The sequence below is a fragment of the Carassius carassius genome, chromosome 29, assembly GCF_963082965.1.
Source record: "Carassius carassius chromosome 29, fCarCar2.1, whole genome shotgun sequence".
Lineage (NCBI taxonomy): Eukaryota > Metazoa > Chordata > Actinopteri > Cypriniformes > Cyprinidae > Carassius > Carassius carassius.
In genome coordinates, this window is record NC_081783.1 from 3,561,983 (window position 1) to 3,634,071 (window position 72,089).

Sequence of the window (72,089 nt, forward strand, 5' to 3'; positions counted from 1 at the left end):
CTTTATTCTTCTGTTGATTATGTGGATCAGAGTCACTCAAATATGCAATACTTTACATTTTCAGAGAGCTGATTTTGTTCTGACTGTTATCTATAAGATCATAAGGTTTCTGACTGTCAAACGAGAAAGACATCGATTCCTGATAAAGTATGTATGTTTTATTAACTTTATTTGATAACAGTATATAACTGTGTACAATTTAACGTAATGCTATTATGGTAGGTTTGCATTAATTAACAGATCGCTGTTTGCATTAATGTGTGTTTTTATCAATGCTTATCTGTTTTGTAAAATATCTGTAGCATAAATAATTTTGTCTATAAGCAGCGCATGTATTTTGTTACAAATTCTTCAGATAAAAAAAAATATAAAAATTAGTCTTGTATTAGTTGTATTATTTTACAGCCCGTTTTTTATTCATTTAAAAATGTTTGATGCAAAGTTAACTATGTAAAATAATAAAATATGTTGTGAAAATAATGATGAAACAAACTAATGTGCACAATTGAGAAATGTAAAGATCACATCCCACATATCATAAAGTGAATATTTCATTAAACAAAAAAATAATAATCAAACATTTTCGAGAAATAAGTAATTTTTACATTTACATAATTGGTAAGGTAAAAATACATTATGTGTCTGTGTGTACACACCATGAGTTAAGTTTTAATTTCGTGAACATAGGGAACATTAGTGTATTTAATTCATTCAGACATACGCAATTTTCAGATGCACTGGCTCAATTAACATTTATAGTATAGTAATAATAGAGGTGTAGATCTTATTCGCATTTGAAGTGATATTATAAATCCTGTAAACTAGGGCGTAACTTTGGGTCTACCATTGGGGGGGTTAAACTCGCAGCATATTTATTAATTTATTTATTTATTGAATAATTTTCTTGTGTAAAAGGTAACATGCTAATTTGCATAATTTAATTATGCACCCCCCCCCCCCCCCCCCAAAAAAAAAAAACGGGTGACTGTATTGGAGCAAACAGCAACTTAAGTTACAATTGAGTGACATTGGTTCTACACAGTCCCTGGCAGTCTGGCACCCTCTGGCTTTACCTCACAGGACACTGGAAAACCAACATCTATCCAGCCAACTCCAGTCAACAAAACACATCATCAGCTTTTCTGCCATTCCCCACTTCAGAGATAGGAGAGGTTTCCGAGCCCCACCTGTCCCCAATCACCCCAACAAAATGTTAATAAACTAGGCTTTAAGATTAACTGTTAAAATGTATTTTATTAACATCACATTTTAAAAACTTAACATCAAATAACTGCATTAAAAACTTTCAAACAGAGAAAATGAAAGTGCAATTATATTATCACTTTGCATGAAATACGACTCAAAAGTAGATTAAAAAAAATAATAATTGTGTTTGCATTTAGCCTCTGATAACATCAAATTCAGAAATTACGTATTTTTTTAGGTATTTTAATAAGATAGATACCTAAAATACGTTGCGAATACAGCCCAACTAAAGTTGTTTGAACAACAAAACACATCCAATTGCACATATTTGACAATCAGAATATGAGATATATATAAGGAAATAAAAGCAGATCATCAGTCATTCAGCGCTGACAAGCAATGAATGATTCATCTCCATGGGAACCATAAAGCGATACTACGATCAATAACGGTCGCCTTGAAAAACTTTTAAACTTACGTGAGAAAAGGTTAAGTAAGGCTTACATTTAAATGTGTCTTTGTTTTGTTTTGAGTGTATGGTCAATAAATAAAGGAATTAAAAAGATGGGCACCAAACCTGTTTTTCATGTCTCTACTCCCCACACTTTGAGAAACGCTGAGCTAACTTAACAGCTAACTTAGCAATAGCGGTCAGGGATTTTCTTTTCTTTTTTTTGGCTGGTGTCGACAAACAATGAAAAATCGTTGTCTGGCTGCCTTTCAGAGTTCTTCTCATCTTTCCGTCAGCTTTCTCCAACCATTCATCCCATCGACTGCGCGAAATAGTGAACAAACTTAGTACAGAAAGCGGGTTGGGTAATACCAGAGACTTTGGTAATACCAAATCGGTGCGGTGGGCGTGGGGGTACATTACAGATTATTTAAAATATGATACTATCTTTATTGCTGGCAAATGAAATTAATAAAGAAAACGAACAAAAGTATTCATTCTGACTATTTCATATTTATTTTAATCTGAATGATGTGATGATATTGGGGGGGTTATATTAGTTGGATCTGATTTTTGGGGGGTCATGACCCCCGTAACCCCCGTGCAAATTACGCGCATGCCTGTAAACATATATAGAAGGTAATATTTGGATTTCTCTGGTTCTCTGCACTGGCGTTTAGCACAACCGGAAATATCAAAGCACACACTCGCAAGACAAGAAATCCAAGATGGCGGAGATTTGCAACTAGCCCATTAATTAGATGATGTGAAAGGGGGCGTGTTTCAAGATACACAATGGAGTAAACCAAACTAATCAGGGAGGGAGGGCAAAACACTCACATGCAAACAAAACACACTCCTTGTCGTCCGCGACCGCACGTTCGACTCACTCATCCATTTGCGTAGAAAAGAGATGTAATATTATGATTTCCGTCATTTAAAATATACATATATGTATATTTGTGTACCGGGTGGGCCGGCCCACATTGGCCAGCAGCCCACCGGGAAAAGTCCCGGTGCTCCAGAGGGCCAGTCCGCCCCTGCATTGAACCCCCAAATGCTCCCCGGGTGAAATGGCTGCCCACTGCTCCGGGTGTGTGTTCACAGTGTGTGTGTGTGTGTTCACTGCTCTGTGTGTGTGCACTTTGGATGGGTTAAATGCAGAGCACAAATTTTGAGTATGGGTCACCATACTTGGCTGAATGTCACGCCACTTTCACTTTCACTTTTTTCAAATAAGGTCGTTATTCATATATTTGGGGAACATAACAAAAATTTGGTGAACCATGTTTAGTTTTTCTTGCAATTTTAAGTTAGTCTCACATTTCTGACTTTTTTCCCCTTGACAATTTTGAGATGAAAAGACAGAATTTCAAGATATAAACCCAAAATTGCAAGAAAAAAAAGAATAGACGTTAAAAAGTCACAACCACCTAAAAAAAAAAAAAAAAAATTATATATAAAAAATATATTATAAATCAATATATATATATATATATATTGTTTTACATTTTACATCTTGCGATTCTGAATTTTAAGAAACGAGTGTGAATTGTGAGATAAAAACATGCAATTGCCTTTTTTAGTTTTTATTATTATTTTTAATGCATGGAGGAATCTGGCTTCAGTATAAAACAATGCATGCACTTTATGCAAAAATACTAAATTCATTTTACTGTACATGTAGGCTTGTTTTTTGCTTTTTAATGTTACAATTACCTACTTTTTTTTTTTTTTTTTTAAAGCGCATTACAAGTCAGGTCAGACCTTTACATAATATTATTACATAATATAAAGGCAGGTTAGAACATCCCAAATATTTTATGTGAGCCATTTTTAAATACAATTTTGATGTGAATCCTACAAATAATTTTTTTTTTTTCATTTTAGTATGAGACCACTTAATTTCTGATTGTCTTGTGTGTGTGAGTGATCTAAGATCAAATCTGCATGCTTTGAAAATGATAAATTTGCTGTGAAACATTGACTGACTGTATGGTTTTGAGATCTAAAATATCTCTTACTTGGATAGAGAATTTGGTCCAGTTTGTAAAATGGTTATCAGAGACACTTACTGAGCTTTTCCTGATCTTTTGCTGGCAAGGCTAAAGTGAATAACACTTGTGGTCATTTCAAGTTCTATTTCACACTAACAAAAACAGAAAAAGAATCAAAATAAATAATAGATAAATGAGAACTGCCAGGCTGCAAACCATTTGAGCATTCAGGTGGTCTAACGTGGCACATCTAAGACAGTATATCAGCATCTCCCATATTTACATATGGCAACATATCATCAAATTCACTGATGCAAACGTGATTCATCAGATGCAACTACTGAAAGCATACAGCTGCATTCTGCAATTCACTGACAATTCTTCTGTGAAAGATTTAAAATGCTCTGAGCCCATTGTGTTTTAAATAAATCAATCTAAGTAAGCATCATATTCCCAGCATCAGTGTGCTGTTATGGTGGGGCTGACCGCTGAGGACCTAAGGCCATGGTGATCAGTAAACAAACACTATAGAAAGTGTAAACAATCTGAACCTGAATGGCAGTGAAAAGACCAAACGTTGTCGGGTTATGATTTTTGTATCTATCCATAAAATTCCGTCAAGGCAGTGAACCTGTTTGGCAAAAATCCCCCCTCACCCATCTTTCTTGAGGAACAGCTTTGTGTCTGTTACTTTTTAAACATGTCCTGTAGAGGTCCGGGCAGGAATTTGAGGACGGTGTCCAGTATGCTCTCCTCGTCCTCGTCGTCATCCGCCCCGCAGCCTGCTGGGATAGCCTTTTTGGGCCGAGTCAAGGAGCCTTCGCATGCTTGTTCCATAGCCGCTTTCTCCTCTGCCTCCTTCTCTTCTTTCTTCTTTAGTCCATACTATAGAAACATACAGACAATATGAAGTTGAAAAGGAGTAGTGGACTATTGAAAATGTTGTAATGATGTCATTCCTCATAGCTCTACTGAATTTATTTTTGGATAAAATAAATAAAATGCTATATGATATATTATATAATATACTATATAATAAACTTTACTATTTGATCATAAAACTTAAATAATATTGTGAAATAATATTGCTGTTTAAATTATTATATTTGAATATGACATTTTTTAAATGTAATTTATTCAAAGATCAATTTTCAGCATTATTACAGTGTCGCTCGCATGATCCTTCAGAAAATATTAGAATATGCTGATTTGCTGTAAGAAACACTTATTATTATCATCAATGTTGAAAACAATTGTGCTGCTTTTTTTTTTTTAATCAAATGGTGATATCTCAGTTGCCCTATTTTGGGTTCATTTATGAACTTTAAGACCATTGCTGTGTTTCAAGACTGAAACTTCACATACATTCATATGTACATTCATGATTTCTTCAAACATTAAAACATTAATCTTGTAGCAGGATTTAACTGTTGCCATTATATATCATATTTATTTATGCCTTAAAGGTATAGTTGTCCCAAAAATGAAAATGCTGTCATTATTTATTCATCCTCACATTTATAGGCACTGATTTCATGTGCACTCCAAGTGCAAAAATAATATTAATAAAAATAATTTATATATATATATATATATATATATATATATATATATATATATATATATATATATATATATATATATATATATATATATATATATATGAGGTAATCTCTATTAACTTTAACCAATCAAAAAATCGACTGATATTTGGGAGCCTTTCTGATTGGTGGATCTCTCATCAGGTCCAGGTGGATCATGATACACAAAAATGTTATTTTTACAGTGGCTAGCAGTGCTGGATAGATTACTTACAAATTGTAATCCATTACAATTTACAAATTACATAATGTAAATTTTAGTTTGTAACAATCTATTGGACTACACTTATTAGGTAATGTATTATGAGTATACGTTCAGATTACTTTTGACCTAACATTTTTTTGTTATCAACATCAAAATGTGCATTAAACATTGCATTATGGCGAGTTCCAAGTTTTCCCAAACTGGGGTTCATGAGGTGATGAAAAGCTAATAATAAAATGTAGAATTTAACTAATTGTGTGGCCTTTCCATTTTCTGTGTAATTATAGTCACATGACGAGTGGCTGGTGTGTGATGTTCCATAAAACTGGAAGACTTTGGAAGAACAAGTGTATAGAAGGGGTAGGATTTTTCATCATGCGGAACATGAAATAAGATATTTTGAAGAATGTTGGTAACCAAATTGTTTCAGTTCCCATTGACTTCCATTGCATGTTTTTTTCCACACAATGGAAGTCGATGGGAACCGAAATGGTTTGGTTACAAACAGTTCTCAAAATATCTTCTGTTATGTTTGGAATGACATGAGGGCGAATTAATAATGACACAATAACTATCCCTTTAAAGTCCCACGAAGCTCTCAGTTTAATGTGTCCAGATGCTCTTAAGGTGCTTCTCATGATCCTGTGATGACTTTATACTTCTGGCTTACACTAATGCTACATTCCTCTCTTAAGAAGGAGCTGTTCAATTAGCAGTAATTAGCTGACATTAAGACCTCTTGCAAATGTGACATTTCATTAAAGTGTAATGGAGATTTGATTTGATGTGTTATTCCCACACATATATTAATCATTAAGTCCTGTCATCAAGGTAAAATGGCTTCATCCTGCTTTAGTTTGAAATTGATTAGCAATTAACAAATGCTGCCATGTTTACCAGTTCAGTCAAGCGTCGTGGTCTCAGTCTAATCAGCGGTCAAAAGGAGCTGAAGTGAACGGGACATGTGGAAAGCGTACCTTATCTCGAATGGCCTGTCTGACCTTTTCCCTCTCGGCCTCCATACGAGCATGTTTGGCCTTTCGCTCCTCTTCTTGTTGTCTGAGCGCCTCCTGCCTCTCTTCCTCTTTCTTCTGGGCATCAGGGTCCTTCTCTTCCTCTCCTCCTAACATCTTCCCCATGTCTTTGGTGGCCCCTGTGCAATAAAGAGCAAAGACATCATAAACAGTTTTCATTGCCTGATATTGAAATATTAGTCACACTATCATTCAAAAGATTGGGCTCAGATTTTCTTTTCATAATGTTAAAGATTTCGATGTCTTTATTTCTTTCTTCTTCTTTTTTAAATTTTCTGTTCATTTAATTTTTTTTAAAACATGTGGAAAACAGTCCTCTTAAACTGTAAAATATATCTGTAAAAAAATATGTATATATTTTTTTTGTCCTGTTTCAGAGAAGCATATACAAAAAAGTCTAAAAATCCAATCTATATTTTCCATAATAAAAATTCCATACTATATTTTCTAAAGGTTACTTTTTTTCATTATTCATTCATGAACAGAAAATTAATTAATAAATGAATAAATACATACATAAATATAAAAATATATTTAAAGCAGCCTGGCTAAATCAATTTATTAATTTCTTCAAAAAACAATCAAACAAAAAATGAAGTAAATTTAATTGTAACAAAATAGAGAGAAAAAATGCCAATCTGGTTATACAAGTACAAATATTTAGATATCTGTTATCACGCTATTTCTTACAGTATTTAGCTTCTCAAGTACAGTATATGTTGTTTAAAGCACGTTTTGAGTCAAAAACAAGACAAAAATACTAATTAAGAATGTTTTGCAGCATTCTTAGGTGAATTTTTCATTTTATTTTTTTATTTTATTTTTTAATAAATGTTGTACACTTTGAACTTTGTATACAAAGGATCCAGAAAAAAATTAAATAAAAATGTTTAGACAAAAATATTAATTAGTATTCAATATTGAATACTTTGCCATCCCAGGAATAAATTACATTTTAAAATATATTCAAATAGAACAGTCATTTTTTGCAATTAGACTATTTACAACCTTAGTGAACTAAGAGACTTCTTTTAAAAGCCCCAAACTTTGAATGCTAATGTAATTCTATATTTTAATCACAAATTCTAAAAAGAGACTGAACACCTCCTTATATGATGATATACTGAAGCCAAAATGAAGAAAGGCAAACAGAGCCTCCACAATGATGCATGTGCCACTCCTCTCTCGGCCATCTGTTTCATTGGTGCAGCTCTACCGATCACGCTGTGTATTCTACGTCATGTTTTGCTTTCAGCAAACTTTATGGGTAGTGCAGCAATACATGCTCTTAAGAAATGGCTGTGTTTGCATATATCTCGATATACACTAACCATTAAATGCAAAAAACAGTTGTATTTGAGAATCATACAGACTAATGTAAACAGTCTCAGCTAGATTTGATTGCAAATGCTGTACTATTGCTGAAAGACATTAATCATTTGCATAATGGCTGTGCACAACGTGTCTCTACAAGCAAGTGTACACTCATTCATTATTAATGGCAGTCATTTATAATGTATGAGTGTGCATTTGAAATCCAGTGTCAAGGCCTACGCATTTTCTTCACAAGTGTTTAATTGCTTCTGTATGACACTCGGACACTGAAGAGAAAAGGAGTGGCAAAGTACACTTTAAGTGGCCTTTAACCATCTGTGTGTGTGTGTGTGTGTGTGTCGAGGGCAGCTTGAGCTGACATAACAGAGCTCATATCATGTCAAGATGTAGGTTTCCCATGGTCCACAGGGCTGTATATGGTCTTTTAGTGTCTGTTGCCTCAGGCTATTCAAAGCCCATAGTAAACCCTCAGTAAACAAAAGCTGCCAGACTGATAATTAACAACCTGCAAATATATATATAAATTGAGTCATTTAATATCTTTTTTACCCTGTTGCATTTTTTTTACAAACTGAATTAATGGAGGTTTATTGACTTTTTTTTCAATAAAATAAAAAACACTGAGTAATTTAATATTACCTTTTGTTTTTATATATTTATCCTTTACATATATATTTTACAGGATGTTAATATGTATTTATTGGAAAATACAGATTCATATTTTTGTTGTATTTATTATTAATTACTTTTTAACCCACCTTTTTTAAAGAAGCAATTTGCCAATAAAAAATACCTAGTTTAAGTAATATAATATAAAAAAAATGTAATATAAGCTTCTCAGATATTTATCTATTTTACAGGACTTATTCCTGGAAAACACTAGTTAAGAATTTTTTCTCAGTATTTATTATTATTTATTATTTTTAATATAACATATATATATATATATATATATATATTTTTTTTTTACAAACTAAATTAATTAAGATTTATGTTTTTGTTTTTTAGGAAACAATTTGCCAATAAAAATGCCTAATTTAAGTAATTGAATATAATCTTCTAACACAATATATATACGATATTCAATTAAGACGTTTTACTATAAAATAGAGATGAAGAACTTTTTTGTATTTTTTTTTGTATTCTTAGGTTAACTTAAACTGCCTTTGGTTGATTAAACAGACAGCTCCACCCTAAACTCACAGCACTGGTTGACCTTCTGTTGTGGGGCCTGTCAGGATGTTTACACACTAAATAAAAATACCAATAAACATCCTTCAGATTTGCACATCACATTAATTGTACTAAAAACACACTGCAACTGCCGTTCCTGAGAGCTTCAAGTAAGATGTAGTCACTGAATGTAGTCTGTTTAAAGCCACACAGAGGATGGTTAGCATAACGAAAGAGCTGCATCCCTCTATCAGATACTTCATGGCTTTACATCAGAGCACTTGGCACGAACAGCAGTGATGGTTATGGATGGAAGAGCAAATCTGGGCTCTGCATAACGATGGCACAGCGGCCGAGCTGTATTCCAGTATCTCTGGAAGCAGCCTAATTCTTAATGATATGTGAATTATCAGAGCTTAGGAAATTAGCATATTAATTAAGTCCTTTTATAACAGTAAAGAAGTAGTAGTGGTAAAATAGGTCACTTGATTTTTTATAACACAAGCACTGCTAGTGTTTCACACAGTCTCTAAAACAAACATAATGAATAAAATATCTTATACAAAGAGAAAGGAATCGGAGAATGATTAATAAGTTGGTAAGTGTATCTATCTGGAGATATTTTAGGTAATGTCCTTTTATAATGTCACGTAAAATTACACCAGCACAAGCATGGATAAATAGCTATCAACTCTTTAACGCGTAAGCTATTAACTTTACAGCAGGGGGCGCTACTACACATCTTCTGAAAGAGTACTGAATCTCGGGATCAAAACACATCGAAGAAGAAACAGAGTCAAGCCATCTCAAATGTAAACCGATGCATTTGTAAATAACCTGACTGTTAAACATTAAAGGGGTCATATGATATTTGACTCGGTGTGTGATGCTGTTTCATTGAGAAAGTGAAACTACTTTGTTTGGCCTTCCAAGAGAGGACAGGACTAGAAATCAAGTTTATATCAGATTTATAATTGTTTTTTTTTTGTTTTTTTTGTAATTGGGCATCACAATATGTTAAGGGGCATAACATTTCCGTCACGCGCTTGAGGTATTCGGCCAATAACAACGCACTGGATAGCTGGCCAATCAGAGCACACCTTGCTAGTGCTGGACGCCATGCTAGTGCTAGTGTTTTTTTTTTTTTTTTATGCCGGTTTTCCGGTTTATGACGTTTTATGACGTCATGGTTTATGACGTCATGCATAATCAGGTGTACAATGCATTTTCTGCTGGTTGATATTCCAAGACGTGCTGGCGGCTAAGGTGCTGGAGCAAATTGCTCGTGTTGCCGTCTTTGGCGACAATTTTAGCCGACAACACTTGCATAAAATGGTTGTTTATTCGATGTCGGATTTTTGGAAACCAAAAACCCTCCAAACAACAGACCCGGCTCCTCTTTTTGGCACAAGTTCTTCTGTGTCATGTTCTACTAGTTCTGCAGCATCCATCTTCCCTGTAACGCCTGTTTCACACATACTCCGCCTGCAGTCCGCAGCATGGACTCATTGTGCTTTCACACAGGACGCGTTTGCAGTCCGCTACTGATCTGCGTCTGTTTAGTCCACAAACAAAACATTTGTTCATGGTTTTGATTTCATATCATGTAAAAAAAAAAAATATATATATATATATATATATATATATAAAATTTTTTTTTTTTTTTTCAGCATTGAGTCTTATCACAGAACAGTAAAAATCTTTCATAGTTATAGACATTAGTTTAAACTAAATAAATATAAACAATGCATTATTCATGCATTTTACTTCTAGGTTTGTATAATAAGCTGCTCAAGCAAGCGGCAAAACATTTAAACACAAAAATTATCCTACTTTTCTTGTTAAAATATTTAAAATTAAAACACCACAGACAGAAACAGTCTCGTGCCTTTTGCATTTAAATCTTTATCACAAGCAATCCCACGGGTCTTAATGAACTTTGTTTTCTGCCTCCATAAAAGTGAATATATATTGTTTTCCTTGTTTATCTAAAAGTGCTCTTTTTCTTGTTTTAAACCTAGCCAAAAACCCATGTGTTGCGTGTGAAACAGCTTTAGTTAGTATACATTTATTGTGAAATGACTGCATTTCCGTGTCAATCCATGTTCGTTTTTCCTGCGAACAATGCGCTGTCACTTTAATTCAGCGCCTGCAGCACAGCAAAAATAGACTCAGTACCTAAACGATTGCTGCACTGCTGCAGACGCACTGCTCCTGGAACGCACTGACGGACCGCAACCTCGTGAAGTATGAACACTGGAATCCGTTAACATGAGTGCGTAAAAAAAATACGCAACGCATACGCACTGCAGACGAAGTATGTGTAAAACAGGTGTTTTAACGTAACACCATAGCACTGCTGTGTTTACCCTCACCATGCCTCGCAGTCGCTGCTTAGAAGTGCAACATTGTAAAGGGTCTGTCTGAAATGGTGCCGCAACGTTCGTTCCGAACATTGAGTAATTAAATACATCGGTATGGCGGTATATTAAAAATGAATACCGTAACGAAAAAATACACCGGTTTTCGGTATGAACCGGTATACCGCCCGGCACTACACCTCGCTTTTCAGAACGATGAGCTTTGTAAAAATCGACGTGTTTCAGAAGGTGGGGCATAGAGGAGAACCAATAATGTACAGTATGTGGAAAATTATGTGTTTTTTTTTACCTTGAACCGCATAAACATATTTCATAACACCAAATAATGTTCTTTTTAGCAGCATCATATAACTGCATATAACACAAAACTCCCTAACTTTACTGAATGAAATAACAAGTCAGGAAGTTTCAGTTCAAAATACCCAACAAAATACCTGCTAAAAAACATTTCATGTGGTTCTGATTATTTATGTTTAATCACACTGAAATCATGCGTTTTAAACCATTTTAGTTTAAACTTCTTATATGCGGTTGTCTGAGTGCACATGGACAGAAAGCGGCTGTCACAGCATGTGAGTACTAAACTAAGTTCTCATTCACACACAAGTTTACATTAAAACACACATGAGTTACAAAAACAGTCGGTTATGTCTGTAAAGGTGAACAGCTGGGAAATAGATTGCATGTTTATTTTAGATCTGTGTGGCAGCAGCAATATACAGTAAATGAATCAATAAATCATCTGCTCTGTTGTCTCCTCTGAGGCTGGGACTCTAAACAGTGTTTTTGTGCTCGTCTGTGCAGCCAAAGACAGAACAGATAGTATGTTTTGCTCAAACTTGCGCCATGGCATTATAGCTAGTACACAGTGGTCCCCTGCAAAATCGTAATGGCAGTGCCGTAGGTGGAAATGTACAGATTAAGGGGCGGTAATATTATAATGAGATCCCTTTGCCACGTAACAGGGGAGTGAAATCAGATGCGCTCGTTTTCTCAGACACTTGCAGAAAAAGGCTTACCAAAACAAAGTCACTGGGTTAATCTTTTTCACATTTCCTTTGTTGGTAGATGCACCGGGAACCTGATTATAGCACTTAAAACCAGAAAAAGTCAGATTTTCATGATATGACACATTTAAAAGCAGAGGTTCTTTCTCTTGACAATATTGCATGTTCAGATATTCATAAAAGCAAAATGTTGTGAAGATGATCAAAAATGTTTACGGCTTTTGACAGAGTTAACAAGCAGGGCTGTTCTGAAGCACATTTGTTATTAAATTTTATTCCTGTTTTCTATCTTTTTTTTAATAAAAGTATTTTTAACACTAACAGACAACAAACATAAAGGTTGTTTTTTACAGGCTGTTGAACGCAGAGTCTCCTCTGTGGGATCTTGAAGAAATTCTATATGCTTCTGAATAATTTGCAAGGGTTGAGAAAATCAGTCTAGGGAAAGTGTGTTTAATAATGGATTACTTTCATGAGTAAATCATGCTCCATTACCTCAGAGCTACGAAGCAGACCTTAAGCCATGTTAGTTTATAAGATCTATGCTCCAAACAATAGGAAAAAATAAAAATAAAAAATCACATTTGGTAAAGATTTTTAGAGGTTGGGATCAAATTCAGGTCATATTTACATACTGTATCAAAGCTTTTTTTGATATATTAAAAGTGCCACAAGGCACATTTCTTTCATATTTCATTTTATGTTACACAATTCATAGTCTCGATCTGATGTCTCGGCCTCATCCAAGTGTAACAGAAAAGGACGTGTGTAAGATAGGACTAATACGAAATGTAAAATATAAAAATTGATTTAGAGGCTCAGTGACTTTTAGACAAACTTGTGATTATAGGATTGGCAAATCTATAAACGTATACAAACAGCATGCCAAATAAAATAAAACTATACACAGATCAATAAGCACTTTTCTTTGTTATTGTTAAAAATGTATGAATTCCAAAAACATATTGCTGCCTTACTGTCTTAAATTGCCCTACTGTCCCTTTAAATTAACTGGTATAATTACTACTAAATACTTTTAAAATAATTATGTCTTAATTATTTAATTCCCAAAAAATATATAAATATAAAAAACGTCTAAGGTTACGTATGTAACCCTGGTTCCCTTTCATATGGGATATGGGATATCGCTTCGATAGACCAATCTACTTCGAGTGTAAACTAAACGAGCCAATGCAAATTGGCATGCAATTATTGCATCCAGCTGCCGCTGATCACTGCGTGAGTATAAGAGGGCAGCAGGTGCAATGCATACCAGCTTTTCGCTTCGGAGCCGAGCGTTAGTATCGCTCTGCTCAACTGTGTCTGCTGTGAACTACGAGTTCAGCACGCTCTCGGAAGCTTCGTGTGTTGGCGAGACGGCGCTTCAGCGGCGGTCGTTCCTGTGTCGAGTGGATTGCACACTTCAGGCCGCATTACCCCTGTCGTGTTGCAAATGGCCAATTCCCCTGTGCGCCTCAGCACTAAAAGAGCATTTCCTAAAGAGTAAATTTCTCTAAAAGAGCTTCACGTGTGCGTCTTTGTAAAGACGATGGATCGTCCTTATAAGGATGCCGTTTCACCCGTGCGTTTCTGGGTGCAGTCGTTACCTGGCAACGGGTGATGGTCACGATCGCTGCCTCACGTGTCTGGGCGTCGAGCACGTTGAGGTGGCTTTCGTGGATGAGTCATGTTCTCACTGCGGGAATATGACCATCTCGGAGCTGCGAACCAGGCTCCGCTACCTTCAGGGGGGCGGAGTCCCGCTGCCGCGGCCGCGATCTGGGACTCGTTCTGGCGGCCGACAGACGAGAACCACTTCCGGCAGTAGTGCGGATGGTTTGAGGGTTACAGTGGTGGCAAACCCCGCAGGGAACCAACCATCTGGGGACCACCGCTCCTCTTGCACCTCCGATCCAGTGGAGCAACTCACGGAACGCACTGGGCCCTCTACAATGAGCGTACCAGTGGTGTCCAGTGGGCCTCCCCCCGACCGGATGTCGATCTCAGCATCGGAGGGAGAGCTGTCGGATGAAGATTCAGCTGCGCGGCCGCCCTCTGGGATGGTGGCAAGGCCTGAGTCGGACCCCGAAATGTCAGCTATGCTTTCCCGGGCCGCCGAGAGGGTAGGGCTCGAGTGGAATCCTCCACCGCGTCCCGAGCCCTCGCGGCTGGATGATTGGTTTCTCAGGGTGGCGCGCGCTGGTTCTCAGCGCCCCACCCCAGTGCCTTTCTTTCCGGAAGTGCATGACGAGCTCACCAGGTCGTGGACGGCACCTTTTACTGCCAGAAACCGGCCGGTGGGCTCCTCCTCCCTCACCACCCTCGATGGCGGTGCAGGCAGAGAATCTGGAAATCTCGACAGGAGAGCAGTTTTCTCCCTCTCTGGGTCCCAGGAGGGCACGGAGAGTTGCGGACGGCCAAGCTCCGGACCTCACTCATCCTCCTCCTTCGCCAGAAGGCAGCAGCGGGCGGTTCGAGAGCGTCAACAAAGGCCCTACTCACGCACCCTCTGCCAACCCGTGGAACCAGGTGAGCCCTGCACCCCTCACTCGCACCACACTCCGGCCTGCTCACAAGCCGCCCGAGTTGGGTCCCTGTGTTCCACCTTGCTGCCCCACTGCGGGTACGGCTGTGGTTCCGCTGGTCCCGCTTGTACGGTTTTTAAGTGCCTGGTCAGCGCTACCCAGCCCGTCTCGCTGGCTTCTGCGAACCATCAGCCTCGGCTATGCGATTCAGATCGCCCGGAAGGGATCGCAGTCCTACTGGCGAAGGACGCGATAGAGCCGGTCCCTCCAGCCGATATGAGGATGGGGTTTCACAGCCCGTACTTCATTGTACCCAAGAAAGGCGGTGGGTTACGACCGATCTTGGATCTGCGAGTTTTGAATCGGGCCCTCCATCGGCTACCATTCAAAATGTTGACACAGAAACGCATTTTTGGGTGCGTCCGCCCCCAAGATTGGTTTGCAGCGATCGACCTGAAGGACGTGTACTTTCATTTGTCCATCCTTCCGCGCCACAGACCTTTTCTGCGGTTTGCGTTCGAAGGACTGGCATATCAGTACAAGGTCCTGCCCTGCAGGCTGTCCCGGTCTCCCCGTGTCTTTACGAAAGTCACGGAGGCAGCTCTCGTTCCTCTCAGAGAGCAGGGTGTTCGCATTTTCGACTACTTAGACGATTGGCTGATACTAGCACAATCTCGAGATCAGTTGTGCGAGCACAGGGATGTGGTGCTCCGGCACCTGAGTCTGTTGGGCCTTCAGTTCAGCTCGGAAAAGAGCAAACTCCCATGGAGGATCTCTTTTCTCGATATGGAGTTGGATTCGGTCGAACAGACAGCACGCCTCACAGAGGAACGTGCGCGGTCGGTGCTAGCCTGCTTGAATACGTTCAAGAGCAGGACAGCGGTCCCACTGAAACTCTTTCAGAGGCTCCTGGGGCATATGGCGGCCGCGGCGACACTTACACCGCTCGGCCTATTACATATGAGACCGCTCCAGCACTGGCTTTATGGCCGAGTCCCAAGGTGGGCGTGAAAGCGCGGCACTCACCCGGTCCAAGTCACACCGGCCTGTCGCCAAACCCTCACTCCGTAGTCAGATCTTGCATTTCTCCGGGCAGGGGTGCCCCTAGAGCAGATCTCCAGGCATGCTGTGGTTTACACGGATGCCTCCACCACCGACTGGGGGGCCACGTACAACGGGCATGCAGTCTCAGCGGTTTGGACGGGCCCGCAGCTGCAGTGGCACATCAATTGCCTAGAGGTGCTGGTCTGAACGGACAACACTGCGACTGTTGCGTACATCAACCGACAAGGTGGTCTGCGCTTCCGTCGCATGTCGCAACTCGCTCGCCACCTCCTCCTTTGGAGTCAGAAGGTTCTGAGGTCACTTCGTGCCATTCACTTTCCAGGCCTGCTCAATCGTACAGCCGACGAGCTGTCTCGAGCAATGCTCCAATACTCTAGAATGGGAAGTCTCTGGGTAAGCATGACCTCATCGTCAGGTTCCTTAGAGGGGCCAGGAGGTTAAATCCTTCCCGGCCCCCCGTATACCCTCTTGGGACCTGTCTCTAGTGCTTAAATCACTACAGCAGGGCCCATTCGAGCCTTTGCATTCAGTTGAGCTAAAGTTTCTTTCATTGAAAACTCTGCTCCTGCTTGCACTGGCCTCCATCAAGAGGGTAGGGGACCTGCATGCATTTTCGGTCGACGATTCGTGCCTACAGTTTGGGCCGGCTGACTCCCAGGTAATCCTGAGGCCCCGGCCTGGCTACGTGCCCAAGGTTCCCACTACACCCTTCAAAGACCAAGTGGTGAACCTGCAAGTGCTGCCCCTGGAGGAGGCAGACCCAGCCCTGGCTTTTCTTTGTCCCGTCCGAGCATTAAGGTGCTACGTAGACCGGACACAAAGCTTCAGGACCTCAGACCAGCTCTTTGTCTGTTACGGAGGCCGGCAGAAGGGGAGTGCCGTCTCTAAGCAGAGGATGGCCCACCCTGGCTTATCAGGCTCAGGATGTGCCCTGCCCGTTCAGGTTGCGAGCTCACTCAACTAGAAGTGTTGCATCCTCCTGGGCGCTGGCTCGTGGTGCCTCGCTGACAGATATTTGTAGAGCTGCGGGCTGGGCGACCCCTAACACGTTCGCTAGGTTCTATAGCCTTCGTGTAGAGCCGGTATCCTCCTGTGTTCTCACCTTAAATGGGTAGTGGCACTGAGAGGCCCCGGTTAGTGTCGGCTTGCTTAAACCACTCCAGAGTGTCCGTATTGTAGACCCTGTTGAGATCCTCTATCACCCTAAGCAGCTGGACGCGGCGGAACATGAAGGCGCCAGACCTTCATGATGAATCCGTGAGAACCATGGAAGGGTGGGTTCCATATTGAGACCTAAGCGGTACTCATATGTGTATAGTCCACGGTATAGCCTTAGAGCCCGTGTTTCCCCGGCAGACTTCTGCCTTCCCAAGAGGGTTTTAATCACCTCAAATTTCTCCGTATACTCCTAAACGGATGCTATATGTGTATTTGCCTCCGAGACCTCCTTCGGGAAGGATGGGGCTTCCGCAGCGTCCCGGCTCCAAGCGGACCGGGTACGTTTTCCCAGTGTTATCCAATCTCACCCAGTGAGGTAGTGCTTTGACAATGGTGAGTGGAGCTACTTGTTCTGAGCCCCTGCCTACACCTAATAGGGGCGCAGGTGGCTCGCACAGGGCACTGGAAGGGGCAGCACCCATGGCGCTTTGATAGGGATCCCATATTCGTCGGTCACCGACGTGGCGTCGAGAGTGACCGACTGAAAGGGAACGTCTCGGTTACGTATGGTAACCCTCGTTCCCTGAAGGACAGAACGGAGACGCCACGTCCCGTGGCCATGGTTGCTGTACCGCCGCTGAGCTGCCGGGTCCCCGGCTCGGCTCTTCAGCGAAAAACTGGTATGCATGGCACCTGCTGCCCTCTTATACTCACGCAGTGATCAGCGGCAGCTGGATGCAATAATTGCATGCCAATGTGCATTGGCTCGTTTAGTTTACACTCGAAGTAGATTGGTCTATTGAAGCGATATCCCATATTCGTCGGTCACCGATGTGGCGTCTCCGTTCTTTCCTTCAGGGAACGAGGGTTACCATACGTAACCGAGACGTTCCTCGAAGGAACGAGACGCTGCGTCGAGAACGACTGGGGAACACGTCCAGCGTGACGTCTCTAAATAATGTGTATAATCAGTCCAATGGAAGGGTGAGACATCATAGGCGGGTGACGTCAGAGACCAGGAAGCATAAAAGCATGAGCAGCGAAGCCGGTAATCAGCCTCAAAGGATGAAGCAAGCGCCGGCCAGAGATGCCGGAAGTGTGGCACTGCGATGCAGTGTCTCGTTCCTTCGAGGAACCAGGGTTAAATACGTAACCTTAGACGTTCCTCTTCAGGAACTCGAGCTGCGTCGAGAATGAATGGGGAACGAGAATGCCCACGCCGCCAGACTTTCAAATCTCTGCCTAGTGTGAAAGAGCACAGCTAAAGCAAGAGAAGGAGAAGGAGCCTAACAGAAATCGGGGACAACCCATCCAATGGTCAAGCTTCAGAAGGAGTGAGTCTTGACCCCCAGGAGAGGGGAGATCAGAGGACTCGAGGCTTAGAATAGCATCCTGATCACCGCTTAGCATAAGCTTCTTCTGGCCGGAGGCCTCAGCCTCAGCGCACCATGGAGGAAACATGTAACCAGAGGGTTTCTGCCCAATTGACTGGCCACCGAGAGGGGTGCGGTAGGCCACCATGGCCGCCACGTAGACCTTCAGGGTGGAGTGGGTCAACCCTGCGGAGAGCCTGCAGGAACTCCAGCACTGTACCATCCGGGCAGTTAACTGGGTCGAGCTGGCGGTCTCCGCACCAAGAAGTGAAAAGCTTCCACTTCAAGGGCATACGGTTTCCTCATTGAGGGAGCTCTGGATTGGAGAACGGTCTTACAACCTCGGTTGAGAGACCGGAAGCTAAGAGTTGTGCCTCCTCAGAGACAACACCTACAGCCTCTAAGCTCCATGCGGGGGCGCACCCTCCGCCTGCTAGAGGAGATCTCTCCTGACGGGAACCTCCCATGGAGTGCCGTCAAAAAGAGAAATCAGGCCCAGGAACCATACCCGGCCCGTCCAGAACGGGGCTACTAACAGCAGCCGGACTCGTCCATGTCTGTACCATGGCGTCCAGCCCCAGTGGAGCTGGATGAGTCAGAGGAAGCCAGAGGGGACAGTGCGATGTCTCTCGAGTCGCAAACAGATCCACCCGAGTCTGGCCAACATCTCCAACTCTGCTTCATCACCTCAGTGTGAAGCCGTCATTCCCTGGGCCTCGGCCCCTGCCTCAACAGGATGTCTACTCCCAGGAATGTGAACTGCTCTGAGCGAGAGGAATTCGTCCTGGGCCCACACAAGGATCTGGTATGCTAGTTGTATAAACGGCGTGAGTGCAGACCTCCTTGGTGGTTGATGTAAGAGACCACCGCTGTGTTGTCGGTGCGCACCAACACATGGTGACCTCTTAGGTCTGGGAGAAAATAACGAAGTGCACGAAGCACGGCCAGCATCTCCAGGCAGTTGATGTGCCATGTCAGATGGCGACCAATCCACAGACCGCGGGCAGGGTGGCCACTCATGACCACACCCCAGCCGGTGAGGGACGCGTCCGTCGCTAGCATCACGCGGCGACAAGGAGCTCCCAGCACCGCGCCCTGAGACAAGAACCAAGGCTTTCTCCACATATCCAAGGCACATAGACAGTGCCGCGTGACCTTTAGAATGCGAAGTGGGTTTCCCCTCAGGGAGAACCCCTTGGTCTTGAGCCACCACTGTAGGGGTCTCATGTACAGCAGGCCAAAAGTATTCACGTTGGACACAGCTGCCATCAGACCCAGCAATCTCCGTGACTGCTTGACAGTGAGTGACTGGCCTTCTCTCACTCTCGCGACTGCAGTGAGGATCGACTCGATCCGAGCAGGTGACATACGTGCCTACATCGTGGTCGAACCCCACACCATGCCCAGATAAGTGGTTCTCTGAACTGGAGAAAGCACACTTTCTTTGCATTAAGTCTTAACCCCAGCTACTTCATGTGAGCGAGAACGACACCTCGATGCCGAACCAGATTGAACAGATTGAGCTGATATCAACCAATCGTCAATGTGGTTGAGTCGTGAAAGTGTGGGGTGAGACTGCAAGGCCACTGGAGACCGCTGCACCCTGGAACACCGGCAGGGTTGGCAGATCGATCTCCTGATGGCACTGAGGAGAGACGGGCACCGTGTAATGCGGTGTAAACCGCTCTTCCCCAGAGGGGCCTGCCCTCCGAGGTCCTGAGCCGCAGCATCAGGACTCTCGTAGCTGAAGTCTCCTAAAAATGACGGTCCTCAGACTAGACCAGAGCCTGCTCGGGGCAGGACCCCATGAAGTACACTTGGGAGGGGCTCCCACACCACCATGTGACCTCCTAAGGGAACCAGTCTCGCAAGACTGGCCTCTGGTGCGCCTAGAGCCACTAGCTCGGTGCCCTGAAGCGGCGGACCGGCAGGGGATGACCGTACTAGCTGCTCTAGAGACCTCCATAGAGGTAGCGAGCCTCTCAGCACCGCTACATTTCCGGGCAGTAACTGAGAGAAGCGCTCGCCGGAGATCTCTGCACCCTGGAACACCGGCAGGGTTGGCAGAACGAATTCCTGAGGGCACTGAGGAGAAACGGGCACCGTGTAATGCGGTGTACACCACTCTTCCCCAGAGGGAGCTGGCACTCAAAAACGTCCTAGGTGTCAGGACGTTAAGATGAAGGCTATCCAGCGAAAACAACGGTCTGTAGAACTGCTTTCCACTAGAAGCCTTCGGCCTGGGAGCGCCACTCTGACTCTTGCGTCTGCGGAGTACAAAAGTGACACCCCCGGCATGAGGGGCTGGAACGCGGTTGGGACTGCTCCTCCCAGCAGTCTTTTTTTTTTTTTTTTTTTTATGCTACAAAATCAATCTCCTCAGAGAAAGATGGATGCTGCAGCGAGCTCTGCCTCCGAGGACGAGGAAACCGCAGCGCTGGTTTCCAAGCCTCGAGAACGAGCTCTAGATCTAGTGAACACGGGTGGAGATAGGACGAGCCGTCTCCAACCCATTCGCCAGATCATTTTCCAGATCAGATTCTCCCTGCGAGCACAACCACCGCTCCGCCTTGGCGAAAAACGCCAGTGAAAGCTCTCTCCTCAAAGAAAGCCTTCTGAGAGTGAAGCAAAGGCTCGCATCTCAGCCGTCAACTCCCTCGAGAGCTGACACTTTTTTTTGGCAGGAAAAACACACAGCCTGAACGCTGCCTGCTCTCTTCTCTTGATTGAAGCTTTGACAATGGAGTTTATCAGTGGACAAACGACACTAAATAAGACTCACAAACACACACACAGAGCGCTTGCTGAAGACACAAGGCTGATTACCGGCTTTGCCGCTCATGCTTTTATGCTTCCTGGTCTCTGACGTCACCCGCCTAACGTCTCGCCCTTCCATTGGACTGATTATACACGTTATTCAGAGACGTCATGCTGGACGTATTCTCCATTCGTTCTCGACGCAGCTCGAGTTCCTGAAGAGGAACTATTTTAACTGCACAATATCACTTTTTCCATTTTCCAGCAAAAACCTCTATTAAAATAAATTTCCTGGTTACAGGCCATTATGCAAGTTAAAACACACACACACATGTACATACATTTTATATATATATATAGTACAGGCCAAAAGTTTGGAAACATTACTATTTTTTATGTTTTATATTTTTAATGATCCTAAATATATATATATATATATAGTAAATATAACATAAAAACCAGATGTTATATTATACAAAAAACATACTTAGATATTATTTATAATTTTATAAAAATAAATTAACTTATTATTCTAATACTCCTTTAGATAAACAATTATTTTAATTTTACATTGAAGAAAAAAAACATCAAATTCTGCCATGTCAAACAATTAACAAATAAAACTAAAACCATAAAAACGTTACTTGAAATTAAAAGAAATGTTAACTGAACTAAAGTAAAAAATATCTTAAAATAACATGTCTTATTTTCATTTAGTGTAACTTGATTCATTTAAAATTTAAATAAACATTTAAAAACTACATAGATATAATTAAAAAAATTAATAATAATAATAATAAAAATGACAAAAACACACAACTAAATTACAAAAACTTTAACTAAAAGTAAAAATGGAAAACATTCAAAAATATTTTTTATAAAAACCATAATAGTATCTTAATAATACTAAAATAGCACGATAAATAAATACTACATAAAGAATCATACAATCTAAATGGCCTTAACCAAACTGACATTAGAGTTGAGACTAATTCACATGTGGTACATCTTTGTAGAAATATGGGTTGATAACATGACACTCACCGCCCAGCGCTTGCTTCATCACAAAATCCATGATGCACTCAGATATGTGGTCCTCTTCCAGCTAAAGAGAGTGTTGCATTTATAGCAGCTGTGATCCTGAATCTGTCGGTCCACCACAGTATGTCAGTCTCCTGATGAATCTTTCACACCTACTGGGAAAATCAGAATTATTGACAGTTCAGTTAGATAATACTGATCACTAAAGCATAAATACAACCTGCTCCATCACATCTGTGAGCATCTGAGCTGAAATTTAACAACACTACAAAAAAATCCCCCCTGAAACAGTAAAATGCTCATTAGTGTTATTCTGAGATGAATCCCACACAGTGGGTGCTTAAAAACAAATTCACAATCATTTCAGAAAACTCAAGAAAGACCATGCAATTATTGTTTTCAGGAAAACATCAAACATTTCCAGCTACACCGCGACATTAAGTGGAAATGTCAAAACATTTATTGTGGATTTCATCTCAAGAAGTCCTCTGAACCTCTATAAAAGCTTGATTTAATTTGAAATACTTTCTGTAGACACACAAGAGATGGTTTGTCTCGTTTGAGACATAATACTTGCACAAAATCTGTCAGCTTTACAAGAGCTTCATTGAGACCTTGGATACTGAAAACTCGCAATTCACACAACAACAACAAAAAAAAATCTGATTCCTACATCGCAGCCAAACACCTCTAAAGAAATGAGACATAAGACTAAAGAACAGCAGGTTCATGAAAGAAACATTAAACAATGAGTTATGTGTTTGTAACTAGTTCCTATTAGCAATTTACTTAAGTCTGCTTCCACTTACCAGTTTACTGACCTGCAATTTGTTCTTCTTGAAGGATTCCTAACTGAATGTTAAAGAGAACTACATGCTTGAATAGCCAGAACATGACAAACACTGTGTGTCCTGATAATCCACCTCTCCCCCTCTCTCTCTCTCTCTCTCTCTCTCTCTCTCTCTCTCTCCCTCTCTCTGTCTCGCTCCAGTAGCTTCATTCATATTCGCCCACACTCCTCCCCCTCATCTTTCCATCTCCCTTCAGTAAAATGAAGTTTCTTCTGCTAAATTTAAAAGAACGGATTACCCCAATTACTGCATGTTTTGGTTTGCCTGAAGTATATAATAGCTTTCCAAACTATACATATTTTTCATGTACTCTCACTATAACACTTCTGTTTCAATATATTGTATATATATATAAAAAATATATCGCTGTTAATCTATTCTCAAAGTTGGGTTGGGAGCTCGGTGTTCATCTTCAGTTCTCTCTTCACAGCAGTTCAGTCAGTGTACTGTTTGAGTGCATGCATTACTCCGGGATATTGGTTTGTTTGAACTCAGAGAGAGTGTCAGCCACATTAAAAAAGTTAACAGCTTAAGTCATTTGTGGATTAATGCGTATTAGAGATGCGAACCGTTTAAAACGATTCAGTTCGATTTGGTGAACTGAATGATTCGTTCGCGAACCGGATATCCAGACTGCTTTGTTTTGAACTCTCTCTCACAACAGACACGGAAGAGAAGACAATGCTGAATAAAGTCGTCGTTTTTGCTATTTTTGGACCAAAATGTATTTTCGATGCTTCAAAAAATTCTAACTGACCCTCTGATGTCACATGGACTACTTTGATGATGTTTTTCTTATCTTTCTGGACATGGACAGTAGACCGTACACACAGCTTCAATGGAGGGACTGAAAGCTCTCAGACTAAATCTAAAATATCTTAAACTGTGTTCCAAAGATAAACGGAGGTCTTACGGGTTTGAAACAACATGAGGGTAAGTTATTAATTACATAAATTTGCTATCTGGGTGAACTAACCCTTTAAGAAAAAGTATTAAAGCTAAAAACAAAATTTTTAAATCAAGAATTCTTATAATTAGAGTTGTAATTATAAATCAAATTAGACGTCCTGACCTATCTCTACATGCAGTGGCTGACCTTCTATTCTCAAGTCAGAATAAGGGCAGTAACTCCTGCCAGGTCTGATTAGCAGAACACAAAGCATCCTTCTGCGACCTTGAGGTTGAGTTTGTGAGCCATTTACCAGTTCAATTCAACCTGACAACAAAAACCTCCACCACATCAACACAGCACTGATGTTCTGTAGCTGAGTCTTGCCAGTGTTTCATACATAAATGCTTCCATTAAACTGTCTTCAGAGTGTTTTCATTTGAGTAATGACTTGAGAGACTGAAAAAGATGTGGTGCAATAACCATTCGCTTTGAATGATTTGCATTATCAAACATTGCTTTGCATCTAATTATAAATCTTTTTCTGTCATCTCCGATAAAACCACATTCCATCCAGCTCAAGCATCCATCCTGGTGAAATGTAAATGCAAATTATATGATAATCTGACACCCGAATGTGGAGATTTGTAAAAACAAGACAGCAAAGGGATATATGTCATCTGAAATCTCACAATGCACCACAATGGTGGGAAAGATGTCAAGGAGAAGCGACATTCTGATTGATTGGTGCATCTAATCCATCTTTGAGCTTCTACAATCATATAATGGGATTAGAAAGAAAGCTTCAAGGTTACAGTTTTTGCCAAATGAAAGCATAAACTGAAACTCAAAATCAGGGTTGCCAAGTCTGCGTAACAAAACCAGCTTATTCATTCACTAGACCAATCATAATCCAGGGGGAAATGGCTATCAAAATTGCTTTAAAGTCGCATTACAGGGGGACAGAGGATGCAAAAAAACCCACCAACCAACGCAGCAGTATAGAAATGGTCTAATTTTGCCTTAAAAATATGGACTTGGCAACACTGTCTTTTATTATGAAACTCCTTTAGATCTTAATGCACACAATACTGCACATAAGATAGTTGTATAGTTTAAAACTAAAGATCAGGAAGAAGGGCAGAGACCATATACTTTCTGAGCTATTACTGGATCCTTACGTAAGCGCTACGTTAGTAGCAAACTAAAAGATCACCGCAAAGTATTTGATTTCCTAAACAGAAAAGCAGTGATGTATGGCACAAGGTGATGTTGTGATAATGTGACAATTCATTTGAGATGCTTACCGCACTAAATACTGTGATAGATTTTTGAAATCAGAGGTCTCAGGAAAACAACAAAGCTGCTTAAAGCATGGATGGAGCTAACAGAGACTTGCCCAACCAGGCATGAAATTATAAATCTTCCTATTAAAGGCTTTAACATTTACACAGTTATGCAACACGATAAGGCATGAATAGAAACATGGTTTTTCCACATGCACAGGAAAGAGGAAACCACTCTGAAGTCTTTCGTAAAAAAATAACATACTTTTTATGGGTTGTTGTGTGGACTTTAGTACAAAAACCAGCAATAATATTCCTATAAATCAGAAAAGCAATTATGAGAAACCCATCTCACATGCCTTTGTAAGAAAACACTTTACCCAGATCACAGCAAAGCAGTTAGGTGAGATATTTTTCCCACATTTCTTACCTGAGCACCATAAAATCAATTGATTTGCATGGACAGCTTGTTGCATAAAGTAAATAACTGTGAATTTATCTGGTGGTAGATTGTTCAATTCAGGCATGCATCTCATGGCAGTGGACTCATGACTTCAGTGAAGATTAGTTCTCCATGACTCTCTCCACATGCTCTCTTATCTTCTTACTGATCCTTTCAAAAACAGCCATTTAGAAGTGATACACATGGTCCCTGGTTGCATCCATTAAGCCCATTGGAAGCTACCTTCAGCCACAGCTTAATGAGTTAGGTAAAACAAGCCTGGGGCTAGTTCAAATCAATAGATATGAACAAGGAAAGAATCCAGCTTCAAGGCAGCTACACGACTTTAAAAGACATAAAAAAATCCTTTCAAACCAGCAGTTTCTTATCCACAAAGAAGCCTTGAAAGCAAAAGGAAGATAACATAGCATCAGAACCTTGAGGAAATATCAGCATGTTCAGTCATTTTCAGCATCCTTTCTTGTTCCTTCAAAGATTGTATCACTATACACTTCTCTGTGTTAGGTCATTCCAGAAAGCCCAAAGTATACTACTTTTTGTTTGCATGTCATAATTTTCATAACTCTACACACCATTAGCAGGTTTATTTGCAATCTGTAAAACATGATATTAATTATTGATATATAAAATAAAATACACAAAATAATGGAAATTGCTTTTATTCTAACCAGCTTCTGCTAGACCGCATTACAGAGAAAATAAAGTGCGAGTAGCTCTGTCCCACTTATTTTGTGTACTCTAAAATGAGGATGTTTTCCTGTATCTAATTAAAAAAGCTGCAAGAATAACATTTACCTGAGGGTAGTAAACATGCCTGACATTTACAAAAATGTTTTTTAGGCATTTATGAAATGTTTACACCAATACAAATAACCAATAACCACAGTTTCAAACTAAAATAATTGAAAATATTTCAATATGAGGATAGAACATGATTAAAAAAACATGTCCGGCTGAGTTACACTGTTAAAAATGAAAAATATATTAATTCTTAATCGTTTCTGACATTTGCAGCCTAAAAGACAAGCCTGAAATGAATGAAATTAGCAATATTTTTCGGTGAGTTGCATGTCCGTGATGCCTATGGCAAGTCGTACACTTAGAGCAGTTACATTTATTCTGTGATATTTCGCCTTAGTTTGCCAAACCACTTTGTGCTTCAATTATTACTTAATAAACAAAAAGCAATTATTGCAGTGAATATGCCAAATCATCATGTAAAAGTGTGAACCCATGCACACAATCTGGAGCCTGGAAGTCTGCCAGTGCAAAATCTTTAAACCATATGTCAATTGACATAATTTTGCTTAATAGTCATAACATAAAAGATAAAAGCACTGATTATGCAACTGTTACAGCAAACCCACGCTGTAGATATGTCTGGAAAGTAAATAAGGAAGCTGATACACTTCCCGCACAAGAGAAGATGTGGGAGGTTGTGGGAGGGAAACAGGAAGGCAGGGCATGAAGGGTAATTAGGTTAAACTCAGAGCAGCTCTGCTTGGTTTACAAAGCCATTCTGACAGAAAAGCACCATTTACAATGAGATTCAATTTGGGGCATGGGGCCTGGCTACAATACTATACAGATCCATCCCAACACACAGGACAGGAAAGCAATCTGTTCATTCTCAGTACGTTTATTAATACGTCATGCCTGGAATCATTTTGCCAGGGATCGGCATTTATTAGCACAACGAAACACAGATCTAGTGCAGAGCATCCTACATGTGTCCTGAGCTGCAGCTGCAGTGCTATATTACACAAACACTATAAAATACATGCAATGCCACATACCTGGATTAAGATTCATCATGATCTATCATGGAAGCAAGCAATATTTCTTTCACAGACTCAGAAAACCAGTTTTCATGTGTAAACTGTCTGTTTCTGCTGTGCAAACAGTCATTTTATTTAAACCCCATCTTGCAGTTAATTACGCCATTGAAAAAAATGGTGCTGTCCCACCATTTTGGTAAGTTTTAGTGGAATTTGTGATTAACAATGTATTAAGGCTTTTAAGCAAAGTTTAAACAGTAAAAGCAATTCATAAAAAATCAGAAATGTTAAAGGAAACTTGCAAAAAATCCAAATAAATCAATAAAAAATGTCATTAAAATTTACAGTACAATAACTTACACAGCGCAAGCCTGATTTTGTGAACTGTATGTGAGGTTCACACATACTCTGTTTGCATGTTGTATGTAGTCCATGTGTGGTACAAAAGCAGCACGGACTGTGCTTTCACACAGGAGTCTGATCCTTATCCATGGCTGTTTACCATAGACACATTTATCCATTATTTTGATTTTAAATCCAAAAATGATGTCTCACAGAAACTTGTTCAAATTACTTTATCAGTTATTTAATGAAGAAATATAAATTGTACCTCACATAAAGCATTATAATTATTTCATCCGCGCCAGACAGAGACTTTGACAGTGCTGCTTCATTTCAAGCCAAACCTCTGACAGCGGAGTGTTATCAGCTTGAGATCTGCCTTTTTAGAGACCGCCGATCAATCATCCCAAAGCGATTATCGGGCGATTGTGATCAGTAGCCGATCAATCGGAACACCCCTACCTATAACTCCTAGTTTGTGCTTTGAGGGCCCGCCTCATCTTGAGAGCTGAGAGCTCTGCTCCCAAGCACTCCATATGCAACAATACTGGGTTGTTAGGCCTGTTAGGAGTTAGTAGAGTTGGTACTTAGTGCTCGCAATGGTTTCTGGCATGCATTCCCCTCAGCATGAAGGTGTTGGTATACTGTTCCCCATACCGACCTCTAGAGGACGCAGTTCATAGTTCCCTCGGAAGGGAACGTCTCAGGTTACGGATGTAACCATGATTCCCTTAGAAGGGAACGAGACACTGCGTCCTCTAGTTCCCTTGCCATGCTTTGGACACAAGCTTCAGACAAAAAAGTGGATGATGTATTCTCCCAGCGCCCTATACTGTGATTGTGCCGGGTAATGACATCATATGCTGTCAGTGGCCAATGCTATTGTCATGTTTAGATGTATGCTTCAGACACTGGACACACAAGGCGTTTCTCATAGCGGCCTCTAGAGGACACGGTGTTTTATTCCTCTCTCAGGGAACCATGGTTACATCTGTAACCTGAGATGTTATTTGTTAGAAATACTAAATGTTGTTTGTAATATGATATACAGGAAGTTAATGTTTACTAATGAAGAAGCTTTATGAGCAAAATAAACGAGAAAGAGGGTCTTATCAGTGTGAATAGAAACCCAACTAAAACACATATAAACATGTTCATAAACTTCAACCTCTGCTCGTGATGCACCTGAGCAGAATGTTCTTGTGCATATCATAAAATTAGCAGTACAGAAACAGGTGTTTGGATTTGTTACAAAGGCAAAGCTTTCTCATATGAAACACCAACCAAAAGCAGTGCAGAGAGAGTGAAGTACAGAACTGGCTGTAATAAATCCAACACATGAGCTATTCGTTACTCTTGACTCCTCTGGCTTGGTCAAAAATAAATCTTTGCTTTTGACTATTAGAGAGATTGCTGCCAAGTGAAGCAAAAGCCACTGGGGTTTTGACAGACATCTTGTTCTTGAAGAGTACTTCTGAGGTTAATTATTTCTCTTAGTTCTGCTTAGGCAATTTGTCTGCAAGTCTTTAAATATGGAAAGTGTTATCCACATAAACTGCCAAATATACACTGTAAAATTAGTGTTTATTTATTTTTGACCATTGTTATTTTAGTATTATTTTCATTAATATTTTTTATTTTATATAGTTTAAGTAATTTTTTAGTTGTGCTTTTTCAATTTTATTTGTTTTTTATATATCCATAGTTTTATTATTTTTATTTCAGTTTTAGTTTTAGTTATAAAAAAGTACATTAAGTTGACTCTCAGCTGATCCCCATCTACCTATGGGGATACGACGCCTAAGCATTCATATATAAGGTCCCTCAGTATTATCAGCAGTTTTCGCATTGCTCAATAGCTAATTACCCTCCTCCATCCCCAGCTCCTCCTTTGTCAGTTAGGATGGCGGAATACCATGGCAAGTGCTTGTAAGCACTTCGTCTTGGCGCAGTAATATCTTCACGCGTGAAAAATCTTCTCACCGGCCCCCGCTCCCTCTAGTGAAGATATTACTGCGCCAAGACGAAGTGCTTACAAGCACTTGCCATGGTATTCCGCCACACAATATAGTTATCCATTTTACACGCTTAGAAAAGCGCAACGTTTTGTTTTGTGTTACCATCCTAGGTTGAGTTACACTACGCGAGTAACTGTATTTAAATAGGGAAAACGTTGAGGTGTTTGGTAGCTTCTCTGCTTGGCCCATATTGAATGAATGGGCTCAGTGCTTTCAAAGTGTCACCGCGCGCCAAAGCGATTGAGTGCACGCACTGAGACGAAAGAGGTATGTATCAACTTGTCTTAGGTTAGGGAAAAACATAGTATAATATGAAAACACGGTGGAGTATCCCTTTAACAAAGCAAAGCACTTTTTTTTAAAAGTACAACCAAAGTACAGACCCTGGTTGAGAATTGCTGACTCAGGAGAAAAATCTGATACTGTACAGCAATATATCAGGAGTCAGCACTGACCCACTTAAGCCTGCATATGAATATGATTATTACACCCTCTGCTGCGCGAGAGCAGTCGAGGACTCTTGATTTCAGGAAGGGGGTCTACAGCCACTTCCACTGCCCTCCTGCTATGTAATTGTCAAAGCCTATCATTGCATGCTGGGTCAGGCTCACACAAGAGGTCACGGGAACCCCCCTCTCCAATGGGAGCCAATTAACTCTTGTCACATTAAAGTTATCATGCCATCTACACATTACTATATTGGTGCTGACTGTAAACCTGATTCACACTTTTTGCATTGTGTTCAAACAGGGGCTGTGCATTACAAACAGATGGGCCTGACTGTGAAAAATTAACAGTTGTTGAGCTGAACGCACACAATATTTTCATGTGCAATCTTGATAAAACAGCAGAATAAATCTGTATACATATTGTGAAATACTGGACCACCTGTGCAAAGAGATGAGGATTTATGCCTGGTATTGTTTTACATGTTGGACAGATGGTATTTTCCTGTCTAAGTGTTATGTTCTTGGCTTGAATAAGCGTCACTGGGGACTAGAAAAGTTAGTAAAAGTCTTCCATGTTTTTCAAACTCATTTAACTATTATTCTACAGCCATAAGCTCTCATACTTCCAGATCACACATACATATTGGTTTTGTACTAAAAAATGCATATCTGCTGACCCCGCAGGTTGTCTGTTTCAGCTAACTCAGGCCTCTTCCTTGAGGCTGAAGTGTTTTCGATGTTTGTATGTGTCTGCCAAATGGCTAACCACGCATAGGCAGTAAAAATCTGGAGAAGGGAGATAAGCTTTCAGCTGAAATACTTGCTGCAAGCATTTCATCCAGAGTATTATCTTCAAACCATTTAGCCAGATTAAATATATTTTCAATTATAACCAACCCCTCTAACATCTTTCCACAGCTTGACTCAGTAACATATACATCTGGTTCAAAAAATCATCCGGTCTGACCAGGTGCAGTCAAAGCCTTATTCTTTTAGGCATTCAATATCAAATAAGTCTATTTCTGTCCAGGTGAGACAATGTGAAGTGGTGAAACAAATCAAGTAAGAATCTTTCAAATTTCATAAAACAGATTATTAGCATGGATGAAAAATTGCAATAATCGCCTACAGTAACCTGTCACTCCACACCTATTGGCCGTTTTACTCAGCAGCTGTTTTATTTCACAGGATTTCAATGGCAACAACAGAAGCATAGCCTGCAAAAGGGAATATGATCATAAAGCCTCACAATGCAATTTGATGGAGGTTTGGACACAGCTATAAATAATTCAGCACTTGATTTCTCCCCTGCTGCTAGACCTCTCGTGACGACTCTCAGCACCAAACACACAGCGGAGGCTTCAAAATTGCCACTCCACACCTGTCACCAAAAACACCCCTCTCACTGGAGGACAGATGTGTCCATATGACTGACTTAAAGAGTCATGAATCATAACTTCTGCCTGTATGTATTTCTCCTGGTTATTTTAAATGGCTAATGGTAGGCAGACCAATTCTCCAGCTCTATTCGATGATGCTATAGTTGCACAAAAAATACACTAAGTTTAAAATTCTAACAAGTCAAGTGAAAGCAAAATCTCATGGGAAAAAATTGTGCAAGGAATAGTTCATCCCAAAATGAAACCTCAACCTCTGGCCATCGAAGATGCAAATGTGTTTTTTTCTTCATCAGAACAGATTTGGAGAAATGTAGCATTCACATCACTTACTCACCAATGAATCCTGTGCAGTGAATGGGTGCCGTCAGAATGAGAGTTTAAACAGCTGATAAAAACATCACAATAATCCACAAGTAGTCCACACCTGTCATGTCCATCAATTAGTGCAATGAAGTGGAGTTATGTTTGTAAGAATCAAATACACCATTAAGGCATTTTAGCTTTAACTTTCTGGCCATGATCCAGAATAATACTTCCTCTATAAAGTCAATCTCCTGTTGTCTTCTCAACATTGAACATTGAAATACACATACATATTTGTTTAGAACTGTTTTTGGAATATTTTCACTTTTAAATGGTGTTTGATCTATACATATTTCTCACCTGTTTGCAATTTTTCCCTTTGAGAAAGCATTATATGGATAGAGGACTCATACATTAGCCAGAGGCAATGGTTTGAAGGTTAAAAAAAGTAGTAATAATGGATTTGCTTTACATTCAGCTTTTCACTTCACAAGTGGTTAATTGATGGACTGCAGTGGTGTGGATTACTTCTATATTATTGTGATGTTTTTATCAGCTGTTTAGTCTCTCATTCTGACGGCACCCATTCACTGCAGAGGATCCATTGGTGAGCAAGTGATGTAATGCCAAATCTGATAAAGAAACATATTCATCTACATCTTGAATGGCCTGAGGGTGAGCACATTTTAATTTCTGGGTGAACAATTTTTTTGAAGCAGAAAAAAATTGATCTTATCTGCTACTATATATCCATCCTCTCTTTCGCTCCTTTTAACCCTCCATTCACTCTCAGTCTCTCAGACACATCACATGAATAATGGTCAAGGGTTAGGCCTGATTCCCATTCTTGCCTGGGGCGGAAAATAAGAAGCAGTAATGTGCATTTGCTGCATCCAATTAGGAGGATTCTTTTGAATGCGAGAGTTACTGTCTCATGCGTATAAGAACAACAGCGCTGCATGCTAAAGCCATTTCAACAGCTCAACACTTAATTACTGTAACACTGAAGAATCCGGTTTTCAGACTTTAACCTCGTGAGAATTGATTATAAACTAAATTTCATATTGATGACATGCTTAAAAACATCAAAATATTACATTACTTAAGTTGATTGTGTTAGCAATCCCAGATAAGAACATGAATAAATGAACAAATGTGTACATGATAAAATAAACTCCTGTGAGCACGGACAAGATTTTTTTAATGTATTTTAGTGTTTTAGTTTATTTCACTCAAAAACTGCTAGTAAATTTCACAAATTACAAAGAAACAGCAAACAACATTGAATTAAACATGAAATTTAAAAGACTGAACTAGTATTTTCTTATAAAATATACTCCAGAAATCTGTTTCAATTATAATTTTAATAAACTATTAGTGTATATAATTGCAAAAATTAATCTCCAAAATGAGTACTATATCAGTGAACATTCACAGTAATGATGCATGCATGCCTATTCTGTTTCCTTGTTCAAGAAGCACATTAATGATTTGGAAGATATAATTAAGAAGTTAATTTCAAAAATGTTATTGCTATTTTTACATTTGCATGGAGTCCATTTCACCAGAATATGAATTATTTGGTACTAATACATATACTATGTATGCTGTCTGTTTGCTCACGCTACTTAAAGGTACAGGTTGTAGGACCTGCCACTAGAGGGCGCACTACCAAAACAATAACAATTGCGTGGTTTGATGACGCTAAGAAGGAGCGTGGAATGATGGGATTTGTTGTCTTCTACCCAACCGTTGACGGCCATCAATCAGACAGAAAGATAAATCATGGATTTAACGCAAATTCAACGATTTGCGTGAGTAGATTACATACAAAGTCAATGCAAAGACGCGATCAGACTATGGATCAGACGCGTCCTCGCGCGGGTCTAGAGACGTGATGCCCCGCGTTTGACGTGTATGCCCCATAATACTAATCTTGTTGATCGTTATAATAGCATACGTTTTCTGTAAAGATACAAATCAAAACAACTCACCTGTCGAGTAAAACACAAGCGAGATCTGCATCTCTTTCTAGTTGAAGTTTGACACGAAGCTACTTCCGCATTTGTCCATGACACTGATGTCATGTGGTTTCTACGTCAGTAAAGGCGGTAACAAAGGGTAACTAACGTCATTGACAGGCAACTGCACTGCCCCGTGTCACAGTTTATAATGGGAATTTTCTCATGACTTACAAGTAGTTGAAAACATTAGAGATATTGTTAGTAATCAGCTGGACAAAATATATAACACTAGCCTAGTGGTTTTTGGATATTTTACTGCAAATATCTTACAAATTGTACCTTTGATCCTACATTTTCATTCTGTTTCATTTAGACCTGTACAGTTAAGACGTTTTAAGAATTAACATTTGAAGAATTACATAATAAACCAATAGAATGGACAGTAAGAGCATAGGGAATGGGCTGCCACTGTCACATACCAGGCAACACTACACATACTGTACTAGAGCTCAAGGCAACTGTAGGATCAGATACTGGTTTCTCACACATCCACTATGCATCAGAGAAGTCCTCTGAAGCTCAACCCCACTATCAGAAAAGCTCAACAGTAGGATCATGAACCCCATTCAGCTGTTTTCGGCTTTGCCCTCCACCGGTACACAATGCAATCATGCAGTCCATCAGCTGACAGATTCATCATTTGCTGCACCTGCGCATACTGTCGTCTCTCTCTCTTTCTCTCATCATGCACGTCGAGCGCGCTTCTGTCTCTGCGGTTAACCTGAAAACGCACAAGGCATCTCAAAGCACCTGGCAAGCAGCCTAATTTCACACGCCTTTTTCCTCACAAACATGGAGCTGAAACTGGCAGCTCACGCCATACCCTGCGAGCCCATCGCCAAGTTCGCACCATGGCAGCAACATGCAGCATTCAACGGCAGCAGAGTCTGAGCAAATGGATGGAGAAAAGAGAGCATGCGAGGGGCACACATTTACAAACCTCCGCGATGTGAGAGAGCGAGCTGGCGGCTCTGGGGTCCTGACTGCTTTGAATTCCGCGTCTGAAGTGTGCAGCTCTGTATCGAATCGCCCCCTCCCTCCCTCCCTCCCTCCTTTCTTCCTCCTCTCTCTCTTCCTCCTCTCTTTCTCCTCTCTTTGCCCGCCCCTCTTCCACCGTCTGCCAACAAGAACCGCTCCTACGGTGAAACGCAGTGGCGGTCTTAACATAGAGGCATAGGTAGGCGGCTGCTTGGGGCCCCCTACCAGCGGTCGTAGAAGGGGGGCCCCCAACAAACCTCAAAAAAAAAAAAAAAAAGAAAAGGCCCCTTATCATCATGAATGCTTCAAAAGCAAGGTACACTTTATTAATATTCTTAAGAAATACGTTGAAACGTTGAAGTAGTGGTTAAAATGTCCAGTTCATGGTTATCTGTCCCTACACATACACCCCCTGTTTTCACAATGAAATGGACTAGTCCATAACGCTGCGCGGCGCGAAAGATAAACACACAGTCAGTGACAGGAGGACTGAGAAATACACAGAGACGACGCAAGGCAAATCAAAACGGGAAAATGAAAAGAAGTTACGAAAGCGGGTCAATTAAAAGAAAAAAGCGAAAAGACGCCAATAAATATTTGGCAACGCTGCCAAAGTTGACACACTTTTTTACGGCTGCTAATACAGACTGGAACAACAACATCCAAAGCGCTAACATTACAGCAGCAGCAGCAGCAGCTAACGTTAGCTGTGAAGTGGCGCTAGGTGAGGAGGAGGATAACGCTGACCAAGACAATGAGGACATCACGTTGTTGCTGCCCGCCGTCACCGACAGAGTTATCGAGGTTGACACAGATGAGGTGGAAGAGTTGTCCAGTGATGGCCATTTTGACACCGATGACGGGGATTTGGTGAGTCAACCGCCTAGCCTAGTTCTACTGTTAGTGTAAAAACGGTGAAATTTACGGTAAAAAAAAAAAAAACGGCAGATGTGGCTGATGTATTTTACCATGAAAAAAAAATGGTGGCAACCTTTTATGTTTTACGGGACTTAAATTTACGGGCAAAAAAACAACAACAACAACACAATTTAAAATAACCCTGTGAAATTTACCTTTTTTTTTTAAACTAAGTTAATTGTAGTAGACTTATGATTCTACAGCATGTGATCCATCCGTGTTGTGATAATCTGAAGAATCTGTAAAAAAAATTTGCACAATAAAGGTTTGAACTACTGTATATTTCAGACATACACAGACATCAAGATTCAGCATATGAATCTCAACAACGGGGATATAAGTGCAGTGCATGATGGGAGCCATCAATCAAAACTCAATCAATATCTCCCAACATGCATTGCAGCATGAATAAATTATGCTGAATTGCCTTAGTATTTTCTTTTATTATTATTATCTGCTTTTATTTTTGCTGTTGTTTTTGTTGCAACTTTTTAGTAACTTGTTTTGTGATGTTCAGAGTTTTATCTGATTATTTTGTTGATTGTCACCGTTGTTGAGATTCATACGCCGATTCTTGATGTCTGTGTTGATCTAGGCTAACTCATATAACGTTAGAAGTTTTAATCCTTTTTTGTACATCGTGTGTTTTTAAAGTTCTTCAGATTACCTGTTTGTCACTGCTAGCTTGCATGCGGTAGGGTCACAGAGCTATAATACTCAAAAACATGAAATATTAATTAGTATTAAACATTCCCCATACAATGAAAGATAAGACTCTTTATGAGCTCAGTGAATCAGGCCACTACATGACGATTATGCCATCATCAATAAATAGCCACAATGTTTTTTTACGGTAAAATTTAGTTCAATGCCATTAAACATAAATGTTTCTAAAGTATTTTTTACGGTAAAGTATTGGCAACTCACTCACTCAGACAATGACACACACACACACACACACTTTCTGTCATACCCTGTATCCTGTACATGGGTCTGCTTATGCAATGGCAATTGCAACTTCAGCCCTCTCTCTCTCACACACACACACACACTATCATGTACATAGGTTTGTTTGTAGAATGTTTGAAATGTTCAATCTCAAATGTAATGTCAATTCACTTACAATATCCTGTATCTTGTACATGGGTTTGTTTGTAGAATGCAATATTTGCTAAGTATATGGCTGTTTGTGGGGGTTTACCCTTACTACTTGTCTTGCTGGTTATGTTAATTTGCTCTTATAAAAATAATAAACAGTGCTGGTTTTCCTGGCATTTTGGCAAATTTTGTTATCTGTTATCTGTTGGGTTCAATCGTGACTATTAGTTTGTGTAGTGCTACACTTTGTGTGGTCTCTGCTTTCCATCTTCATTTTGGAGTAAAGAAGTGTATGCAGGGTTCAAAGGGGAAGTTTTTTTTTTCTCCTCTTCAAACTTCACTTCCCCGTAGATTAGCTTTACCTGCCTATCCACAATTCAGTCTTTTTTTTTTTTTCGCTCTTTTTTAAAAATCGGATGGGGGGGCCCCATACATACCTTCGCCTTGGGCCCCCAATTTGCTAAATCCGCCACTGGTGAAACGGAGAGCTTGAAACCCCCCAAAGGAAGTCCAAAAAAGAAGAAAAAATGTGCGGACTGTTGTTTCTAATTACAAGTATATGTACGCCTTTTAAATGTTTCCGGAAACACCAAAGTTCCATTTAGAAGTTCAGAGCGCGTCGCGGGAGAACCGGAGGAGGTTGTCATAGCAACAGAACGCCGCTTCCGCTGGATGCGGTAAGTCGCCGGAACACAAGTACTGTCATTATTTTTTAATTATACATGTTGACATCACAAGTATGTGACACTGGAGCACAAAACCAGTCATAAGTAGTACTGGTATATTTGTAGCAATAGCCAGCAATGCATTGTATGGGTCAAAATCATAGATTTTTCTTTTATGCCAAAAATCATTAGGATATTAAGTAGCTAAAGATCATGTTCCATGGAGATATTTCTTAGAATTATTACTGTAAATATATTTAAAATATTTTTTTTGATTAGTAATATGCATTGCTAAGACATCATTTGGACAACTTTAATGGCGATTTTCTCAAAACAAAACAAAAAAAAAGATATTCAAATAGTTGTATCTCAGTCAAATATTGTCATATTGTTTTACATTATTTTAGATTAGATTAGATTCAACTTTATTGTCATTGCACATGTAAGGTACAAGGCAACAAAACATGTATTCAGCTTTCAGATTGTGTATAAATCTCAATAAAAAAAGACCATTGTGACTGGTTTTGTGGTCCAGGGTCACATATTGCCTACAGCATATACTGATAAATTTAACATTGACTTTAATGAGACTACTGGATGCTTTCAGCTTTCAGATTTGCAGCTATTAAACTGTCTGTCACCAACTGAACTGGTCAAACTGTTTAAAATATAGTGAAAGCCGATCATAATGTATTTTATTTGCTAACAGCATACTAGTTTCTCCGCTTATTTCAGTTAATTTCATAAAGCTTAGCCTATAGTAGCTACTGGCAGTGCCTTGTAAATAAGGCGCAAAAAGCGGAGGAACAGACAAAAGACTCAATTAAGTGAGTCATTTAAAGAACCGCTCCGATTGATTTAAACTCAATTCGATTCACTAGCAATAAAAAAAAAATAAAAAAAAAATTCCACATGGCGTGTACAGATTTTAAAAAGTAGCCTACACAGATGCATTGAATTAGTTGAAGCATTGCGTTGTAAAATTATTGACCGTTTAATCGCGCTCAATCAGATCTCGTATCAGGAACATTTTGATTCAGATCAAAGCGCGTATCGTGAATAATTTAATTTAGACTGGAACTAGATTGGAATCTTTTAATTCGCATCGTAACTTTGGATCGAGCAGGTTTGCGAATTATTTAGTTTATTGAAAGATTCATGATACGAATAATTTGATTTAGAACTTCAGTGCGGATTCGTGAATCTTTTTATTCAGACCAGAACTTCGGAGCAGAAATCATTTGATTTAGGATAGATCGGAACTTCGAAACGGATTTTTGAATCATTATACAGTTTAGGTCATCGGAGCGCATATCGCGAATCATTTGATTTAGATTGGAACTTTAGAGTGTGAATCGCGAATCATTTGAATATCAGGACTTCGATGCGGGTTTGCAAATCAGTTGATTTAGATCGGGTCTTCGGAGCGCTTTTTTTTTCTTCATCAGCATCCAGCAGCAGAACCACACGGCCGCCATTTTGGTTCTCTGCGGACTGCCAGTAGGGGAGATCTATGCGCAACTATACAGCCGTTTTGAGCCAACATGGTGGACTTTTTATTTTTATTAGACATTATGAAAATTGAAGCAAAAAGCAGTACATTTACACACAGACAAAATAATAATAATAATAATAATAATAATAAATAAAAATAATAATAAAAAGGAAGGGTAAAAATACAAAATACATAGAGACCGATATATTGCCAGGGTAAAAAAAATTATTTATTTTTTTAATCTCAAACGGGCACAAAGGATGAATAATTCAGTTATTATTATTCTTATTATTTACAGATACAGTTTTCATTGCTTTCGGATTAATAGCATTTTGCAAGCTTCCATATATTTCTCTAAATCAACTTTGTATGAAGAAAAGAGATTTGGAGCCATAATTTTTTGTTTGTGTATATGAAATTTGGCTAACAGGAAACACATATAAGTTGTACAATATGTTCCTGTATCTTCTTTTAAGTGGTCAAACAATCCAAAGAAAACAACAACAACAACAACAAAAAAGAGAAGTCATTTACAAAATAAAACTGGATGAACATCAAAAAAATCTGAAATTGCCAAAATAAATAAATTAAGTCTTCCTCATAAGAGTGACAAAAACAGCAACTTACTTCAATGTCCAACTTATATTTTTTTAACAAAAGCTTAAGCTAGGTAACATTTGTGAATCAGTTTAAAATTCATTTATCTTATTTTATCGGTATCTATGAGGTAAGGTCCATATTTTGGGACTTAAGAGCTCAGATTGTGAATCATTTGATTTAGATCGGAACTTCGGAGCGGGTTCATGAATAATTTATGTTCTTTTAATGCATATAGCAAAACTTTTTTTCCGATTTCTTTATTTTTTTTTAATAAACAGTACAAAACATCAAACCATTAAAGCTGTTGTAAAAACAAAAGAAAGAAAAAAAAGTATACACAGATAAGCCTACAATCCCTTAAGGAAAAGTGAAGATAAGTTTAGTAGGCTAACCATTTATGTTTGTGTGTGTGTGTTTGTGTGTTTGTGTTAAAATCTCTGAACATAAAGAGTCTTTGATACAAAAGAATGTTGTTATGGTTAACATGGTGTCAATCACCACAATTTCAAGAGTGAGTTCTGTTCTGTACACACACAAAACTATCATTTAGGGGATTCACTCTCATATTTTAATTCTGTTGTCACTCCTGAAAGCTTACAGTGTTGACATAGAGATAGTTCCTCTGATTACAGTTTGCTGTTGCTTTATTAACTTGTCTTTAGGCACATGCTCACTCTCACTGTACAGACACATACAAACAAAAGAGCTGAAACTGTGTAGAACACAAACAGTACACAATCACAAATGACAATGTTCAGTGACAATCTCTATCAGCACCTTGGCATTATGGGCATTCAGTTATTTTGGACTTTACACCGCAGTGTTTTCCGTTCTGAAGGTCGACAGGATCTTGCTGTAAGTGCTGTGTACAGTGATAACGGATCCCTCATTATCTCCTGTACATAGAGCTGAACAAATATCACTGACAGGTGCTCAGGCTACACTGAGCAGCACAATCAGTCCAAACAACAAGCAGCCATATGGGGTCTGATTTTGAGAGAGCAGCTTTTAGGACATCACGTCTGCAACAGGAGAACAATGAAGTTTAGGGAGCTGTAATGGGAGCCGCAATGAAATCATCATCTTAATATGTCACAGAGTGAGCCGTGAGGGAGCCTTTAGGGATAAAATCAATACTGAAGGATGTTCTGCTATTATGTCACCAAAACAGATCTATTTCAAGGTCAAACTAGGACATGACCTTTCTGGAATTGTGTCAGAGTGCATGAGGAAGACGAGAGAAGAAGATAAATAGACTTAATTATTATTTATTTAGTTAGTATAGTAAAAATTTGATACAGCTTACTGTGAATAAGTAGCTGGAAATGGACGTAGAGCTCATTTCAGCTTAACACTTTCTTTTATGCCATAATAAATAATCAAAAAAATATATATGCAAATTTGCAAGTGTACAAGGATAGCAAGGGGGAAGAGCTCATTTGAGTTTGGGGACAGAAAAAAAAGAGATTTCTTACACCACCAATAATAATAATAATAATAATAAATAAATTAATAAAGTATAGCCATGCAACACATAAATTTAACATAATATTAAAGACAGAAACAAAACATACAAAAAAAATATATATATATATAATGTGATGTTCATTTACAATATCTACAAACACAACAATTAATGTATGAATTTTCTATTACTGTAATTTCTTTTCCAAAATATAAACCAAGGGACATATGTGTAGAACCCAATACTGTGTTGATAAAAACATAATATGACTGCATTCTATAAAACAAATTTATTATTGCCAATTTAACCTAATTATCAAGGAAAACAATAATAATGAGCACTGTACAAGGGTTCCACTTGTTGTTTGAGACGAATGAATATTCACTGTTCAAGGCAAGGCAAGGTTAACTGAATGCAGTTGAATTAAGCAAGCTACTGTATGACGCATTTGAATTTCTGTAGAGAAATTAGATTAAGAGAAAGTTCCATGTCGTATTTGGAAAGATAAATGTAATGTGTGCATTCCGCCACCAACAACACCAACACCAATTTGTCCAGAACTCCAGGTTAACAGCTTGTGGCTCAGTGGACAAACATCCAGAGACCTGTCTAAAACCTGTTTTTGGGGTGTTGTAATAGTAATAATAATAATAAATTATAATGCATAATAATAATAATAATAATAATAAGTTTTATTCATTAATATATATTTGTTATTATATTTGTAATAATTTATATTTAATTTAATTAAATATTTAAATATGTATAAAATGATAAATTATGTCTAAAGTAATTATTAAAATAATTGTAAAAAATATATATATAAATAAAGTAATTATCTTTTGTAATTACAGTTTTAAGTTTTCACTAACTGTTTTTGAAGGTTTACATTTTTTATTACCAATGAATTTACATGACATTTTTTTTAGTAATTTGTGATTACAGGAGTTTCTCGCAAATGACAATTTGATATAACATCTTATAAGTAACTAGAAATAATATATATTTATTTATTATAAACATGTTATATGTGTTATCATTATCACTACTAGTAGTACAATCATTAAGACAACTGCAAATGAGGATAGCAGTTAAGGATGTTGTGCTACAGGCTTTTTAGATTGTTATCAAAGAACAGCATATGGCATGCACATTTCTTCTCACCCAACAACAAACATGCAATAAAACATAATTCATGTTGCACATGAACAGCCCACAGGTATCTCACCACCAGTCAAACCTGTCAAAACAACATGTTGCTTTAGAGCTGGATATTGTGTGCGCTCACCATCTAGAAATCAGTCACAGCAAAATATTAAATTTACATGATGTTCTGATATCTCAGAGCACACAACACCTCTTTCAAAATCCTGGAATAAAACAGACATTATTCAGCTAATAGTGATGAGCAGGACGTCCATCTTCATTAGCCTGTTTCACGTCAGATTTAGTGACATGTGAAGTAGTCAATATTCATTCTGACAAATTAATCAACAAAGATAAACAACAAAAAAACAGATCGAATCTCTGCTGATATTGAGCCCCCATATCAGTCATCATTTAATCCAAAGATATGAGTATTTCACTGTCTAGAGCTCTTTTTAATCACCATGTTTTGTTACTGTGTGTGTGTGTGTGTGCTTATTAGTAACACTTATGTATTACTTTTGATACATTAAAGCTTACTTTCTCTTTTTTTTTACTGTGCACACAGCTAAATCCAAACAATTAACAGATAACCATGGATAGATTGATGGATTCCTTTTTAGTGACGTAATATACAAAACAGTATATAATTATCGAGGCACCACTAAAAGGGTTTTTGGCATCATCCTTATGGCTTGATTGACTTGTGCTGTTTTGCTTGTGTCTTTTCTAGAGTTCAGTGGAGGCTGCTCAGCTGCAGTGAGGTAGACACACTCACACTGGTGCTTTAGATGCTGCTCGTGTCCTCAGCTGTTTTCATTTAAACCTCATCTATCGCTCAACTGGCTGTTTATAAAGCAGGAGACCTTTGGCTGCATTTGCGAGAAATCTGGTGCTGTGTTTGAAAGGTCAGGTAATGGTTAAAGCAGGCTGTTTAAATGTAACTGAAACATGATTTTAGGCAGTGCTGCTGGGTAGAAACTGATTACATGTAATATGGATTGCGCAATCGGATTCCAAAAATTAAGCAATGACAATGTAATTAGAGTATATTACACTTTAAAATGCTCATAATCAGATTACAAACACGTTTTATGGATTACATATTATTCCCACAATGGCAGTAAATAATTTATCATCTCTTTAATTATTATTTTTTCTCTTTTATTCACCCTTTCTAAAAATCCTACTATGTCTCATTTAGCTTTAACTATATTAAGAAATGTAAATATATTTGCAAACATGCTTGGAAGAAGAAAAAAACACCTCTCAAGCAATTAGACCATGCATGAAACAAATAATTATGAAAGTTACTAAACACTGGTTATGTAGATCAAAACTACATCTTCAGTAACTGCTGAAGCTTGGCCTAAAATATTTCAAATCTTTGGGTGTGTAATGTCATTGATATCTTTATGTTTTTAAGTATTTGCTCATGTAATGCAGTGATTTCCAAAGCCAGGCCCTTAAAATAAAATATTTACTTGAAATATCTCTGAGGAAGTTAATATTTCAATTATTGAACATTCATGTTTATAGTTCTCTGGTGTCAGTTTATGGTCACTTTGGCATGAAGGTAAACAAATAAATATATTAATAGTGTTAATTACAAGCATTCAAGCACTTTTCTAATTTAATTAATTATTAGCTTTATATAAACTCAAATCCCCAATGCAGCTTGTGCATTAAGACCAGTTTGGGAAACCCTGCTGTAATTCAATGTTTAATGTATTTTATGTTGGTATCAAAAATGGATTATGGTATCTTTTTGGAACATGTAAAAAGTTTTTTTTTTTTCAGATTTACTGAAGACCCCTAAACAATCCCAATTAGAAAAGGCAGGTCTCACAGTTTTGTTTTTTTATATACAGTGTCACCATCTAGTGGAAACATTTTTCCTTTAAATTTCTGTAACGTCACTACCAATTTTCTTGACATAATGAAACAGCGCCACCTAGTGTATAACAAGAGACATCAACATCTTTCAATTGATATACAGTTTCAGAATTATAGCCCTATATAGATTACTACATTATTACATTATTATATTATGACAGTGGAGGTTGCAGAAAAAGAGCATCTGAAATATTAACTGTTTTCAAATTGCAATATTTTCAGAATTCTACCTCGAGAGGTATGTCTTTGAAATTGATTCACACAAACAAGCTAGCAGACACTTTACTTCAGTATACCATTTGATTTATTTAAATATTTGAATAATATTTCATTAGCAGATAATCATTGTAAAGGCATATTGCACTGACAGCTGACTGAACTTATATAAAAAGTAGATAAAAACTCTTTCAAGTACAGGCTAATGGTTTGTTAGGTGATAATGCATAAATTTTATAAATTAGTGTAGCATTCTCATGCAGGTGATGCATAATCATATATTAAAACATCTCAGCAAAATGTTGTACCTATTTTCTTAATGTAAGAAAAACCTAAAAGCTTCACCGATACTCTTCATTGTATCAACAATGAACTCACATGCAAGTCTCTACATGCCATTGAAATCATGGACCCTTCTGGAAGCAGAATGAGTCTGTTTTAGAAACTGCGGAAAAACTGGAGGGAAAGCTCGTAACCAAGAAACATAGTTGCACACATCGGAAATCCTCTGACGGCATTGACAGTCGCTCCACGAAAGAAAACCTGCATTGGACATTGATAGCAAAGAAGTGAAAAAAGAACAAAAGCATCAGTATTACATTCATATAACTCTGAATCAGCATATTAATTTTGGTTATAACTTATACCAGGCCTTTATGAACTATACATATTAGATTTTATTCCACCACATTTTTTTTACTGATTAAACATGTTTGAGCATGCACCTTTTTCAGCTTTTTAACTGTTTAGCAGCTGTGCATTTCCTGCAGCTGTTGCATTACAACATTGTTAGAATCAGTCAAGGTTTAAACTGCATCCGTCAGCAACTTACATGTATTCCCTCTGTCTTGTAACTTTGCATGGTGCAGTGCAGAATGCCCTTGTATTTCCTTTGCTGCATGGCATCCGCCTGCAACCGGCTTTTCACAACATCTGCTGGTGTGGCGGTGACCCACGAGATGGATCCTGTGGAACAACAGCATAACCAACGAGTGAAATCTCATGTGAAGTATTCTGTGTCCTTAAATTACCTGACTCCCAACAGGGTCATGTTCAGCTCTTTCCCGTCATACACCAACAGGTGGGAAATTTTTAATGGAAAGTACACTGACAAATTTCAAAACAATGTGGCCTCCCACTATCCTTAAACAAACATCCACTTGTTCACTGTTGAACTGCAATTTATGCAAGGTTTATTGAATTATACTGCAATCTGAGATAAGATATGACCACATTTTATGATAGTATTAAATCACTATTTTGTGTAGCTAATCCTATAATGCAATTTGACAAGCATAGAAAAAAAATTAAAGAGTAGTTCACCAAAAATGACAATGTACTGAAAGTACTCACTGTCAGACCACGAGCAGTTTAGCATTGCATCACTTTCTCACCTGTGGATCCTGTGCAGTGAATGGGTGCCATCAGAATGAGAGTCCAAACAGCTGATAAAAACATCACAATAATCCACACCACTACAGACCATCAGTTAGAGGCGACCAGAGGCAACAGTTTAAAGCTACAACATTTTAACGATGGAGTTGTTTCTTACAGACATACAGCTGATGGACTGGAGTGGTGTGGATTATTGTGATAATTCATTGATAATTCACTGCAGAGGATCCATCCAAACTTATCTACATCTTGGATTGCCTGAGAATGTGTAAACTTTCACCAAATATGTATTTGTAGCTGAACTGTTCCTTCAATGTGGCAGATCAAGTGACAAAATGTTGATCATACATTTAATCCATTCAGTACTGAATGCAATCTATTTCAGATAGACTCATGTTGTTAGCTAGAAACAGGCTAAAATAAAACTCTAATGCAAACATTTGCAAGTTAAGCCTGTGCATCGGAGAGTGTATTAAATCAGTCACTTATTAGGTTCCATTTTAGACTGAAGGCGGTGTAGGCAGTAGACAGTAGCTACTAAGTTTTGGAATAGAGCCCATGTCTCATTTACCTGCTAAACCTCCTGCTAGCCATATACAGCAGGGATGGAGCGAGGCATTGCCATCAGGATTCAGCCAGTTACAGAATAACGTGTATGGTACGAAGTACAGGGTGTATCCGGGTACATCCCGCAATATCATGGCTCCCGCGCCCCTGTAGAGCCCTTGAATGCCCTCGTTCTGCAGGACGGTACTAATGCAGTGCAGTGGCCCTCTGTACAACAACTGGGACTGAATTCCCATTGACCGGAGAGGGACACTCCCATTCCCAGCAAGGTTAAAGTTCTCTGGAAACACACAAAACAGTAGATGAGAAACACTCACTCTGTGCAAAAGACATTGTTTCCCTGGAAATGTTTGTCTTTGAAAAGCTTTCAGCAGGGTGCTAAAATGTGACCCTGGAGCACAAAAGCAGTCTTAAGTCTCTGGGGTATATTTGTAGCAATATCCAAAAAAACATTGTATGGGTCAAAATTATCGATTTTTCTTTTAAGCCAAAAATCATTAAGATATCAAGAAAAGAGCATGTTCCATGAAGATATTTTGTAAATTTCCTATTATAAATATATCAAAACTTAATTTTTGATTAGTAATATGCATTGCTAAGAGCCTCATTTGGACAACTTTAAAGGTGATTTTCTCAGTATTTCGATTTGTTTGCACCCTCAGATTCCAGATGGTCAAATAGCTGTATCTCAGCCAAATATTGTCAGATCCTAACAAACCATATATCAATGTAAAGCCTATTTATTCAGCTTTCAGATGATTCCTAAATCTCAATTTCGAGACATTGACCCTAATGACTGGTTTTGTGGTCCATGGTCACAAATGTATTTATAGCCACAGTTTACCTGCAAGAACAGGTTGGGTTTGCATCTGCAGTCTAATTTTGACAAGGTCAACAGGAGCGCCCACCCCCACTGACACCAGACCAGTCAGCATGCTCGCTACAGTCAAGTCAAACATGCTGCATGGGTGTCTGCCATCACCATAACGATATCTGCTAATGAGGCGCTGTGTGTTGCTGAAGAAACCGAACACCATAGAATTATAAAGAGTGATGCTGGCCAATGGAAAGGACAGTCCTTTGAAAAAGCCTGTTACCTGAGACAACACAAAAGAGAGAAGGGTTGTGCACTTTTTTTCAGCTAAAATGTTTTCTTTCTGAATATTTGTTGCTTTATGGTTGTAATAATTGCTTTGGTCACACTTTAATTTGGGGATCAATTCTTACTATTAACTATTTTGCCCCAGTGAACTCCTAATTTGCTGCTCATTAATAGTTAGTACGGTAGATGTTAAGTATGATAAAGGGCATTTAAAATATGGGCATGAAGAAAAGGCACTAATATGTACTTTATAAGTACTAATAAACAGCCAATATGCTAGTAATATGTATGCTAAAAAGGAACTAGTTAATTGGACTGCTCCCAAAACTAAAGAGTGTACCATTGCAGTATTTAATATTGTTTTTCATCTTGTTAGTCTTGTGAAATATTCTTTTTAACAATCAAAAGACGGGTCCTTAATGATATCATAGAGAGACGCTGCCAGGAAGAATTAATTCACACACAATCACTCTCACTGATGCATTCATTCATATGAATGTAATCTTTACTGCTCTACTTTATCTATATCTGATTTAGAACGAGCAGAAATCTGTGAGAAATATAATGACCCAAAGACAAAAGAACTGATAAAACTGAGCTGTTATAGGAGCAATAGCCCTGTGGGCAGCGCTGTGTGATAGCTGTGCATGGGGTTTCTGACAGCTCCAGACTTATTTGTTCATTAATGACGTTATCAGTGACTAGTCAACTTCGACTCGACTTTCATCACATAAAAATCGACTTTAAAAAAATCTAAAGTCATTTAGCCTCTAGTAAATAAGTACTCTTCATAATGTTGAAGAACCTGAGAAAAAATGCAGATCTCTAAATGTATACAGCAAAACAAGAATGACTCAACGAATACAAGGCTCTGTGGCCTTTAGGAGCAGTTGTGACACATTCATTGTGAAAGATACTTGCCAGAACATTTTCTTATATATATATATATATATATATATATAGACAGTCAGTGTAATGAAGCCTTACATTTTCTTTTTTGTAGATCGTTACAACACAGTGGAGCGTATTCTTGTATCCTTTGCCAGCTTGTAAACGAGTCTGTAAAAGGAGCACAAAATATTATTATTTTTCATTATTCCCTCGATTGACACTTTATACTGGTGGGAACTTAAAAAGTAAAACTGACTAACTTTAGAATGGAAATATAAATATATACTTTGAACTACAGCATTTTACTGTATATGAATGAATAATAAATACATAATATAGGATTTGTGCAGAATGAATGCCAAAACAAGGATTTGTCTTGATACCTTGACCGTGTCAAGTGGATGTCCCACAATCACACTGGATGCTCCTGTAAGTAAAAAAGCAGTTGTATATGTCTAATATGTGGTTGCAGCTGAAGACAAATGTGATAATGATAGATTTTGCCTACTGCAAAGTTTTTATAGGTGGCTCTTCTTGCAGAACAGAGGGTCCATTTTATGAATAAGCTACATTGTTATGAATATTTCATGGTGGGTGCACAGGCACATTAGGGCTTTACAAAATAAATGTTTCCTTTCATTGGTGAACACCAGGTTTCCACCAAACCCCGTTTATGACCGAGAAATGTCGACCAGTCCTCAGTGCCAGAGCGCGTTAGCTCAGAGTTGTTTGCACATAAAATACTTTGGACACGAAGTGCTAACTTGGTTTTGACGAACACGAGACAGAAATTTCGTTAAAACAGAAATATATACTTTTTTTAAATTACTCTTCCATGAGAACACAACTTAACTGATAAACAAACCAAACCAAAAAAAAAAAAAAAAAAAAAACACAGATGCAACGACGCCCCTAACGCGGCTTCTTTCCATCTTCTTCTCTGTTGGGTTTTTTACAATATAAACTTTCTCTAAGTCACATGGCTTCACACGATATTGCTTCGCGAAAATGTGCATTTTTTTTGTTTTTTTGTAGCGAATGTTAAACACATGAAACTTTGCAGGCTACAAGATAGGCAAAACAAATGAAACTCACCTCCAATCCATCCAGCTAAAAAATCATCAAATTGAAAGACTGTCATTGTAGCCTAGAACAGAGTGAGTTTACACCGGAGAGTTCCACACAAACTTCAGCATTAATGCGGTTTCATTGTTCACGCTAAACACCCGTAAGCTTCATTTAATAGTTGGTCAGATCAATAAAAGCAGAGGTAGTAACTTCAGCCTCATCCACATATTTACATCGCTAAAGGGGGAGTATATGGGGGCGTTGCCGAGATACGAAAATAGATTTGTCCGCCAACAAACATTCAGAATTACCCCAATAAAACAATATGCTGCATACATATTTCACACTATTGTGTAACATGACGGCTATAATGTAGGATTCTTTATCACGTGACTCTTTATGTGGCTGCTGAGTTTCTCTATATATTGAGGAATGCCTGGAATGTGCTGGTGTCCATAACACTCATCGGACTTAACCATAAAACCAATGTTTTTCACAAAGATTCTCTTGTAAAGCATGTTTAAATTATTGCTAAATAATAATTTTGACTATTGTCCATTGTGTATACCCCCATCGTCCGAGACCTTGACATGAAAGGTGTAGGCTGGGATGTAAACAAACCCTCTGTTAATAATATGCTTCAAGTCATTGTGGAAAGTTACTAGCTGTTGCACTGGAGTAATGCAAAGTAACTGATGTTTTGCAAACCTTTGTATGTGAATATAACTAGAAGCTTAAGAGTTATGAGGACTGCCATTGAACACTTAAAAAAATGACCCACTATAAAACTGAAAACATAATTGCTGCCTTAAATCAAAATGATGTCAAAGGTAGAACATGCAATGACTTGCACTTTTTCAACCCACTTTCAATTTGATTTAGAACTCAAGTCAGAAAATAAATAGAATCAAGTAGTAAATAAATGATAGAAATTATTGTGAATGCAATTATTTGCGATCATTGTGAAACATATAGTTGATTCACATGCCCTCCAAAACATTTTGGCACAGGTTATGAGACTCGGACAGCAAATAAACCGTATGACATATGGGCCTACTGTGCTGCAAACTCTTCATACACACACAAAAAAAGGGGGTAACATCTAAATTCGCATTTTTTGTTTGTTTGTTTGTTTTTTACAAGTGACACATATTATTTTATATTGCTGTATCAGACCTAACCGTATAATACACACAGATACTGTGGAGTTTAAAGAATAAATTAGATTCACATGAAGTAAACACATGCAAAATAAAAAAATAAATAAATATATAAAATAAAAAAGTGTTGTGTCTATATGGTCTCGTTAATGTTGCACAGTCAAAATGTCAGAAAATCTGGTTTAATGGTTTGTTTAACTATTTGGCCCATTGTGACTTATTAACTCACTCTTAGTAATAAAGTCATATTGTATGGGCCATTTCTCCTTTATCATCTGACCTGAGATGGGTGAGGCCATCCACTCATGTATTGCAGCAAACCATGTTATGAGCGCTTTGAAATGCAAGTTTGCCGAATAAAAGGTTTTTTAAGGATTTTAACAATGGCGATTCAGCTCTGATTAGTGTCTAACAAGCACAACTATTGTTGTGATAAGTGACCAATATTTAACCACACAAGCGGTCTTATTATGCATACTGGATAAAATGTGAGGTATAGAACGCTCCATCGGTCTGTGCACATAACAGACTAGGCAGCTAAAATTTATTTGTCCTTATTTGCATGCACTACAAGAGATCTCCTGTGTGTCTGCTGTAGACTTGAATACTAATGAGCATTTGTTTGGGTGTTAGAAGGAGGCTTGGCTGCAAATTCTGTCAAACATCGGCAGAATAAATTAAAAGCCAACACTGCATTGACAAAACCAAGTCTTTGTTACTGACACAGAATGAGTAACGCATGCCTGGGAGAGCCGGAGAGATCACAGCCTTCAGATGGGATTTCTCAAACCTTCAATTATGGCTAGAAAAAAAAAAAACTAAAAAAGAAAGAAAGAAAGAAAAAAACCTTAAACATTGTTTTTTTTCTGAGATGAGAGAGGCCAGCACATGCATTTACTTTAAAATAAAAAAATAAATAAAAAGGAAGAAAAGTAAGTAAATCAGGGAAACCATTCCAGGTTCACTTCTCAAACAATGTAAATTAAGACATGACCAAGTGAAAAAAATTGCATTATACTTCTGGTAGTAATTCATTTCAGAAAGCTGAAACACATTCTTGTTGTCATAACGTTCACCTTGGAGATTGAAAATTTTTCTTTTTTGAGACCCCAGGAGCCCAAATTCAGACCCAGAACAATAAAACCCACAGAAGAGGTGGGAGTTCAAAGGAGGAATCTTTATATTACCAAACTGCAGGGAGAGGAAGAGTAGATATAAGTCATGATCTGCAAGATTAACCACAATCTGATGTGATCCGACCACCTCAGAGAAAACCAGTGTTGAGCTGCTGCGAGAGCTTTTGAAGCACAGCAGCTGTGGTCAAAGACTTCTCGTGTGTTCTGATTGGTGCATGATGATGATGAGTGGATAAAGACTAGAGCAATCAAATAGTGAGAGAGTGATCTGCTCACCTGGTTATGTTCGTGGATGTTTCGACGTGGAAAGCAGGAAAGCAGTGGAAAGCAGTCAACATACTTTTCGTACCTTAAAATCAGTAAATGTTATGAAATTAGAGAACTAAGCTAGTAGCGCTGGCGGTGTCATTTGATTTGGATCGCCAATCATTTGAGTCAGTTTGGGAGTTCGGAGCGGGTTCGCGAATCATTTGAGTCAGTTCGGGATTTCGGAGCGGGTTCGCGAATCATTTGAGTCAATTTGGGAGTTCGGAGCATGAATCATTTGGGTCAGTTTGGCAGTTCGGAGCGTTAATCATTTGAGTCAGTTCGGGAGTTCGGAGCGTGAATCATTTTAATCAGTTTGGGAGTTCGGAGCGGGTTCGCGAATCATTTGAGTCAGTTTGGGAGTTCGGAGCGGGTTCGCGAATCATTTGAGTCAGTTTGGAAGTTTGGAGCAGGTTCGCGAATCATTTGAGTCAGTTTGGGGTTCAGAGCGGGATCGCGAATCATTTGAATCAGTTCGGGAGTTCGTAGCGGGTTCGCGAATCATTTGAGTCAGTTCGGGAACTCGGAGCGGCTTCGCGGATCATTTGAATCAGTTCGAGAGTTTGGAGCGGGTTCGCGAATGATTTGAGTCAGTTCGGGAGTTTGGAGCGGGATGGCGAATCATTTGAATCAGTTCGGGAGTTCGTAGCGGGTTCGCGAATCATTTGAGTCAGTTCGGGAGTTTGGAGCGGGATGGCGAATCATTTGAATCAGTTCGGGAGTTCAAAATGGGTTCGCGAATCATTTGAGTCAGTTTGGGAGTTCGGAGTGTGAATCATTTGAGTCAGTTCGGGAGTTCGGAGCTGGTTCGCGAATCATTTGAGTCAGTTTGGAAGTTTGGAGCAGGTTCGCAAATCATTTGAGTCAGTTTGGAGTTCACGATTCATAGCTGTATATGGATAGGCATTTAGAACTAATTTAGTAGCTATTTCTAATTACGTTTTCCAGGCTTGTTTAGGTGTGATACGTGAACTTGTATTTTTTGTTTTAATGATGCCTTTTAACAGTATCAAGTATATTCAAAAACTAAACAAATCGTGCCTAAAAAGTGCACGCATCTAGGCTAATGTAAAGTTACATGATGAAGTCTAGTAAGTGCGTGTGGCGCGCGTGCATTTTGACTGCGTTCTTTCACTGCATTATTCGGTGTATTAAAATGCATTTATGAATGCATGTGAATGATCACAAAATTCATATGGGTATTAGAAAATATATATATTTATATAACTTTATGTAATTAATCAATATCACACGAAGAGTGCCATTTCAGTTTTTCTCCAAAAATCAGCATGATTAAAATGTGATATTAAGTTACTACAAACAATAATTGAATTACAAATACAACCCGAATTCCGGAAAAGTTGGGACGTTTTTAACATTTTAATAAAATGAAAACTAAAGGAATTTCAAATCACATGAGCCAATATTTTATTCACAATAGAACATAGATAACGTAGCAAATGTTTAAACTGAGAAATTTTACACTTTTATCCACTTAATTAGCTCATTTAAAATTTAATGCCTGCTACAGGTCTCGAAAAAGTTGGCACGGGGGCAACAAATGGCTAAAAAAGCAAGCAGTTTTGAAAAGATTCAGCTGGGAGAACATCTAGTGATTAATTAAGTTAATTGATATCAGGTCTGTAACATGATTAGCTATAAAAGCTTTGTCTTAGAGAAGCAGAGTCTCTCAGAAGTAAAGATGGGCAGAGGCTCTCCAATCTGTGAAAGACTGCGTAAAAAAATTGTGGAAAACTTTAAAAACAATGTTCCTCAACGTCAAATTGCAAAGGCTTTGCAAATCTCATCATCTACAGTGCATAACATCATCAAAAGATTCAGAGAAACTGGAGAAATCTCTGTGCGTAAGGGACAAGGCCGGAGACCATTATTGGATGCCCGTGGTCTTCGGGCTCTCAGACGACACTGCATCACTCATCGGCATGATTGTGTCAATGACATTACTAAATGGGCCCAGGAATACTTTCAGAAACCACTGTCGGTAAACACAATCCGCCGTGCCATCAGCAGATGCCAACTAAAGCTCTATCATGCAAAAAAGAAGCCATATGTGAACATGGTCCAGAAGCGCCGTCGTGTCCTGTGGGCCAAGGCTCATTTAAAATGGACAATTTCAAAGTGGAATAGTGTTTTATGGTCAGACGAGTCCAAATTTGACATTCTTGTTGGAAATCACGGACGCCGTGTCCTCCGTGCTAAAGAGGAGGGAGACCTTCCAGCATGTTATCAGCGTTCAGTTCAAAAGCCAGCATCTCTGATGGTATGGGGGTGCATAAGTGCATACGGTATGAGCAGCTTGCATGTTTTGGAAGGCTCTGTGAATGCTGAAAGGTATATAAAGGTTTTAGAGCAACATATGCTTCCCTCCAAACAACGTCTATTTCAGGGAAGGTCTTGTTTATTTCAGCAGGACAATGCAAAACCACATACTGCAGCTATAAGAACAGCATGGCTTCGTCGTAGAAGAGTCCAGGTGCTAACCTGGCCTGCCTGCAGTCCAGATCTTTCACCTATAGAGAACATTTGGCGCATCATTAAATGAAAAATACGTCAAAGACGACCACGAACTCTTCAGCAGCTGGAAATCTATATAAGGCAAGAATGGGACCAAATTCCAACAGCAAAACTCCAGCAACTCATAGCCTCAATGCCCAGACGTCTTCAAACTGTTTTGAAAAGAAAAGGAGATGCTACACCATGGTAAACATGCCCCGTCCCAACTATTTTGAGACCTGTAGCAGAAATCAAAATTGAAATGAGCTCATTTTGTGCATAAAATTGTAAACTTTCTCAGTTTAAACATTTGCTATGTTATCTATGTTCTATTGTGAATAAAATATTGGCTCATGTGATTTGAAAGTCTTTTAGTTTTACTTTTATTAAAATTTAAAAAACGTCCCAACTTTTCCGGAATTTGGGTTGTACAAAATATTGCAGAATAATGTAATATATGAATAAATAATAGCCTAAAGAAACTTTGTGCCAAAAGGGTTCTTTCTTGTCATTATATAACCTTTTTAGCATTTGGAGTTGAGTAAAGAACCCTATGGTTCTATATAGAACCCCAATGAACCCTTTTTTCTAGAAGTGTTTTGTCATAACATTCACCTTGGAGATTTCCGAATTCAGACCCAGAACAATAAAATCCACAGAAGAGGTGGGAGTTTGTGGCCCAAATTAAATGTAGTTCGACTACGCCACCCAATTAAAGAGCTGGGACTCTAAATAAAAGTAGCCTTATCTTTTATTTGCAAGTTCTTTTAGTTTGGTGGGAGCAACACAACAGATATACCCAGACAACAGTTCAATATAAAAATATATTTATTATGATCTTGAATTACAACAATAAAATAGAAAAAGAGTACATCATACACACTCTCACTCAAGCTTAAAAGCTGAACAGGATAAAACACTCCAAAATCCATTGGAAGTCCATCAGCAATTCCTTAACACAAGTCCATCTCTCGCCTAACAGTGGCGTCTACGCAGCGGCCACCTGTCAATCACAAAAAGGAAACCACCAGTATCTCCACAGTAGATAATAAACACAGCATAGCACAACACCACAATAGAAATACACACGTGCAATATACAACAAATCACTGCAATTCGTAAATGTACACAACCTATATATTTATATCTAAATTATGACTATGGTAGACAGACTGGAACTCTCCAATTTAGGTCAAGCTGGATCTTAACTTCGGATGGAACAACGCAACATAACTTAACACAGGGTGTCACTCACCAATAAACTGGGAGCAGACGAATCTGACTCCCAGTCCTGTTGGACAGCACTCCACCCACCACCGGGACAGGACGGATGAGGTAGACTCTGGACAGCACAGCAAGGATTGGCAGCAATCTTAGCCTAGCAGAGAAGGCGAAGACACAGCAGCCACCGAGTTGATAACTGGACCGGTACATCAACAACTTCGGGCTTCGAATAATAACACCACATCAAGAGGAAAAAAAAGGGAAAAACAATCAGTGCCAAATACACACACGGAAAACACAGCACCCAAAACAAATAAATTACAATCCCTCCATATGACATCCCCCCACTCTTTAACGTTGGCAGTCCCTGACAACCAGATATATACTACTGTCCTTCCCCTCACTTTTTACATTAGCATTCCTTAACCATAGGTATCCAAGTGTCTAAGTGTCTCTATATCTCACTGGGGGCTGGCCCATATTGGAACGGACAGACCTCCTAGGGGCCACATCATTATTTGGGTCATCTGGAACAAGAGGGTCTACCCATGGTACATACATCAGGGATTGGGGTTCACAAACAGAAGGTACTGGCAGCTCAGGGTGCAATGCGAGGGCACCTTTGGGTGGACTGATACAAGGTTTAAGAGAATTTCTATGCAGAACCCTCTCTTTCCCTGTACGCTCAGATTTAACACAATACATTAAACCCTCTTTATTAAACTGTTCTACCACTACATAAGGCTCTGGATCCCACTTGCCACAAAGCTTCCCTTTCCCCCATCTCGCCTATTCCGTCGCCACACACGTTCCCCGAGAGTCAACGGAAGTGACTTGGCCTTGCGGTCATATTGCCTTTTATACTGCTCTGCAGCCTGACCCATAGACTTAGCCGTTAAAGAGTAGGCATACAACAAGTGTTGGTGATGTTCACCCACCCAACTGTCCCAGCTCTCTACACCCAGGGCTACATCCACAGGCAATTTGACATAACGTCCAAACATCAGATATGAAGGTGCATACCCTGTTGAGCTATGTAAGGTAGCACTGTAAGCTTGGACAACGGCAGGGAGATGTTCAGGCCAGGCAGCTTTGCTTTTCATCCTCCAAAGTTTGCAGCATGCTCAGGAGAGTCTGGTGGAGTCTGCAACCGGGACACAAGGAGTGGTACTGTTGGACCGGAGTCTGCATACCTGGCCAAAAGCAGTGTAGACGTAAGCAACTTATGGTCCTTTCTACTCCCAAATTTCCAACAGCTTTATGATGTTTCTCCCACACCTCTTTACACTGTTGAGCAGGGCAGACAATCTGGAAGCGGTCTTCATGGGTGTTTTAGTCAGTAATTCGGAAACTTTCCGAAGCCCCATTGGAAACTTCCCACTTTCCACATACCTCCGCACTTGGTCCAAATCCTTGTCCTCAAGCTGTTTAGCTCCCCAGACATCCATCGACTGCCCTTCTGTCGAATGTACATCTGCCACAGCCACTAAATTATTCAAATCAGCACCTAAAGAAGCTTCAACAGGTACTCTGGAAAGGGCATATGCATTAGCATTTTCCCTACCAGAACGATACTTCACATGGTAGTCGAAGGCAGCTAGTTGGGCTACCCACCTTTGTCATTATTGTCAGTATAAACAATCACCTTGGCCCCCATCAATTAATCTTTAAATGTTTCTACTATGGCCCATTTTAAAGCTAGCAATTCCAATTTGAAGGAGCTGTAGTTGGCATCATTCTTCTCACTAGGATGCAGGCTCCTGCTGGCATAGGCCACAACTTGCTCACGCCCATTGTGTAACTGGGCTAAGACAGCTCCAAGACCAGCATTGGTCACGTCCATGTATAACACAAAAGGTTCTGCATAGTTAGCATATGCCAAGATAGGGGCCTCAGTTAAAGCCGTTTTTAGATGATCAAAGGCTTGTTGACACTCCTCAGACCAAGAGATCTGCCGAGATCCTGTTCTCTTATCTGCGGGGGCCCCATCTAGGAGGGCATTCAAGGGGCATGCTATCTTTGCAAAATTAGCAATAAAACGGTGATAATAACCTGCTAAGCCCAGGAAAGCATGTACCACTTTGATTGTAGTCGGGGCCGGCCATTCAGTCACAGCAGTGACCTTGGTTGGGTCTGGTTTCACTCCCTTTCCAGTGACCACATGGCCCAGGAACCTTACTTCTCTCCATAACAGCTGACACTTATCTACTCTCAGCTTGAGCCCATGATGTTGCAGTCGCTCAAAGACAGCCTCCAGATGCCATAAATGGGAGGAAAAGTCTGTGGAATAAACAATAATATCATCCAAATAAATGAGTACAGAGTCAACGATTTGCCCACTCAAGCATTGCTGCATAAGCCGCTGGAATATCGCAAGCACATTGCAGAGGCCAAATGGCATCCTCTGAAACTCGTATAGACCTAGTGGAGTGGTGAAGGCAGTCTTGGGTTGGTCTCGGGGGTCGACTCCAACCTGCCAATAACCACTAGCTAACTCGAGTGTAGTGAACCAAGAGGCTTGAGTCAAGGAGGTTAGGGTCTCCTCTATACGGGGGAGCGGGAAGGCATCTTTATGAGTTAGGGAATTCAATTTACGATAGTCAACGCAAAAGAACCAACTGCAATCCTTCTTATGGACCATCATATTGGGCGCAGCCCAAGGGCTAGAGCTTGGCTGAATAACCTTCTTTTCCAACATATCAGCTAGCAGGGCACGCATTTCTTGGTACATCATAGGTGGTAGTGGGTGATATTTTTCCCTTACTGGGGGTGCGTCACCAGTTTGGATTTGGTGCTGCACCACATCAGTATGCCCAAAATACTCCTCATGGAGGGCAAACACTCTGACCCACCTTTGCAGGAGCGCCCTAACACCTTGCTTCTGTTGTTCAGTCAAGTCATCTCGGCCTTTTATATCTCCCAATACCTCAACAGGTGGTTCCACTTGTTCTCCCTTTCAGACCTCCACAATATCCACCATGACTGTTCCATCATCTTGCATGGTCAGGCTTAGATCTGTCTGGCCATGAACATCAGCACTGTCAACAGAACAGTTTCTCCAACTTCTGATAGCGGCCTATAAAGACAGGACAAGAGGTCCTGTGGACAAGATAGCTCAGGCAGTGCTTCGATCAGACCACAGAAATCCTGCCCCTTCGGACCCATCCGTGCACATCCCCAAACCACCACCTCACTTCTAGCTGGAACGGTTAAGCCCCTGCGGTTTGCTGGACTCACAAACCCCATGTATCCACCCCCCCAAACCCCCCCCCCCCCCCCCCCGACTACAGCTGTCCATTGGCACACAGCAAATGCACTCGTCCAGGCTTTCCTTGTCCCTAGATCCTGGAAAACAGTTTTCAGGCCCTCTGGTTGATTAAGTAGGTCCTGCCAGCAGGTTGTGATAACGTTCATACCGATCAGTAATGGGGCAGTTACACAGTGGTCAGCTACAATAACAACACCCCTCCCAGAAATATTAACACCTCCTACTTCGAAATCCATCACTGCATATCCTTGATAAGGAATGGATAACCCATTAGCCGCTCTAACTTTTTTTTTGGGGGGGCCACGCCATATGATAGGGCATCTGTTGAATAGTGTTGGTCAAATACACTCTGTTGCATTAACGTCACTTGCGAACCACTGTCGATTAGTCCAATTAAAGGCACACCATTTACTTTAACCTCAACCTTAGGACAGTCACCTACAAATATGGTCCTTGGTCCTGCTTCCCCTGAATTCCCTGCTACTTGGACCTCAGTAGCAGGAGAAGCTAGTTTAAATCAGTAACTGACGTGGATGGGGTCTACAGAACCTAGCAATATGTCCAGTGGCGCCACACAGGCGGCATATAGGCATATACCAACTTTGGGTCAAAGATGGACTCACCCAACCGTTGGGTTACATTTTTACATTAATTGTTTAATAGTTCATATTTCACCCAAGTTGGGTTGGAATAACCCAGCATTTTTTAGAGTGTGGCAACAAGACAAGGATCATTTAGCATCAGTTCTTTTAGTTTATTATTTCTTTGAATACTAGTGTGCTGTTTTACACTGACACTATTACAGAAATGCATGCTCTTCATTATATTGTATATGTTTGCTTTTCTAACAAACAGATTGTCTATATTTGTTGTAAATAAGGTTTATAGCAGATGTTAACAGTGATTAACAACAATTAATCTGAAGTGCGGGGTTGGCTGGGCTTGCTATAAACCAGTAATTCTTTTGATTCAAGAAAAATTACAGCCCTGCACCAGTTCTGTCAACCACTGTGCCATACCCCCACCACCACACACAACATACACCACAGCACCATCTACGGCTCTATAGTGCCCCCCTGCAATCAACCACCACAGCCCTGCAGGGGGGCTCTAGAATTTACTTACTGTCCCAAGTGTACAGTCACTAGAGTGCGAGTGTCCTGAGAAACGGAAAAAGAGTCATTCAGAAGCTGGAACTAAAGATCAAAGATTCCAAACCTTCTATTTATGTTAATGACTACCATTGTGACATCATACATTTGAATTTGGCAGTGTGTTCTTCATGAGTGTTAAGTAAAGCAGATGCATTTCACACTAGTAATTTGCCTCAGATGCCACAAACTGAAGGTGGAATTAATGACTTGCTCCCCTGCAGGGCTGTGGTGGGGGTTTGACACAGTGATTAACAAAAGAGGAGTGGGGTTGTGTTTTATTTCCAGTCAAATGAACATTAATGGTTTAGAGCAACCCCATGTTATTAACATGTTAATGGTCAAGTTAATAATATAATATTCACGCATTCATATGATTAGGAACTGAATTTCATATTCAATTTTAGGGAAATTTTTGTACTTGTTTACAAAAACTTAGTACTGTGTTTGGTCTGCATTAGAGGAAAAAAAGAGTAATTTTTGTGCAGACTGCCCTCATTTGATCACTCAAGCATGTTTCTTTTCTTGTGAACACAAGGGGGCAGAACAGAATAATCTATTATTTTGCCAACCTTACAAAATTTGTGGTTTCTCCATGGTTTTGTACTTTAATTACCATTGACCTTTTCTCTCTTACTATGGATTCTAATCACGAAGCACAAGGCTCCGGACCGATCCCTCAGTTCAGATGAAATGTGGAGAGGTGAAATTTCCTATAAATCTTTCTAGCGCAGCTCTCTTCTGCCCTTAAAGGAGTAGTTCACTTTCAGAATGAAAATTCTGTCTTCATTATTCACCCCCCACTTGTTCCAAACCTGTTTGAGTTTCTTCTGTTGAACAGAAAAGAAGATATTTTGAAAAATGTTGGAATCTGAACAGTAGGGCACCCCTGTATTGTTTTTTTTTTTTTCTATTATGGAAGTCAATAATGCTAATCAACTGTTTGGATGGCTCCTCAATAATTATATCCTTTTTTGCCCATTCACTTATCTTTCTCTTTCTTTCTTTCTTTCTTTCTTTCTTTCTTTCTTTCTTTCTTTCTTTCTTTCTTTCTTTCTTTCTTTCTTCTATATTTTATAAATATATGCAGGCCTACATTAACAATTGAAACTTTTTAAATATTTTAGCATTTTATGGTTATTGCCACTAAAACTGATTGTACCTGCAAAATAATGGATTAAAAAATATATTTTTAAAGCACCAAAATTTATGTGTATTTGGATTTCTATGTTATTATATTCAAAAGTTCAGCCGATAAGATTTTTAAAATGTTTTCGAAAGAAGTACGTCTCTTCTGTTCAACAATGCTGCATTTATTTGATCAAAAATACAGTTTTTACAATTAACAATAGCTGATTTCTATTTGAAATATTTGAAAATGTAATTTATTCCTCTGATCTTTATTATAATAACTCCAGTCTTCAGTGTCACGTGATCCTTAAGAAATCATTGTAATATGCTAAATGCTTAAGAAACATTTTATCATTATTATTATTAGCAATATTTTTGTGGATTCTTTGATAACGTTCATAACAACAGCATTTATTTGAAATAGAAATATTTTGTAACAATGAAAAAGTCTTTACTGTGTCTTTGTCAATTTAATGCAACCTTGCAGAGAAAATGATTTCTTTCAAAGAAAAAAAAAATAAATAAATCTTACCCACCCCCATATTTTTGAAGAGTAGCGTTTGTAAATGGGATGAACTGATAATTAAGATATTCACACAACAAGAAAAAATTATTTCATTCAAACAGTTGTGTGCAGATAAACTAAACTTAAGACTGAAGCCATATACTGACAGTTGAAGGGTAAACACTCTTACAGTGTAACAGTTTAAAAGTAAAACAGTAGGCTTACAAGGATAAGGACAGTCTGTGCTCATACCATTTTAGCTTAAATAGATTTTGTTTTCACTTGTTGTAAGCTGTAAATTATTTACCCTTACTCACTAACCTGATTTTAATCCACAAATAGTCTAATTATACAGAGAAATGACCAGTGTATCAGCTAGAGAGTCTAAAGCTAATTTGCATTCAGTGAGACTCACAGTGAAGGACAGCATAAAACAGTAATAAAAATGTTTGTGACATGCTGGGACAGTAGTCGTAGTGGCAAATACAAATATTAAACCAATGCATAATTCATAAATCAAGAGCCCAACTCTTGGAGCAACATGATTGCGTGCCGAAACAAAACAAGATCGACCGCTCTGGTAAATTTTGAGAGTGTGGAAGTACACAGTTCTTGAATGGAAAGGTTAGCGCTGTCCTTGAGTCACATGAACAGACTGTGTGAATCACACAAGGGTGGATGAAGCGGTCAAAGTTGTACAAGAACAAATTTCTTATGTAAAAGCATGACTGTGTTTCACCCTACAGCAGCAGATTAAAGTAGAAGCAACTTAATGTGGAGTGACAGTCCTAACGGAACTGGCTGAGAGTGACTGTCCTGGCCACAGATTTACAAGGATTTCTGCAAGATCTACAACAACACCCAAGAAGGAGCTGAAAAAGCCAGGAAAGGTTCTTGCAAATATTTCCAGACCTGCACTGCGAATAGAGCTATCTTGCTCTTCCGATCTCATCACCCGACACATGCAAAGATTCCTGACACCGAGTGTTGACGGTGCACTCTGGAGACCTGCCTTCAGTCCTGTCTCTTCCCTCCACAACCTGTGCAGAAATAAACAAACAAACAAAAGATGTTCCTTAAAAAGCTAGTTCACCCAAAAATGATAATTAGTTTTTAATTCACTCACCCTCAGGCTATCCAAGATGTAGGTGCCTTTTTTTCTTGAGTAGAACAGTAAAGAAGATTTTTAGCTGAAACCGTGGTCCTTGGTGATTCATAAAATCAAGTCAGTGGCTTCATATTTTTAAGAATAAAAAAAGCATATCAATAAACACAAAATGAACGATTGGTCTGTACAAGAAATTACAAAATATATTGTTGTATTTACAACATTATTACCTGTAATCCAGAGTTTAAGGCAACTGGGAAGTACAATTATTTTCTGCAAACTATTGCTTCCCAGTGGCGGTTCTACACTGAGGCCTAGGGAGGCCCGTGCCTCTGTAGACATGTCCCTGGCCACCCCTGTGGCCACCCCCGTGCTGAAAAAAAAAAGTAATATGATTTTACACGCAAGCGCCAAAAGCGGAACTAATGTGACGCAACATTCTACACGGGTAAATTAGTGCAGTGCACCCAAACACTTAGAAAAACGTAATCATATTCAGCGATGCAAACAACGCGCTTTTCGGCGCCTCCCATTTTTTTCACATCAGTTTGGGTGACTTGGGTCTGATTATAATTTCTCAAAGTCTTCTGAAGCAATTCCATAGCTTAATGTTATGGACAGAAGACTATTTACATCATTAAATTAAACTTTACGGAAACCTTGTTTTCCCTCCTCTGCGGCTGTCAATCATTCTCCATTCAGTATTCAAATAGCGCGCACCTCGTCCATTTACAGCAGGATGCATGGTAAAACTCTCTCCACTATTATATACTCACATTATAATGCTTGATCTGTAGATAAAAAGGCTGTGTTATTTTGTGTATTTATTTTATGTTTGTTGCTGTTTTTAAAAGACTCTCTTGTGCCTGTTAGATCACACACGTTTTAAAAGCCGTAAACCTTTCAAATCACTTTGTGAGCTCAGTTTTGAAGCGTTTCATATTATCATGGTTTTGCGCACTGAAAGATTATTAAAAGCTTATTATATTTTTAGCCTGCACAATACATTTAAAATAAGCATAATTTAATTGTATATTATTTCTGTGTAGTGTAGGGTAAGCATTATAAATATATACACTTCTGAATTCTTGACATTCATATATTAATATTTAATTGTGAAATGTATGATTGCCTGATTTAATTTTATAAGAGTACTAATAGTAATTTGTTTTTATTAACATGTTTAGATTGTGTAAAATTACTGTGTAGACTTTTTCAAGAAATACGTTTTGTATTTATTTGCATTACATTTAAATAAAATATGTTGCCATTTTTAATGTGCCCCTCTGGTTAAACACTGGCCCCTCCTTGGTCCCCCTAGTAAAATTTGTCTAGAGCCGCCACTGTTTCTTCCAGATGGTTAATTTCAATGAACTGATTCACTAGTTCTTTTTTGTAATCATTCCATGACTCAGCAGTTCTCAATCCCAGTCCTGCATATTTTGCATGCCACTCTTTGTTAACACACCTGATTCAGATAATCAGCTTATTAGAAGTGAGCTCAGTGCATGAACTGTGTTCCGATTGACATTGTCCCTACAGTACGCCCTACTCCCAGAGGGAAATGTGTTGAAGTTTACCTCACTTCGAAACATAAATTCACGGATTTGCGCTGTGCAACATCTTCTCACATGGATAAGTGTGACATCATATACCTCTGTAAATACATACAATTTAAAATCTTGCACACTTCAATGCACTTTGAATGGAACATATACGTTTGCTTCGAACTGGAATATCCCGTGATGTTGAACCGCTGCTTTGACATAACATATAAGCAATTATATTATTCAAGCACCCAGTAATTATGTGAAATGTGGATGTTTTACATGTCCAAAGCACATAAAGTGACTAAACTTCTCTTTATCAGCTCAGCTTTTTACATAAACAATGAGAAACCATAAAATATATCATGTGCATATCAGCTGCTCATCAGTCTTCAGCCTGAGTTAAGCTGTTTCCTCAATTCATTGACTGGAGTGCCGATAGAGTTGGCAAAACCAGCAACACAGGATCAAATATGGCACTATGTTGGCTTATTTTCAGTGGGAGTGACTGTCAGGTGTTTGAGTAAGGTGTTTAAGATCTGTGCTGCTGACATTCAGCTGCTGACTTTTATTACCACGGTTTCAGCTAAAAATATTCTTTACTGTTTTACTTAAGAAAAAAAGTCACCTACATCTCGAATGGACTGAGGGTAACTAAATGAATAGCCAATTTTCATTTTAGGGTGAACTACCTCTTTAAGAGGGTGTGTTGTACTGGCTGTCTCTATATGTGTGGGACCTCTGTATAAACAAAGAAATCTCCAGCGGCGAGGATGGATCTGAGAAGACTGAGGTAGGAGAGCAACAAACAGTTACGGATCAGTGGAAACTAGGCACGTTATTTACATACAACATGTTATGTGACCAAATCTGAAGCGACAGAGGTCCAGCATGGCAGAGCTGGATGTATAGTCCTCCAGCAGCAGTTCAAAGCCAGCAGGCTGTTGTGCTTAGTCATATCTGGATTTTCCTCTCTGAGCTGCCAGGCCTGGCCACTGCTCAATCTAGACACTGGCTGCCATTAGTCATGTGCAGCTGGGAGCTGTCAAACTTTTCAGTCATCTTAATACCTCTACAAGGTACCACGGTCCCCAATCTCATCTGATAATCTACACTTGCAGCAAAGATTAAAAAGAGAAAAACAGACTCCAGTTGTACTCGTAAAGAGAACATAATAAGGGGGTCCATCTTGGCATAAGTCTGTGCCCAGCTAACTGTAATATGTTACAGTTTCATAGCTGCAATGTAATCGGTTGATCAAGCTTTCAATGTTGCAATGTAATTAGTTACATTGTGATAACAGAAGAGTTAAATTCCTTGATTTGTTGCGACAACATCATAATTACTAACTGACAATATCGCAGAGTTGCTAATTGCAGAATTGTGGCAACATTGTGGATCTATAGTTGTGTGTTGGTAATCAATTTTTATGTTTCATTTATTATTCTATTAAGTAGTATAACTAAATTAACATGTCCTCATTTGCCCACACTAATTTATAGGCTAAAAGTATATTTATTTTGAAAAAATACAAAAATTTACATTTTTTATTTATTTTCTTTAATAACCAATATCAATATCACACAAGAGAGCAATTCATTTTAAAAAAAGATAATAAATAAATAAGTTTTACATTCTGCATTTATTTCGAAAGAAGCATCAAGTGTACTGCTTCTTAGCATACAACATTCACAAAATTCACAAAAAAACCTTTGGCCGGAAAGCTGCACTGAGCTCATCCAATTTCATTATCAAATGCAAGACAAAAATAGTTTTGGCAATGAAGGCATTAAGTTATCTTTTGTTTTATTGTAGATTAATCACATAATACTAACCTGCCCGTTATGCAAACCGCTGGGAGATCATGAACACTTATTAATTTCACTGCATTAAAATGTATTCTTAATAGTAGTTTTGTGCCGGGTGAACTTTTCTGACTTAGGCCAGTAAATATTTACCTAGCAACCATCCAGTAACACCTTAGCATCAACACTGCACTTCACAAAAACACTAACCACAATGCAGTGCCCAATGCAATTACAAATAACCGTCGAGCATCATGGCAAGCATTTTTGAAAATGCAAATATCTACTTTATTATTTAACATTATTTTTGTATTTTTTATTAAAGAAGCAAAATACAGAAAACTATTATTATTTATCTGACAGATTAAACTGCATTGTGAATAAAAAGCATTGAAAATAGAATTCGAGGCATCATAGCACTAGAAATCAGTTTTTCTCAGTCTGGACATATCAAGCCATAGAGCATTGCCTGAATTGTCCATTTCTTTGGTGCATTGTCACATGTGCATCCCCTCTTGTGGAAAGGATTGCATGTGCACCAGTTTGGAACATGACACATTCTCATGGGAAGTTGGCAGCCTCATGCATCACAACCTTCATTCCTGTCCGTGAAAACTCAATATAGTTTGAAGGGAAAGTTGTATTACTCTGTTCTGGACTGAACATACTTTTGCATTCTGTTGCAGCTGGACTTCTCAAGGGATCTCTGTGCTTTGTGAAGACTGAATAGTGATAAATCTAGTTCTTTGAAGGCTCCGTTCACAGTTTGGTTCAGATTTCTGATACACATTTGGATAGTCTGAGATTAAGTGATGAAACAAAGGAGAACAAAAGAGAGTTCATGATCAGCTCATCCTTTTAGAGTTCCTCATCCTGTGCCAAGGCTATTGTTTGCTAAATCAACCATGAAAGGGCTTGTTGTTCCATCTCATACTCTCCTCTCTGGCCTTGAGGCTTTATTGTGTTCTGTCATTGCCTTAAGTAGGACTGAATGCTCATATTGGCTATCGGCCATAGTTCCCTGCATTCTCCCTCTTGGCCTCAGTAGTTGACAGGGTCTTCACCGTGGCTCTCTCTCTAAATAGCACAAACTCCTACATTAAGATCTTTCTTGCCTGCAGTGGGCTGCGGCACATCCACATTATGGCATATTGTAGTCATTTAGGGTCTGCAGTACCTTTTAGTACTCTGGATTGTTTCATGGCCATAGTTTAATTAAGCTACTCAACCTGAATGTAGCAAAAAGTTCATTTCAGTGGAAAATTTCTTGCCACTTTTGTGTCCCATTTCTGGATTTCCCTTGAAAGCATTGTTTGTTTGATGTAATTCATGTTTATGTGACACTAAAAAATTTTGATCTGGAAACCTAATTAGAAGGGGTTTTAAAAAAATAACTTTTATAGTTTTGTTGTTCTGCAAATCTGTCTGTGGAGCCACTAGACTTTTGTGATGGAAATAATATAAGAAGTGAAATAAAATATTGTATTTCAGTGATTCTGTAAGCAAATGCAAAGATGGGGAACGCAACGGCTTTGCCAGAGAATGCAAATGTTTTGTAAGAGAACAGAAAAAGTTTCTGAGGAACGCGAGACTTTTGAAACAGAATGCAGATGTTCGGAAAGCAAATCACATTTTTGTAGCAATGCAAAATGCAGAAGCATTTCTTTTGCGAGTGAATGCACGTTTTAAAAGCAAATGCTAAAAGTCTCAGGGGAACGCAACATTTGCGAGAAAAGGCAAATTTGCTCGGGGGTTTGAAATACGTTAGAAAGGAAACAAATATTTTGAAAGCCAACAAAATTTCTCTGGTGAACGCAATAATTTTGTGAGAATATCCAAATAATTGGAAAGCAAACAAAACTTCTAGGAGGAATACAATAATAAAACAAACTTTCCTGGGGGAAATGCAATACTTCAGCATGAGAAAAGAAGTATGACGGGCACAATACATTTGAGAGAGAATGCAAATGTTTTGAAAGCGAACACAAACCTTGTGCAAGGGCTCTGTATCTGAAGTTAGGGTCTACAATTACTTTTATCTGAAAGCATTATTATAACATTACACTAATGTCTTCTAGCATGATTTTTAAAGGTAAATTAGTGATAAGTTATTGTTTATTATTATTTCTACATTCTTTTTCCCAGTTAAAAATAACATTTAAAAGTGATTTTATATTCTCCAAATATAAAAAAAATGGGGCACACTTGTCATTCTAATTTTAATACAGATGTTCACGCATGCTTTACATTTCCAAGCCATTTGATTCAGCCTGACATATTAAGGTCTATTAGAAAATAATTCATTTCTCAAGTAGCTGGCTTAGAACCCCCCACAAAAAGCTCTTTTCTCTTGATCCCCAGTCACACTTTCTTTTTGTATTTAGGAGGTACAGAAAAGGCAGGTGGTGTACAGATTTGCTGAGTGAAAGACGTTTATGTTGCAGGCAGACATCCACACATTTTATTGGGAACAGATGGCAAATACATGATAAGAGCATCTTGGGTGCTGTCTTTATGGAATTTGTTGCTTGTTGTTCTCGATGCAGTGCAAGGCCGCTTCAGAGGAAAGTGAAACACTACTGTAAACAGATCTCTGAAAGCCATATGTTAGCCCCTTTATTCTTTAACTTATCAAACGTTTGAACGTGCGTAACAAAGGATATGATACCGTTCTGGAAAAAATAACATTGATACTTCTGGCAGAAGATATATTTGGGAAAGATTTACAGTACATCTTGAAAGAGGTATCTACTGTACTGTATGTGTTAGTTTCTTACTTTTAGACAAGAGCCTTTCTTTAGATCACATTTTGAGTGATTCATTTATTTTTGGCTCGACTTTTATTGGCCCAGTATAGCTTTTTGTCTATAATGAAAGTAAAAAATTGTTAGAAGCATAAACTACAGTGTTTTTTTATGAAAAAAAAATGCAGATCATTATTTTGAACAAACCTAATGAGGCAGTTGTTCATTGTCATTGTACTATAATTTTATGTGATCATGATGTGCATATTGTAAATAAGTATCTAAAAATAATTGTATTTAGCTTTTTATTAAGTATTACCAAAACTATATGCATTTTCCCCTTAATGTTGTTTCTTCAAGGTCACACACACACAAAACCTCAATTACTAGTTAATATTCTTCAGAAAGCAGAATGAAATTATAATACTATTGAATTTACTGAGTGAGTGCAGAGTTTGAAGTTAAAAAGCCTTAATGATGGATTTGTTTCAAAGCTTTTCACTTCACAAGATGTTACCTGATGGACTGGAGTCATGTGGATTACTTGTGGATTATTGTGATGTCTTTATCAGCTGCGAGTGAATGCACGTTTTAAAAGCAAATGCTAAAAGTCTCAGGGGAACGCAACATTTGCGAGAAAAGGCAAATTTGCTCGGGGGTTTGAAATACGTTAGAAAGGAAACAAATATTTTGAAAGCCAACAAAATTTCTCTGGTGAACGCAATAATTTTGTGAGAATATCCAAATAATTGGAAAGCAAACAAAACTTCTAGGAGGAATACAATAATAAAACAAACTTTCCTGGGGGAAATGCAATACTTCAGCATGAGAAAAGAAGTATGACGGGCACAATACATTTGAGAGAGAATGCAAATGTTTTGAAAGCGAACACAAACCTTGTGCAAGGGCTCTGTATCTGAAGTTAGGGTCTACAATTACTTTTATCTGAAAGCATTATTATAACATTACACTAATGTCTTCTAGCATGATTTTTTAAAGGTAAATTAGTGATAAGTTATTGTTTATTATTATTTCTACATTCTTTTACCCCAAGTGATATAATGATACATTTCTCAAAATCCATTAAAAAATCTGAGGATGAGTACATACTTCAGCATTTTTTTCTTTCTTTGAACTATTCCTCTAAAGTACACACATTAACCTTGGCAGCCCTATAATACATTTTGTGAAATCTGTTTTGTTTTTTGTTTTTATTGACCCAGTGAAACCTTAGTGGCCGCTATTACCTTTATGGCCCCCGGGAGTCGACTTTTGCCCATCAAAGGTCTTTAGAAATACAAGACTATTTACTCAGGGTCCAGCGATGGGACCCTCTCAGTAGTGTGTGAAGAAGCATGAAGGTTGAGTCCCTCAGGAAGGTTGAATAAACCAGTACTGTCAATGCTAATCTAAGACAATTGAAAGAAATAGTCTCTCTGCTCTTCCATGACTACAGTCGGAACAAGAGTGCGTTTGTTTTTGTCAAAAATGACTATAACGTTTATGATTCTCAATGATGTAGTGAAAGAGTCTCATCTTAGCAGGTCAATGCCATTACACCCCTCACCTTCAGGACTCCTCTGTCTTTGCTTGAGCAAAAAAAGCTATTATATCAGGTACAATTCCTCAAACAAAACTGGTCTCGGCCATAAATCTCTGTCTCCATTATAGTTCTGCCAATAGCGTGGCCATGCTGGCTGCACACACTCTTTATAGTGGGTGTTGATACATATTTCACTGTGCTGGTGTGACAGAATGGGGTTGGAAAATGAGAGAGCAGCTTCATTACGGTACTAGTGGATTGTTCGCCGGAGCTGCCAAAAGTGGCATGAAATGGGGGGAATGGAGCTGGAGAATTGGAGGGAAGAAAGAGAAAGAATAAACAGGAATGAGACAAACTGTACCAAACATCAGCATCTAATTCTTCTGCCTGGTTCTGAAGCAGATAACTAGTCGTCAACTGAATATTAACAGAATGATAGCCATTAAAACCTACAGAGAATAGCAGAGAGTTTGTTTTCACTTCACAAGCTCTAACTCAAGGCATAAATGTCCAGTGCTTTTTGTGACACATGCAAAATATAGAGGTAGGTGCCAAGATTGCAACATTTACTTAGAGGTTTGGTGCATAGCACTGGGAAGAGCCTGAGGTATATCTCACCTTCACACAGCAGTAATCTCACTAGTGTACTTACATCATACTACATGCTAGGGAGCTCGGGCATGTTTTAAATGAAGCTTTAAAGAAAATTATTTATCACTCGCGCTGACTATACAGCAGATTACACTGACTCTGAAAAAGTATTTATACAGATTGGTAGCTTTGGGTAAATGACAAGAAATATTTCTTAAACCATTTCACTTTGCACCTGTCGTTGATTCAGTCTTTGGGAATTTTATATTCACCTCATATTAATGTTCATTTAATGGGATCATTTTATGTAGGGCTGCGCGATAAAATTATATCAGTTGAGTTGCGATATAAATTTTGTTGATAATGACGATAATCTCTGGACATTTTTACTTGACAAGAATTAATCTAACAGAAGAAATAAATGTGACAACAGCAAGTTCTTGTCACTAATAAAGTGTTTTGCGTGTATCTGAGTGAATGATTCATGTGATTTTGTCATGTGATGCTGGCAGTGTTTCAGCCTCGAACATACAAACTTCCTCTCCAGAACTGATCTGAGAGTCATTTCACCATATGTTCACCATTTTATTCTAAAACTGAAGGCAAAACAGAAAGACCTTCACCACAACCCTTCAAAATAAAAGCCTGGCTTAACTTGAACAAATTATGACATTACTACATTATTATTGAATGCTAAAATGTATACCTCAAGAAATAATAATAATACTTTTAAGGAATATCTTA

At 38.8% G+C, this 72,089-nt stretch overlaps 2 protein-coding genes across 5 annotated transcripts; both read right to left on the minus strand.

The window, feature by feature from the left end:
* Positions 1 to 4,076: 4,076 nt before the first annotated feature.
* cplx2b (complexin 2b) lies at positions 4,077 to 35,149 on the minus strand. 4 transcript variants are annotated; one of them, XM_059516650.1, is made up of 4 exons: positions 35,053 to 35,149; positions 22,313 to 22,464; positions 6,438 to 6,613; positions 4,077 to 4,539 (listed from the first exon to the last, which is right to left on the minus strand). In XM_059516650.1, exons 2-4 carry the CDS (start codon positions 22,341 to 22,343, stop codon positions 4,342 to 4,344), a joined length of 405 nt encoding a protein of 134 aa, XP_059372633.1. In that variant the 5' UTR covers positions 22,344 to 22,464; positions 35,053 to 35,149; the 3' UTR covers positions 4,077 to 4,341. The 4 variants fall into 4 exon arrangements, with proteins under 4 accessions (XP_059372633.1, XP_059372635.1, XP_059372632.1 ...); XM_059516652.1 differs by having other exon boundaries at positions 35,043 to 35,063; XM_059516649.1 differs by lacking the exon at positions 35,053 to 35,149 and adding an exon at positions 23,119 to 23,250.
* Positions 35,150 to 44,830: 9,681 nt separating this feature from the next.
* On the minus strand, positions 44,831 to 49,948 carry LOC132110065 (solute carrier family 25 member 48). Its single transcript, XM_059516653.1, has 7 exons — positions 49,640 to 49,948; positions 48,928 to 48,971; positions 48,641 to 48,712; positions 47,396 to 47,648; positions 46,556 to 46,831; positions 45,422 to 45,555; positions 44,831 to 45,132 (listed from the first exon to the last, which is right to left on the minus strand). Exons 1-7 carry the CDS (start codon positions 49,683 to 49,685, stop codon positions 45,028 to 45,030), a joined length of 930 nt encoding a protein of 309 aa, XP_059372636.1. The 5' UTR covers positions 49,686 to 49,948; the 3' UTR covers positions 44,831 to 45,027.
* Positions 49,949 to 72,089: the final 22,141 nt, after the last annotated feature.

Bases quoted from the DNA above. Each gene is read 5' to 3' on its own strand.
- cplx2b (XM_059516650.1), bottom strand. From the start codon at position 22,343: ATGGATTTTGTGATGAAGCAAGCGCTGGGCG. The intron at 6,614-22,312 runs GTGAGTGTCATG...TTTATTGCACAG, and splicing joins GATGAAGCAAGCGCTGGGCG to GGGCCACCAAAGACATGGGG. The intron at 4,540-6,437 runs GTACGCTTTCCA...ATGTTTCTATAG, and splicing joins GACAGGCCATTCGAGATAAG to TATGGACTAAAGAAGAAAGA.
- LOC132110065 (XM_059516653.1), bottom strand. From the start codon at position 49,685: ATGACAGTCTTTCAATTTGATGATTTTTTAGCTGGATGGATTGGAG. The intron at 48,713-48,927 runs GTATCAAGACAA...CTCCTTTTACAG, and splicing joins ATCCACTTGACACGGTCAAG to ACTCGTTTACAAGCTGGCAA. The intron at 45,556-46,555 runs GTAAATGAGACA...GTTGTTCCACAG, and splicing joins GCTAGCAGGAGGTTTAGCAG to GATCCATCTCGTGGGTCACC.